The sequence below is a fragment of the Heptranchias perlo genome, unplaced genomic scaffold, assembly GCF_035084215.1.
Source record: "Heptranchias perlo isolate sHepPer1 unplaced genomic scaffold, sHepPer1.hap1 HAP1_SCAFFOLD_59, whole genome shotgun sequence".
Classification (NCBI taxonomy): domain Eukaryota; kingdom Metazoa; phylum Chordata; class Chondrichthyes; order Hexanchiformes; family Hexanchidae; genus Heptranchias; species Heptranchias perlo.
Genome location: NW_027139612.1, coordinates 6,525,534 through 6,591,043, shown reverse-complemented (window position 1 = coordinate 6,591,043; position 65,510 = coordinate 6,525,534). Strand labels below are relative to the sequence as shown.

The following is a 65,510-nucleotide window of genomic DNA, read 5'->3' as shown; positions in this document are numbered from 1 at the left end:
CTGTTTGGCTATGGCGACCCGCTCCTCCCATTTCTTGGTGGAGGCTTGGGGCCCCCCGAACCCGATCCCCAACATCATCAGGTAGCCGGACCTGACGGTTAAAGGGACAAAGGATCGGGTCTCCCACCTGCCATAGAATATGTCCTCACTCTTACTGCGGTTCACTGTGGCCCCCTCGAGGCCAGCTCGAAACGTTCGCAGATGCACATCAGTCTGTGGACCGACTGCTGATTGGAGCAAAATACGGTGACGTCATCCATGTACAGGGTGGCCCAATCCCGAGAATCTGCACTGCATGGGATCGTCAACCCCTGACACCTGTGTACTTCCTGATGGACGGGGTAAATGAACAAGACCACGGAGAGTCGACAGCCCGGCCTGACCCAAGAGCTGATTGGAAAACTCTCTGACTCCCGCCCATTGATTGAGAATGCTCTATGGATGTCCGCGAAGAAGCAGTCGGATCCAATCGCGGATTCCCTCCCCAAGCCCTGTTTTGAAGACCACGTCCATCATGTACGTGTGGAATATCCTGTCAAAGGCCTTCTCCGTGTACAGGCTGATGAGGCAGATGTTCACCGCCTTTCTTGCACGTAGGCGATCGTATACCTGGGCAGCTCAAGGCTATCTGAACTCTTCCTGCCGGGTACAGTGCAGGTCTGATCCGGGTGGATCACCCGCTCCAGAGCAGACTTGAGCCTGTTGGCGATGACCTTGGACAGAATCTTGCATTCGGCATTTAGCAAGGAAATGGGTCGCCAATTTCTTATTTCTTCCCTCTCCCCCTTCTGCTTGTAGATGAGGGTGATGATGCCTTTCGTCATGGACTCTGAAATGCTGCCTGCCAGAAGCAAACTCCCCTACACATCCAGGAGGCCTGGGCCTATCCAGTCCCACAGAGCCGAGTACAACTCAACCGGTAAAACATCATTCCCCGGATTTCTACTATTGTCGAAGGACCGGACGGCCTTTGTCAGCTTTACCAAGGTCAGTGGGCGATCCAGGCTCTGTCAATCGCTGTCCTCTTAGGCCTCCGTAATAGAGGACAGGAAGGGTTGGGACGCCGTGCTGTCTCTGAGCTTTGCGTCATACAGTCCAGCTAAAAGGATTTACTGATCCTCAGTATGTCGGTCTGTGAAGACGTCACCGAGCCCTCTTCCTCCTTCAGGCTGCTGATCACAGAGGTCTCTCTGTGCAGCTTCTGGAAGAAGAAGCGCAAACACTTCTCGCCCTGCCCCACGGAGCGGACTCTGGACCGAAAGCTGATCTTCGAGGCCTCGGAGGCGAAGAGTGAGACTTTCTGGCCCTGCAACTCCCTGAGTTCCTCCCCGACATCGATCCCCATCGACTGCAGCTGGAGCAGATCCTGCACGCTTTAATGGAGCTGGGACAATTTCCTCTGTCTCTCTCTTGCCCCTTGAACTGGACGGGTCAAACCGTGAGATCAGAGGCTGAGGCTCTTTAACTGGATGGGTCACAACGTGAGATCTCAGGGTGAGGCCGCTTTAACTGGACAGGTCACACCGTGAGAGCTCACGGTGAGATAACTTGAACTGGATGGGTCAAACCGTGAGATCTCAGGGTGAGACCATTTTAACTGGACGGGTCACACCATAAGATCTCAGGGTGAGACACCTTTAACTGGACGGGTCAAACCGTGAGATCTCAGGGTGAGACCCCTTTAACTGGACGGGTCACACCGTGAGATCACACGGTGAGACTGCTTTAACTGGACGGGTCAAACCGTGAGACCTCAGGGTGAGGCCGCGTTAACTGGACGGGTCTCACCGTGAGATCACAGGGTGAAGTGCCTTTAACTGGACGGATCACACCGTAAGATCACAGGGTGAGGCCCCTTTTACTGGACGGGTGACACCGTGAGATCTCAGGGAAAGGCTGTGTGATTCCAGGTGGTATTTCCTGGCTCGGCTAATTTAAATATGTGAGGCGATGAAAGTGTTGGAGAAATGAAGGCTTGAGATGGCAGAAGCACAGGGTCTCAGCAGCAATGGGATCAGGACTGTACTTTGTAACTGGTGCAGAGAAACAGCAGTGGGAACAGAAATCACAAAATCACAAGAGACTTCGAGTTCCATGTGTATAGATCATTAAAATGTCATGGGCAGGTACAGAAAATAAGCATAAAAGTCTCATGAATGCTGGCCTTTATATCTGGAAGACCAGAATAAAATGGGGTAGAAGTTATGCTACAACTATACAAAGCCCTGGTTAGAACACACTGAGAGTACAGTGTTCAGTTGTGGGTACCACACCTTCGGAAGGACATATTGGTCTTGGGAGTGCAGCGCAGATTTACGAGAATGTTACCTGGACACTGAGGAGGAAATTTAGATAGGGCCTATTTTTGGGCGGGAGGAGCACGATCCGCTATTACCCCGTGCCCAATGGTCCCTGCGCAGGCAGGACGAGATTTTCGTCAGGCCTGAGGACTCACCTGCAATCTGCGTTGGAAATCAGCGTTGAACGAGGATTGCATGAAATTCGCACTTTCCACCAGCAGGGGGAAGCTCCAATCTCTTAAAGGCAGGCTGTCTGTTAGAAATCTATTAAAGGTAGCTGGTACCTGTTATTTGCTGAATATAACAGCCTGCTGTCTGCAAGGAGTCTGAACGGAGATGAGACATCGCACACATATACCACGGATGCAGGTCCCATCCCTATTTTGACATACTGATGAGTTAATTTAAAATATCGAATAAAGGTTGCACACCACTCAATCCCACATCCTCCAATCTGCATGCCAGAACTCACCAATCTGCCGGTCTGAGAACACGTGCACCAAGTTTCTCTGCTGAATCTCTTGGTGCAAGAGGTGGACTGAAGGAGGGACATCCTATATCCACGGTAGGCAAGAGGTCCTCCAGACATACACCCAAAAGGTAGTGGGAGGCAGTAGGGGATGAGGACAATGCCAGGTGCACAGTATCATGAACACGGATGCAGTACAGGAAGAAGTTCAATGCTTTGACATGAGTGGTCAAGATGAGCGAGGTCAACTTTCAAGTTGGGCCTCCTACCAACTACACCACTAGCCGCACCCATTGCTCCACGCACGACACACCCCTTCACCCATATACCAACACACTCTTTCCATCAGTACTCAACCCTCTCGCCCTAACACATTACCAACATTGCAAGCCGCTCAGCCACAACTCACAGGCCACACACACTGGCAGCTATTCACCATCATAGGAACATCACCAGACACACATCCCGCTTTCTTGCAGGAGAAGCTGGCACATATCAGGAGGCAGCAAGTGGCGGTGGCATTTTGCCCCTCGAGCCTATTCCATCATTCGATCAGATCAGTGTGGGCCTGTGACCTAACTTCATATACCCGCCTTAACCCCATATCCCGTAATACCATTGGTTCACAGAAATCTATCAATCTCTGATTTAGAATTCTTGATTGAGCTCGCATCAACTGCCGTTTTACAGAAGACCGTTCCAAACTTTTCCCACACTTTGTGCGTCGAAGCATTTGCTAACTTCACTCCTGCACGTCCTGGCTCTGAATGTTAGGCCAAGTCCCCGCGTCCTAGCTGAGGTATTAAATGAGTACTTTGCATCTGTCGTTACCAAGGAAGAAGAAAACTCACAGAAAAAAAGGAGGTCGTTGAGATATGGGACAGACTAAAAATTGATAGAGGAACTACTAGAAAGGCTGGCTGTACTTAAATAAATAAGTCACACGGTCCGGCTGGGATGCATCCAAGATTGCTGAGGGAAGTAAGGGTGGAAATTGCAGAGGTTCTGGCCATAATCTTCCAATCATCCTTAAATATGGGGGTGGTGCCCGAGGACCGGAGAATTGCAAATGTTACACCCTTGTTCAAAAAAGGGTGTAAGGATAAACCCGGCAACTATTGGCCAGTCGTTTAACCTCGGTGGTGGGGAAGCTTTTAGAAACGATAATATGGGACAAAATTAATTGTCACTTGGACAAGTGTGGATTAATAAAGGAAAGCCAGCACGAATTTGTTTAAAGCAAATCGTGTTTAACTAACTTGACTGAGTTTTTTGATGAGGTAACAGAAGGTTGATGAGGGGATTGCATTTGATGTGTATATGGACTTTTAAAAGTTGTTTGATGAATTACCGCATAATAGGCTTGTCAGCAGAATTGAAGCCCATGGAATAAAAGGGGCAGTGGGAGCATGGATACGAAATTGGCTAAGTGACAGTAAACAGAGAGTCGTCGTGAACGATTGTGTTTCTGACTGGAGGAAGTGTTCCCCAGGGGCCGGTGCTGGGACCACTGCTTTTCTTGATATATGTTAACGACTTGGAATTGGGTGCACAGGGCACAATTTCAAAATTTGCAGATGGCTCAAAAATTGGAAGTGTAGTGAACAGTGAGGAGGATAGTGATAGATTTCAAGAGGAGATAGGTAGGCTGGTAGAATGAGCGGACACATGACAGATGAAATTAACGCAGAGATGTGCGAAGTGATACATTTTGGCAGGAAGAGGAGAAGCAATATAAACTAAATGGTACAATTCTAAAGGGGATGCAGGAACACAGAGACCTGGGGGTATATGTGCACAAATCTTTGAAGGTGGCAGGATAGTTTGAGAAATCGGTTAAAAAAACATGTGGCGTCTCGGGCTTTATAAATGCAGACATGGAGTACAAAAGCAAGGAAGTTATGTGGAACCTTTATAAAACGCTGGTTCGACCACAGCTTGAGTATTGTGTCCAATTCTGGGCATCACACTTTAGGAAGGAAGTGAAGAAGATAGAGAGGGTGCCGACAAGATTTACTGGAATGTTCCCAGGGATGAGGGACTTCAGTTACGTGGAGAGTCTGAAGAAGCTGAGATTGTTCTCCTTCGAGCAGAGAAGGTTAAGAGGTGATTTGATAGAAGCGTTCAAAATCATTTCAGGTGATTAGCAAAATAACAAAAGGCGACATGAGGAAAAATCATTTTAATGCAGCGAATTGTTATGATCTGGAATGCGCTGCCTGAAAGGGTGGTGGAAGCAGATTCAATCATGGCCTTCAAAAAGGAATTGGATAAATGCTTCAAGTGAAAAACGTTGCAGGGCTACAGGGTAGAGCGGGAGATTGGTTCTAACGGATTGCTCTTACAAAGAGCCGGCACGGGATCGATAGGCCGAATAGCCTCCTCCTGTGCTGTAACAAATGTATGATTCTCTGATTTTGAAGTGTAGTCATTGTGGTAATGTTGGAAATGCTGCAGCCAATTTGTACACAGCAAGATCCCAAATACTGCAATGAGATGAATGACCAGAAAATCGGTTTTAGTGATGTTGGTTGAGGGATAAATATTGACCAGGACACCGGGTAGAACTCGCCTGCACCTTTTAGAATCGTGCCGTGGGATCTTTTTCATCTACCTGGGAAGACAGATGGGGCTTCAGTTTAATGTCTCGTCTGCAAGGCGGCATCCACAACAGTGCAGCACTTCCTCAATACGACCCGTTCGACAGTACAGCGCTCCTTCACTACTGACCCACCGACAGTGCAGCACTTCCTCAATACGACCCGTTCGACAGTACAGCGCTCCTTCACTACTGACCCTCCGACAGTGCAGCACTTCCTCAATACTATCCCTTCGACAGTACAGCGCTCCTTCACTACTGACCCTCCGACAGTGCAGCACTTCCTCAATACTGCCCCTTCGACAGTACAGCGCTCCTTCACTACTGACCCTCCGACAGTGCAGCACTTCCTCAATACTGCCCCTTCGACAGTACAGCGCTCCTTCACTACTGACCCTCCGACAGTGCAGCACTTCCTCAATACTACCCCTTCGACAGTACAGCGCTCCTTCACTACTGACCTTGCCACAGTGCAGAACTACCTCGATACTGTCCATTCGACAGTACAGCGCTCCCTCCGTACTGATCCTCCGACCGTACAGTGCTCCCTCACTACTGACCCTCTGACAGTGTTGCATTCCTGCAGTACTGACCCTCTGACAGTGCAGCAGTGCGTCCATACTGCCCCTCCGACAATGCATCCCTCCCTTAGTATTGTCCCTGCGACAGTGCAACACTCCCTCAGTACTGACCCTCCGACAGTGCAGCACTACCTCAGTATTGCCCCCCTGACAGTGCAGCGCTGCCTCAGAATGGCACTGTTGTGTCTGCCCGTATTATGTGTTCATGTCTCAGGAGTTGGATTTGAATTCACAACCTTCTAACTCAGAGGCGAGACTGCTACCACTGATCCACGTCTGACACCTGAAAGGGGGAGAGAGAGATGGAGCGACTTAGGTTGGGCTTTCTGGAACGTTGAGATGGCTTAAGGCACTGCTGTCAAAAGTAGGGCAAATGGACTGCGGATGCACAAGCGGCCAGAGATGGAGGAGCAGAGTGTTTGGGAGGGGGTATCGGAATGGAGGAGGTGACAGAGACAGGGAGTGGTGAGGCTCTGATGGATTTGAATGGAAGAAAGAATAAAAATAAGCGACAGGCTTTGGAGACTAGAATCCAACGCAGGTCAGTAAGGGCTTTGGTGATTGGTGAGCAACTCACCAATCAAAAAGCCAGCGGTGGGGATGGAATCTGTGGCAAGGATGTGAAGATTTTGGGGCCAAAGATCATGACTTCCCAATTTTTAACTGGAGGAAATTGTGTCTCATCTCAATCAGGGTGTGGGTCTGACAACACAAAGACATTGGAAGGGTCAAGGGAGGCGGTGGTTTTGTCAGCGTCCATCTGAAAGCTGCTCCATGTCTGTGGACTGTGTCACCAAAGGGCAGCATGTAGATGACGAAGAGGAGGGAGCCAAGGATTGGGAAGAGAAGCTTCTCCTGACTATGATCAGATAGGTGAGTGGAACCAATTGAGGGTAGTCCCAGCAAAAGAGGCCAGTGTCTGGAGAATGAGGAGGTAACTGGATGGGTTGTCTGTCGGTAAGGCGGGGTGGGCCATGGAGAGATCTAATCCCAGGAATGAGAATTTTAAATTTAAGGGATATGGAACTGGGAGTCGGTCAGGGTCAGGGAGGCCGAGCAGGACCTGGTGCTGGTTGGACACGGATTACACAGTTTTGGATGAGTTCACGTTTATGGAAGGTGGAGGTTGGGTGGCCGGCCAGGAGTGCCGTAGGAATGGAGTCTGTTGGGGGGGGGGGAGGGTGCAGGGAACTGAGGCATTAATGAGGGTTTCAATGGCAATGGGCTGAAGAAGGAATTGAGGCGGGTGAGGAAATCATGGGGCCTATGTGAAGGAGGTCAAATCGGGTCATGAGCTGATCTCGGTGTTGCACGGGGACAATTTTACTGGAGCCGTTAACCAATGTGGAATAAACGAGTAAACATCTGCAGTAAAATAGCGGAGAGAGGAATGTCAATGGGACACGTTCAGTGTACGTCCCCTAATATCACCCACAGTCATTTCTGTCAAAGACTCACAATTCATATTCTAACTGGGGAAACTGCAGGAACAGAGTGAAACGGGTCTGCTTTTGTCCCTGGATTCAGTCTACACAGCGGAGAAATCGGTCTAAATTATAACTGAATCTCCAGGAGTGAACATGGTCAATACAATTATATAAAAACTGTAAATGGAGCTGCTCATTATTGTTGGATCAGTCCTGTATGAGATCAGATTTAAACTTTATTCCTGAGAGAGATCTGATTAAGTTGATAACCTGGGCTTTGAGATGTTTGTGTTACATTCACCACATTATTTACATCGGAGTCAAAGCTGCTGATATAATGTGTTTGTTAAACTGACTGCAACTAATAACAATGATCAGGAGTATAACCGTGTCAGTGGAGACTTATCCCCTGTATAAATCAGGGCTTGTTGGAATAGATCAGCTCAGTGTGCCTGCTGGAGCTGTGGTTTCCAGGCCAACAGAAGTCAGTGCTTCTCACAGAAATGGAATATCCAGTGATGATTCAGATACAACGTATTTATTATCCTGTTCTTGCAGCCGTTGGAGTTCCGGGTAAGCCGTTCTTTCAGCTGTTAATGGTGTAAATCGGTGTTAACTCTGCTGCTGTACTTGGCAAATTGTTTTTCCCCCTGTATATTTCACAGTCACCTGTTTTGTACTATTGGTTGAATGGTGGAATGTAGGAGGTGCATTATATCTGTCATGAACGTTGTATATCCAACACTGGCATTCTTACTGGATCATTCTCTGTACTGAATATATTGGAATCTGGATTCTGGGCGAAGAGTTGGTATCATACTATCAGGAGCTGTTAAGGTTTTCTTGTTGTGGAACTAACCTGCCCTGGAATATGTTTTCATCAATGTGTTTTCAGTGATTGATAATGAGACAGCTCACGGTCTCAGTGTTACAAGGAGGCAGTGCAATGTCCTCACTCCCCAATAACATGCTTCAGTTTAACTGGGATTTCAATGTATTTATTGGTGATCACTGTTATGAAATATTATTTCATTATGTGTGTATCTGACGCCGCTTCAGATGTCTGGTTACTGAACTGAGTTTGCTGCTGATTCTTTCACATCTCCTTCTCTGCTTCACTGTGGATGAATTCACTGACTGTCACTGGACATCACTGTAAAATGAAATGTTTTGATGTTTTGTTGTCTCAATTTGCACTGTCCCTGTTGGAATCAGGAGGCCTTCTATGTATCTGTAGATTATAAGTGTGATGTTGGCGTTTTGTTAATTGAACAATCCCGCCATCTATCACTTTACTTTATAATTACAGGAGAAGGAATCACAATTATTGTGAGATCAGCCTCGGAGAGGCATTCGATTCTGTTTATTCCATGATTTGTAGATGAAGTGAACAGTGTTGTTGAACAGGTGGAGAATTGAATGATCTGTAGAAACATTAAACTATTCCACAGAGGCTTCACTATTTAATAAACTGACACTGAGAATAGGATCGGTGGAACACGGGGCTGGTGAACAGAATGCAGGCACAGGATGATAGGATTTAATCGATATGAAAATGGACTTGAGATAGGGATTAGAGTGAGTGATAGAGAGGGCGACTGAGAGGGAAAGCGAGAGGCTGTGGTGTGAATAATTCATCCGAATGAACTGCTGAAACTTCCAGTACAATTAAACAGAGAAAATGTGATTTGAAGGTGTTTTTATGATGTGGTCAGATTGGGTGAGTTTTTACTGTGGGACTTGCTCCTCATGTTCATATCATTGTCAGGTCCTCAGACTGTTTTTGTGAATGTTCCTTACTTTCCAACTTAACAGTAAACATAATGAAAAATTTACTTCAAAAATAGAATCAGAAATTTCTTGATTGTAATCAATTATTCGGAAACTGTATTTTTCAAGCTCGGATCAGTTCAATAACAACGTGATGAATTTTATTAATACTTTTCATTTTAAGTTTCATTGAATTTGCAAATTAAATTTATTAAACACATTTTGTATCAAACACAGGTTCCCTGACACCAATAACTACAGAAATGAACTGTTGAATGTAATAGTTGGATTGTGTACAGTCCCTCCCTATGAATCCCAGCCTCTGCTCTCACTGCAATGAATCCTCTGTCTCGTCAGTTCCTTCAGTTTGTCCGTTCTCCCAAACCATCTGCTCCTGACACCTCTCGAGCTCCGACTCATCCATTCACACGACTCTTTTCCTTGACTCCCTCCCAATCTCACTCACTGTCAGCTCTCTTAACCCAGAGTAACACACAAGCTGCACCTCCCGCGTCCCCTCACCTTCCGACACTTCCCTCTCTTTTCCATCCGTCTGGAGCCCAAATCTGGCTTTAATCCGCTGGATTCCCGGTGTGTAAAACTCCTTCTCCCTTCCCCACCGGCACTGCGCCCTCACTCAGCCCTTCCAGTGGATCTGATACTCACTTTATTCACTTTCTGTATCCATCTCCCAATTCATTATTGATCATTGTGTTAAAAAACATCTCTCTGCCCGAAAGCGCTGCCCAGGTCAATCAATCACTTTCCACCCTTCGAAGCAGCAACAGAGCTGGAAATTTCACTCCAGATCCTCTCAAACTGCTGCTTTGGCGCGAGTTTTGAGCAGTAATTTCTCTGCTTCCTTTTCTCTCTCTTCCAGTTAACTTGGTGGCGATTGTGATCCTGTCCCGAGGAAAGTGCGGCCTCTCCAAATGTATCAGTGTCTACCTGGTGGGAATGGCAGTGGCCGATCTTCTGGTCGTTATCATTCGTGTGATACTGGTGTGGATTGGTGGGATGTATTTCAAAGGTTCATTCCTGTTCATTACTCCCGTGTGTAGTTCCATTATCTTCTTGAGTGGTGCAGCCACGGATGTTTTCCGTCTGGTTCACAATCGCTTTCACCTTTGATCGATTTGTGGCCATTTGTTGTGAGAAGCTGAAAACTAAATATTGCACCGAGAGAACGGCGGCTGTGGTTCTGGGAACAGTGAGTGTGCTGGGCTGTTTAGAAAGTGTCCCCTGGTACTTTACATTTGAACCTTTATATATAATTGATAATGTTCCCTGGTTTTGTAATACTAAATCGAGCTTCCGTACTTCCCCCGCATGGGCCGCATTTGACATGTTTCATCTCATTTTAACCCCTTGTGTCCCGTTCTGTCTGATTTTGCTGTTCAATGTTCTGACAGTCTGGCGTATTTTAATGTCCAGTCGAGTCCGCAGGGGACTCCGGGTCCGCAGCAATGGAGAGAATCAGAGTGATCCAGAGATGGAGAACCGAAAGAAATCCATCATTCTACTCTTCAGTATATCGGGCAGTTTTATACTGTTGTGGCTGACACAGGTTGTATTTTACATTTATGTGCGAATTGCAGACATTCGGTATTTTTACTCCTACACTGACCCTGTTTATCTCACAGATCGCACAGCAAAGATGCTGCAGCTTCTAAGTTCCTGCACAAACACTTGTATTTATGTCCTGACCCAGACTAAATTCAGAGAGGAGCTGAAGAACGCGGTGAAATACCCACTCAATCTAATTGTTAAATTAGTGAAATCATAGAAAGAGCTGAAGGGTTTCAATCACTCGAACTAAATCCCATTTCATACTCCATCCCTACACTTCCCAGGGATGGAAAGTACATTTTATATCAGCAGCATGGAGTCATTAAATGAGCTGAAATATGTTTCTGATGTTACATTTTATTGAAAATCTGACCAATTAAGGCAGGATTTATTCTGCAGACGACACATTCATTTTTGCTCGAAATGGCAGCACTAAAGAGCCCAGCTGGACTTCAACTAAATGGTCATCCAGCAAAATGTGCAAAGCTGGGAATCAAAGTAGCTGCTTTGGGCCAGATCAGAATGGGTGCACTCCAAATAAATGGAGAGGGAGAGAGAGAGAGAGACTGAGTCAGGCAGAGATACAGAGAGGGAAGGAGAGAGGGGAGAGTGACTGACATAGAGACAGAGCGGAACATACAGCTACAAAAGAGTGAGAGAGAGCGAGATGGTGACCTGAAGACCGAGGGAGAGACAGAGAGTGAGAGCGAGAGAGAGAGGCAGAGAGCGACACGGGGAGAGCGTGAGAGAGATCAGAGAGAAAGACAGGGAGATAGTGGGACAGAGAGAGTAAGAAAGACAGAAAGACTGGGAGAGAGACAGAGAAAGACAGAAGGAGGGAGAGATGGAGAGAGGAGGGGACTGAGACAGAGAACACAGGGCAAAAGAAATATAATGATTAAATAGCGCAGAAAATTAAAACAGGTTCACATAAAAGGGAGAGTGTCTGTGACAAAGAGAGAGAGATAGAAACAAAGAGGGGTAGAGGAGGCGGTACACAGAGCTGGAGATAAATAAAGTGAGTTTGTTAGACTGGCGAGAAAAAATAAAGAGAGAAAGAAAGAGTGAAAGAAAGCATATATATATGTATATAATGAGAGAGAGAGCAAGCAGACATGGATGGAACGAAAGAGAGAGACTGAGAAAGAATTACAAATTGATGGAAGTACAAGTGGAAATAACAAGATAGAAAAACACACAGAAAATAAAGAGCGACAAACGACATAAACAGAGAACAGACACATTGAAAGACGGACAAAAATAACTGTGTAATCAGCCTGGAGTGTGTGAGAGTGCTGACCAGCAGAACAGCAGCAGATGAAGCAGGCCAGACAGTTCATGTTTGTTCTGGGCCAACACTCTTGTGGATTTAATTTTGCCATTTCTAAAGGTGATGCCTTGAGCTGCACAATAAAGTCACTCAGTCTTGTGTACCTGACCCTGACCATTACTTACTGCAGGAGTTTCCCAGCTGCTCTGTGTAGTAAAAATTCATCTGATAATCGAAAGCCTGAGATTAAATCGGCTTCAGCATGTCTGAAGGAAAAGGACGCTTAAAAGGTGGAAGGACTGTTAGAAGGATTGTTAATGACACATTGTAAAAGATCACACAGCAGAGGAGAGATCACCATAGCAACAAGAACGATTCGAGGAGGGCTCGAGGTCGTTTGAACTCCTGCCGACTTAACTTGGTTACGTTGTGGACACTGAGAGAAAACAAGTGAAGTGTCAATCAATCGTGGGTTGTATTTGTAGGAACCTGTTGTTGAGAAGCCACCGTCCCAGAAGTGTGATTCTCTATGAAAACGGTCTTAAAAAGCTGGGCAGAATTTGAGTGGAGAGAGACACAGATCCACCATAACTGCTCCAACATCACCTTTCGCTTCCTGGCAGCACCACCTCACCTGGAATCTTCCTGACTGCTCGCTATCTCCCAGCTTGATGCCTCGATGCTGGTTTACAGATTGCCTGTGAAGCAGATGACCTGTCTAACAGAGAAAGTCACACTACACTACAACGGTATCCATCAAAATACCTGGAATCTTCTCGGCAAGTCTAAAACTTTCGTTATGGGCTTAGTCTACGATAAACATTTGATTTCCAAACGGTTATTCATTTTGAGAATTGAGAATGTGTTGTTTAATTTTAGCTAAAGCAATTCTAAATCGGGCATAAACCCAAGATGATGTTTAAATTCTAATCTCATTTTTTCTATTGAATTAATAATAAATGATTGCTTTCTTTATAAAGCCATGGTTTGTGCCTGAAATTTGTTTAGGATAAAGAGCCCATTAATTAAATGTAAAACTAAACCTTGTGGAGATAAAAAGTTATTGCTCCAAATTAAAGTGTAAAATCACTTTCCACCTTTTTGCTCCTCCATCTGTACCATGTGTTACTTTCCCAGTGAGCTGCTGAATTCTGCAATAAATAATATGTATTTTTACCCCTTCTGCAGTGTTAATAAACTGGACAGGGTCCCATAGCACTCTCCTGTTCTGTTACTGTTAAAATACTGTTATTGTTTCAGATTAAAGAAAAATATGAATAATGGAGAAATGAATTAAATCCCAGATCAGAACTACATTCAGATTGAGTCCAATTTTACTCTGATTTATTTAATAGAAGCTAGAATTACATTCTCTACAAAAAATGGTTGATTGGACCTTTCCTCCGAATGTCTGGTCTCTCCTTTTCTGTCACCATTCAGTCCAAATAACCAAATGTGAATTCATTTTTTTGGCAGAAGTTCACGTTTTGATGTTTAATTCCCTCACTGCACCGCTGTCTTTATGTTAAACACCAGCTCGTGCCATTCTCACTCAGTTTGTATTTTTAACTACAGTGCAACAGTGATTCAACAGAAAATGCAAATTATCCCTCTCTGTGTCTCTCATCACAACAAGCTCCACCTTGCCCCTCAGTAAGATGGCCGCCTTTCGGGTGCTATTTTGTTTCAGGTTCATGGCGTTGAAGTTGTTGTTCATCGATTCACATTTTGATAGCAGGCACGGTGCAAGAGGAGTCCATTCAGCCCACCCTGCCTGTGCCAGCTCCTTGAAAGCGCGATTCAATCATTCCCATTTCCTGCTCTGCTTTTCCCCCACAGCCCTCATGGATGCTTGTAATAGTAGTTTTGATAATACACACACACATATATATATATATATATATATATACATATGGATACAATTTGCTGTTGTAGGGGGTGGACATATGAGGAGAGGTTGAGTAGATTGGGACTCTACTCATTGGAGTTCAGAAGATTGAGAGGCGATCTTATTGAAACATATAAGATTGTGAAGGGGCTTGATCGGGTGGATGCGGTAAGGATGTTCCCAAAGATGGGTGAAACTAGAACTAGGGGGCATAATCTTAGAATAAGGGGCTGCTCTTTCAAAACTGAGATAAGGAGAAACTTCTTCACTCAGAGGGTGGTAGGTCTGTGGAATTTGCTGCCCCAGGAAGCTGTGGAAGCTACATCATTAAATAAATTTAAAACAGAAATAGACAGTTTTCTAGAAGTGAAGGGAATTAGAGGTTACGGGGAGCGGGCAGGAAATTGGACATGAATTTGAGGTTAGGATCAGATCAGCCATGATCTTATTGAATGGTGGAGCAGGCTCGAGAGGCCGATTGGCGTACTGCTGCTCCTATTTCTTATGTTCTTATATATATATGTATATATAAGTTGTTGTTGTCGATAAAGATTGTTTCTCAATCTTCTACTCTTTCGATTCTTCTCGTTTATAAATTGGGCTTTGTTTCTGTGTAAATGAATGTTGCTGAGAGATTGTCCCTGTAACTGAGTGAGGGATCTTGCTGTATATTAGGTTTTTAAAAAATTGCTTTGGCTCTTTTATATGTCATGAATTTATTTGAAATCTTTGGCTAATTGGAAAAAGCCACAAACTGTAAGCTGAACACAAACTACTGGGCTTTCGTCCACTGCTAATTAAAACAAGAGAAAAGAGCAAAGGGAAAGTTCGTTCACCTTTGCAAACTGCAACATAAAGGGTGAAGTAGAAAAAAATGCCCGGGCTTTTTGTTGCCTGCTCCAGGAACAGAAGAGAAAATGAGCACAGGGGCAATTTGGACGCTGCAGCGAACACTAACCAGGACAGGCAGACAGACCAACACCTTTAAGGGGAGGGGTGATGGGGGATGGGGTGGGTGAGGGAGTGATTGGCAAAGCAGGAGAGAAAACCCTGCAAACTTGTATTAGAGAGAGAGAAAAGCAATATGTGCTCTTCAGTCTGCCTGAGTGTCTTTCTGTCTCTCTCTGTCCCAACTTTTCTTCCTCTTCTTCAGATTCTCTGCTTTGTAACTGGGGAGTGTGTTTGTCAGTGGTGTTTGCTGAGAGATTGCCTGCCTATGGAATGGAATGAGTGAATGACTGAGTGTGAATGTGTGTGTGTGAGTGAGTGTGAGGGAGCTCTGGGCTCTTGCTGTGCCTTTTTAATCGTTTGCTTTGTTTTTAATCAATTAAAGGATTTTTTAGTGGAATTGCTGTAACATGAAGTTGTGGAAAGAGAATTTTTGGGAGGAGGAGGATTCCTTGGACAAGAAGTTTTCTCTCCACAGGGGACTGACCGAGGCCTTCACCACAGGCTGCACCCAATGGGGCTCACGTGAATTGTGTCTGGGTCACTGTGGGATCACTGGGAGCACTGTGGGATCATGGGTTGCTATGGGATCACTGCGATACTGCAGGTTCACTGGGACATTGTGGGATCACTGGGCCACTGTGGGATCAGTGGGACATTGTGGGATCAGTGGGATACTGCAGGTTCACTGGGACATTGTGGGATCAGTGGGCCACTGTGGGATCAGTGGGACATTGTGGGATCAGTGGGATACTGCAGGTTCACTGGGACATTGTGGGATCAGTGGGCCACTGTGGGATCAGTGGGACATTGTGGGATCAGTGGGATACTGCAGGTTCACTGGGACATTGTGGGATCAGTGGGCCACTGTGGGATCAGTGGGACATTGTGGGATCACTGGGATACTGCAGGTTCACTGGGACATTGTGGGATCAGTGGGCCACTGTGGGATCAGTGGGACATTGTGGGATCAGTGGGATACTGCAGGTTCACTGGGACATTGTGGGATCAGTGGGCCACTGTGGGATCAGTGGGACATTGTGGGATCAGTGGGACATTGTGGGATCAGTGGGATACTGCAGGTTCACTGGGACATTGTGGGATCAGTGGGACATTGTGGGATCAGTGGGACATTGTGGGATCAGTGGGACATTGTGGGATCAGTGGGATACTGCAGGTTCACTGGGACATTGTGGGACATTGTGGGATCAGTGGGACATTGTGGGATCAGTGGGATACTGCAGGTTCACTGGGACATTGTGGGATCAGTGGGACATTGTGGGATCAGTGGGACATTGTGGGATCATTGGCTTCCTGTGGCATCACTGGGAAACTGGCGGCCATATTGTTTAAGATGGCCGCCTTACTGGCCGCCATTTTGTTTCAGCTTCATGGGGTTCCAGGAGAAACTACTTTACCCATTCTATGTAATACAGAAATGTTATATATATATACATATATATATATATATATATATAAATACACACACGTTATTTTATACACGCAAGTTGTTGTATATAAAGACAGTCTCTCAAACTTTTACACAAATGCAGTAAACTGGGATACTGGGACCTCTGGGTGCACTGTGGAATTACTGACTGCAATGTGGGATCACTGGGATCAATTAGGGAGCATTGTGGTATTATCACTGGTTGTGCAGCTGGATCACCGGGTCACTGTGATCACTGAGGGATCACTGGGTGCACTGTGGATCACTGGGACACTGTGGATCAATGGGACACTATCACTGGCTGCACTGTGGATCACTGGGACACTGTGGATCACTGGGACACTATCACTGGGTGCACTGTGGATCACTGGGACACTGTGGATCAATGGGACACTATCACTGGGTGCACTGTGGATCACTGGGACACTGTGGATCAATGGGACACTATCACTGGGTGCACTGTGGATCACTGGGACACTGTGGATCAATGGGACACTATCACTGGGTGCACTGTGGATCACTGGGACACTGTGGATCAATGGGACACTATCACTGGGTGCACTGTGGATCACTGGGACACTGTGGATCAATGGGACACTATCACTGGGTGCATTGTGGATCACTGGGACACTGTGGATCAATGGGACACTATCACTGGGTGCACTGTGGATCACTGGGACACTGTGGATCAATGGGACACTATCACTGGGTGCACTGTGGATCACTGGGATACTGTGGATCAATGGGACACTATCACTGGGTGCATTGTGGAATCACTGAGTCACTGTGGGGACTCCATGGGATACTTATTTACCCAGTTGGGCCGAATGGCCCCTGTTTCTCTGCTGTACATTCTGTGTAATTCTATGTAGTATACAAAGATATATAATGTTGTTGTTGTTGGAGTAAAATTGGGAACCCCGGAGAGACTTCTTCACCCAGATGGGCCGAATGGCCTGTTTCTGTGCCGTGCTGTATTCCATGTAAAATATATATAAAGATATGCACGGGGTTAAATTCGATAACCCCGAATCCGGGCGCGGGGGGCGATTAACCCCCACATGATTAACCTGCACCCGGTCGTTGAGATGCAGACAGTCCGTGAGATTGGTGCTGCCTGATGATTTACCTGATTCCTGCGAGCAGTCAGACCTGGCTGCGCTGTTGAGCGGCTTCTCACCAGCAAGGGGGGCAATATTGCGTGAGTGATTAGCACCTCTTAAAGGCAAACTGCACCTCTTAAAGGAAGGCTGCACCTCTTAAAGGCAGGCTGCACCTTACAAAGTCAAAGATTTGATTGAGATACAAACCTCCGGGGTCATTTCTTCTCGTACAGTTTTGATTGGCAGCTTCTTTTGAATTAAACAGATCATTGCTGAAAGTGACTGGCTCCCAGTCACTGTTTTGGAGCCATTTATCAGCCTGTCTTTTTCAAACTGGTGAGTCTGTTTGGAATCTCTGAGAATGTTAATCAAGTCGACAGTTTCCACAGTCTGTGAGAAAAAGACAACAAAGAACCAGGATGTTAAAAGGTTCGGTCACAGTTCCGTATAGTATTTGTGAATTATTTATTACTTTATTTTCCAATCAGGATCTGGTTGAGCTTTACAGTAAAACTGTCGTCTTACTGCTACTATTTGTTTCTCTCTTACTGTTTCATCAATTTGTTTGTCAGTTAAAGTCTAAAACAAGCTCCAGTGTAGTGTGACTCTGTCACCCTCTGAAGAGCAGGCACTATTAGGCACTGGATAGAACGAGTGGGCTGAGATAATCTGAAGGGGTTTCACTGTTCATTACCTGGAGCCCTTCAAATGTTACATTGATATCAGGACAAGTGGAAACACTGAGACATTGGGAGTGAAGCCTCACCTAACAGAGGAGCTGCTTTTCAAGCTTAGAAATACAACTGATTTTAAATAAGAAAAATTTGACTTCATTAAATTAGGCAAAAAGGCAACTATCTCTGAACTGTCACCAGTATATGAAAACCACCGACATTTTACTGATCGGGGAATAATGAACTTGTTCAAACTGTACAAAATAAAAATCAATGTAATCTTTTTAAAATAACGATCTGATATGAAGCATTCTCCAACCAAACAAAAGCACCAAGCATTCCCAGGACATTAAGAGATTATGTGAGTGGGCAAAACTGTGGCAAATGGAGTTCAATGTGGGGAAATGCGAGGTCATCCACTTCGGATCTAAGAAAGATAGATCAGAGAGATTTCTAAATGGTGAGGAGCTCGGAACTGTGGAGGAGCAGAGAGATTTAGGGGTCCAAGTACAGAAATCATTAAAAGCTAGTGGACAGTTACAAAAATAATTAAAAAGGCTAATGGAATGTCGGTCTTTATTTCTCGAGGGCTGGAATATAAAGAGGTGGAAGTTATGTTCCAGCTGTACAGAACTCTGGTTAGAGCCCATCTGGAGGACTGCATTCAGTTCTGGGCACTGCACCTCAGGGAGGATACATTGGCCTTGGAAGGGCTGCAGCACAGATTTACCAGAATGATATCGGGGCGAATAGGTTTAAATTATGAGGACAGGTTGAATGGACAAGGCTTGTATTCCCCTGAATATAGATGATTAAGACGTGACTGCATTGAGGTGTTTCAGATGATGAAAGGATTTGATAGGGCAGATAGAGAGAAACTATTTCCTCTGTTGGGGGAGTCTAGAACAAAGGGGCATAACCTTAAAATTAGAGCTAGGCCGTCCAGGGGTGATGTCAGGAAGCACTTCTTCACAAAAGGGCCGTGGAAATCTGGAACTCTCTCCCACAAAAGTCTGTTGAGGCTGGGGCTCAATACGAAATTTCAAAACGGAGTTTGATAGACTTTTGTTCGGCAAGGGTATGAAGGATTCTGGAACCAAGGCGGGTAGATGGAGTTAAGATACAGATCAGCCATGATCTAATTGAATGGCGGAACAGTTGAGGAGCTGAATTGTCTCCTCCTGTTCCTATGTAACAGGCTCGTGTGGCTGAATGGACTCATCTTGTTCCTTTGTAACATGTGCGAGGGGCTGAATGGCGTCCCGATCCTGTATATCAGTCTCGAAGGGCTGAATGGCCCCCTCCTGTTCCAGTGCAACAAGCTCGAGGGGCTTATTTACCGAATCCTATTAGAGTGTTACAGGCTCGCGCTGCTGAATGGCCTTCAGTTCCCGTATAACACGCTCGAGGGGCTGAAGGGCCTGCTGCTATTCCTATGTAACAGGATTGAGGGGCTGATTGGCCTCCAGGTCTGGTGTAACGCGATCCGGGCTGAATGGCCTCCTCCTGTTGCTATCTGACAGGCTGGAAGGGTTGATTGACGTCAAGTTCCTGTATAAAAGGCTCGAAGGGCTGAATGGCCTCCTCCTGTTCCTATGTAACAGGCTTGAGGGTCTTACTGGCCTCCAGTTCCGGTGTAATGGGCTCGAGGGGCTGAATGGCCTTCAGTTCCCGTATAACACGCTCGAGGGGCGGAGTGGCCTCCTCCTGTTCCTATGTAACAAGCTTGAGGGGCTGATTTGTCACCAGATCTGGTGTAAGGGGCTCGAGGGGCTGAATGGCCTCCTCCTGTTGCTATCTGACAGGCTTGAAGGGTTGATTGGCGTCTAGTTCATGTATAACAGGCTCGAACGGCTGAATGGCCTTCCGTACCAAATAACAGGCTCGAGGGGCTGAATGGCCTCCTCAATTTGCGATTTGACAGGCTGGAGGGGCTGATTGGCCTCAAGTTGCTGTATAACAGGCTCGAAGTGCTGAATGACCTCTTCCTGATTCTATATAACAGGCTTGAGGGGATGATCAGCCTCCAGTAACGATGTAACGGGCTTGAGGGGCTGAATGGCCTCCTCCTTTTCCTGTGTAACATCCTTCAGAGGCTGAATGACCTTCAGTTCCCATATAAGAGGCTTGAAGAGCTTAATGGCCTCCTTCTGTTCCTGTCGAACAGCCGCGAAGGACTTGCCGCCATTTTGTCCAAGATGGCCACCGTGCTTACAGCCATTTTGTCCAAGATGTCCGGCGAACTTGCCACCATTTTGTCTAAAAATTAGAGCCGGACCTTCCAGGAGCAAGATTAGAAAACATTTCTACACACAAAGGGTGGTAGAAGTTTTGAATTCCCTTCTGCAAACGTCAATTAATGCTAGCTCAATTGCTAAATTTAGATCTGAGACAGATAGCTTTTGGCAACCAAATGTATTAAGGGATATGGGCCAAAGGCGGGTGCATGGAGTTAGATCACAGATCAGCCATGATCTTATCAAATGGCGGAGCAGGAACGAGGGGCTGAATGGCCTACTCCTGTTCCTATGTTCCTATGATATTATTTATATGGAATACCGACAGGCATTTGATCAGGTTCCACACAAGAGACTGTTGGCAAAAATGAAAGCGTATGGAACTTGAGGCAATGTATTGACATGGGTAGAGAATTGGTTAGGAGATAGGAGACAGAGAGTAGGGATAATGGGTACATACTCCAATTGGCAGGATGCGACTAGTGGTGTCCCCCAGGGATCTGTAACTGGGGTCTCAGCTTGTCACCATATTTATCAATGACTTAGATGAAGGAACAGGGAGTCGTATATCCAAGTTTGCTGATGACACTAAGTTAGGTGGTGCAGTAAGTAGTGTGGAATGCGATTGGAAATTTGCAAAGGGACATTGATAGATTAAGTGAGTCGGCAAAACTATGGCAGATGGAGTTCAATGTGGGGTTATCCACTTTGGACCGATGGTCAGGGTATTTTCCAAATGGTAAGAAGCTCGGAACTGTGGAGAAGCAGAGAGAATTAACGGTTCATTCACATAAATCAGTAAAAGCTAACGGGCGGGTCCAAAAATAATTTAAAAGGCTAACGGAATGTTAGCCTTTATCTGAGGGGGCTGGAATATAAAGAAGTGGAAGTTATGTTCCAGTTATATAAAGCTCTGGTTAGACTGCGTCTGGAGTAACTGCGTTCAGTTTTGGACACTGCACCTCAGGAAGGATAGATTGGCCTTGGAGGGGGTGCAGAGCAGATTCACCAGAATGTTACCGGGGCTAAAAAGGTTAAATTATGAGGACAGGCTGCATAGACTGAGCTCGTATTCCATCGAGTATGGAAGATTGAAGGGCGGTCTGAGCGAGGTGTTCAACATGTTCAAATGATTCGATAGAATAGAGAGAGAGAATCAATTTCCTCTGGGGAATCAAGAACGAGGTGGACATAACCTTAAAAAATTCGAACCATGCCATTCAGGTTCGAAAACAGGAAGCACTTTTTTACACAAAGGGCAGAAGAAGTCTGGAACGCTGTCCCCCAAAAGGCTGTGGATGCTGGGAGTCAATTGAAGCTTTGAAGACTAAGATCGATAGAGTTTCGTTGGGTAAGGGTATCGAGGGACACGGAGCAAAGGCAGGTTAATGGATTTCAGTTACAGATCATCTCTGATCTAATTGAAGGGCGGAACAGGTTCAAGGGGCTGAATGGCCTCCTCCTGTTCCCAATGGAAATGTTCACAATATGCTTTGTTGAGGCTGTGACGTCTGGGTCAACCCATGTCCAAACAAGGCAGGCCACATTTGGGAGTTTAATAACTTTGAAATGAACATTTTTCTTTTGTGACTTGTGCAACTTCGATCAACTGAATAGTTATGAAAGAGAATCAATGCAGTCATTCGAACTTCTGGCTGATAACCCAAACAGAGGTTTCTGCAGTGTAGCAGTTATCACGTTTGCTTTATACGTGGAAAGTCCCAGGTTCAATCCTGAGCAGAAACATTATGTTGGGGCAAATTTATTTTTTCTCTGTGAAATAGCCGGTCTGTTAAATTTAACACAAATTCGTGGTCTCACGAGCACTGAACATTTTAAACCGAGCCCTTAAAAATACAGTGTGTAAAATGAGAAGGGATAAAAAGTTCATCGCACAAAAGAAATTATTAAAGTTTTCCAACTTCCCTCAGTCGCCTTTCATTCTGCAAAATAACGTTATCGGTTAATTAATGGTGATGAAAACAATGATTGTTTTTTTTTCTTCCCACAGACTTTGAGTCAGTTCATGCGATGAATACAAGTGTTCAAAAGTTGCTTCCCTGACCGGGAATCGAACCCGGGCCGCGGCGGCGAAAGCGCCGAATCCTAACCACTAGACCACCGTTGGTTAATTTATCAGATGTAATATGGATTTCACTTTCTCTGTGATTCAGCTTTTAATTATTTTTAGCTCCTGATTGCGGATATTCCCGTGATTAAATAGGAATAAAGTACAATAGGCTCAGGAAAACCCGGGGAGGTGGCATCCCGCTCACCGAGCCTTTCCAGCAGCATTTATCTTACCAAGCACTGGAGTGAGTGAAACTTTCTCCGGGGGGGTCTCAATGTGGAAAGGGTGGCGAGTGAAGTAGCCATTTGTAAGTCAGGATGGCCGAGCGGTCGAAGGCGCTGTGTTTAGGTCGCAGTCTCTTTTGGAGGCGTGGGTTCGAATTCCACTTCTGACATCAGTTATTTTGACTCCTATTTTATTTGTTGCTGGAGCTGCGGTTGATTTTTCGGCCCAGTTGATTTGCTCTTCCCGCAAAAAGCAACAAGGTCTCGATCCACGGCACGTTTTGCCGCCCACCGGCTCATCCCCAAAACGAGCTTTAAACGAAAATATGCTTTAAACACAAGGCAACAACTATGGAGAGAACAGACACTCGGGGAAATGTACCATCGGAACAGGAGTAGGCCATTCAGCCCCTCGAGTCCGCTCCGCCATTTGATAAGATCGTAGTTGACCTGTGATCTCACTCCACATACCTGCCTTTGGCCCATATCCCTGAATACCTTCGGTTGGCAAAAAGCTATCGATCTCAGATTTAAAAATTGCAATTAAGCAAACATCAATTGCCGTTAGGGGAAAAAAGTTCCAAATTTCTTCCACCCTTTGTGTGTCGAAGTGTTTTCTAATCTCACTCCTGAAAGATCTGGCTCTAATTTTTAGACTGTGCCCCCAAGTCCTAGAATCCCCAACCAGCGGAAATAGTTTCTCTCTATCCAGAAAATGTCAATGACACAGTCAACGAAAGGTGCAGTTCACGAAGGCGGCTCACCAGCACCTTCTCAAGAGCAATTAGGTTATCGGCAATAAATGCTGATCTTGCCATTGACACCCACATCCCATGATTGAAGACAAAAAAAAGTCGCCAGCATGGCCGACTAATTTCCTGCTGCTAAACGACGGGAAGAATGAAACCATCGGCTTCAGTCCTTTGAACGAACTGTATACACTTGCCGTCGAGCTCAATCCCCACTTGGTCCTCTGCCCCGAATATCCACTGCATCAGAAAATCCTCCATAACATAGAATCACAGCATGGAAACATCACAGAAGGAGGCCATTCGGCCCATCGTGCCTGTGCCAACTCTTTGAAAGAGCTATCCAATTGGACCTACTCCCCTTCCCTTTCCCCATAGCCCTGCAAAATTTTCCCCTTCAAGTATTTATCCAGTTCCCCTTTGAATGTTATTATTGAATCTGTTTCCACCACCCTTTCAGGCAGCGCATTCCAGATCATGGCAACTCGCTGCGTAAAAAAAAAATCTCCTCATCTCACCTCTGTTGCCAATTACCTTAAATCTGTGTCCTCTGGTTACCATCCTTTCTGGCACTGGAAATAGTTTCTCCTGATTTATTCTATCAAAACCATTCATGATTTTAAACACCTCTGTCAAATCTCCCCTCAACCGTCTCTGCTCAAAGGAGAACAACCCCAGCTTCTCCAGTGTCTCCACCTCACTGAAGTCCCTCATCCCTGGCACCATTCTAGTAAATCACCTCTGCACCCTCTCCAAGGCCTTGACATCCTTCCTAAAGTGTGGTGGGCAGAATTGTGTGGTGGCCAGCTGGGGCCTAACCAGTGATTTATAAAGGTTTAGCATAAGTTCCTTGCCTTTGTACTCTATGCCTCTATTAATAAAGTCAACGGTTCCGAACACTTTTTTTTCCTCAAACTATTCAACTTGTCCTGCCACCTTCAAAGATTTGTGTACGTATAGCCCCAGGTCTCTCTGTTCCCGCATCCCCTTTAAAATTGCACCATTTCGTTTAAAGAGCTGGTAAAGAGTTGGCACAGGCACGATGGGCCGAACGGCCTCCTGTGATTCTATGATTCTTTCTTTTTGATTACACCTCTATGAAGCGCTTTGGGACATCCCCCAGAAGTGGGAGTCAGCAGTTCACTTTCTCCCTTAACACGTCCATCTGTCCTGGGCTGGAATAAATCAATGTTTTCGTGATGTAATGGTTATCATGTTGGCCTCACACGTGAAAAATTCCCGGTTTAATCCCGGGTCAGAAAAAATTTGCTGGAACTTGCTCCTCACAAACTTCCAGGCGCGAGCTTTCTCTCGTGTAAATTGGGCTGCAATCCTTTCACATTCAACAACGGTTGCACCAGATTCCTGGTCTCATAACCACTGAACACTTTGAAGTAGACTCCTGAAATAAAGTGCGTAAAATGGTCTAAAACTTTGAAAGGAGCAGAAGGTTATTCGGTGTTCAGATTCACAAATCTCTCTGATGAGCTTGAGATTTTGTCAGAGGTTGCTGCCTCCCCGCCATCTCTTGCCCTCTGACGAGGCACTTGCTCCGGTTTCAATTAACAAACTGGGTGAGTTGATGATCGGGTGCAGGAGAGCTGGTTTGTGATCTGAGTCGGAGACTCAGCGGCCCCGGGTGAGACAGAGAAAAAAAAATCAGTCCAGGCCCGGCCCCAATCTGCGGATGTGGAAGAAAACACGGGAGGAGGGTGCGGTGTGAGGTCCCTGTCAAAGCAACTGCCTGAACAAAGCTGGTCACAGTCACAGAATCAGAATGGCTACTTCCGGAGGAGGGGAGGCCGGTTCACGTGGAAAAGGATCCGGTCGAGAATGATCTGATTCATAAGGTTAGGGGAGGGAAATTAGGGAGCTCCTTCGGAACGTTAAATACTTGAAAATAAAGACTTTTTCCTGTGTAACTTGTGTGGTTTTGATGAATGAAATGTTTGTAAAAGTCATCCGTGGAGAAGGATTGAGAGCTTTTAGGACTAGAGGGGAAATGAGGAGATTTTTTTTTCACACAGAGCGTTGTTCCGATCTGGTAGCCACTCCCTGAAAGGCTGGTGGAAGCAGCTTTCATTGGAACTTTCAAAAGGCAATTGGACAGGTACTTGAAGAGGACTGACTTGCAAGGTTACGGGGAAAAGGCTGGGTTTTTTGGACTAAATTGGACAGCTCTTTCAAAGAGTCGGCAGGGCAACACGGCCGAATGGCCTCCTTCTGTGCTGTCATGTTCGATGATTCTATTCCATGATTTTAGTGTGGGACAGGAGAGATGTTGTTTAAAGAGAAGTAAAACTGTCCCAATCAGAACAGACAGAGATGGCTGGTCAGTTCCCCTCTGTTCAGAATAAGTCACCAGCGGTTTTTTGTGGTGTCGTGGTTACCAGTTCGCTTTACACGCGAACGGCCCTGCTTTCGATCCTGGGCGGACAATAAATGTTGCAATTGCTGTTTACATTCTATATTAATGACTTAGATGAGGGGACCGAGTGTCATGTATCCAAGTTTGCTGATGATACAAAGGTAGGTGGGAAATGAAGCCGTGAGGAGGACGCAAAGGGAGGTGGACAGGTTAAGTGATTCGGTAAGAAAGTGGCAGTTGGAGTATAATGTGGGAAAATGTGAAATTGTCCACTTTGGTAGCAAGAATAGAAAAGCAGAATATTTTTCAAAAGGTGAGAGTCCAATAAATGTTGTTATTCAGAGGGAGTTGGGTGTACTTGTAAACAAATCACAGAAAGTTAACATGCAGGTTCAGCAAGCAATTAGGGAGAAAAATGGTACGTTGGCCTTTTTGCAAGGAGGTTGGAGTATAAGAGTAAGGAAGTCTTGCTGCAATTAAATAGAGCTTTGGTGAGTACACACCTGGAGTACTTTGATGTAGTCTGGATGGATTTTAGCAAGGCTTTCGACAAGGTCCCAATTGGCAGACTGGTCAAAAAAGATGTAATTGCACGAGAGAGGTTGCATAGGAGATTTACGAGGAGGTTGCCAGGGCTGGAGAATTTTGGCTGTGAGGAAAGATTGGATAGGCTGGGGTTGTTTTCTATGGAATCGAGGAGGCTGAGGGGTGATTTAATTGAGGTGTACAAAATTATGAAGGGCCGAGATAGAGTGGATGGGAAGGACCTATTTACCTTAGCAGGAAGGTCAATAACCAGGGGGCATAGATTTAAAGTGATTGGTGGAAAGATTAGAGGGGAGCCGAGGAGAATTTGTTTTCACCCAGAGGATGATGGGGTTCTGGAACTCACTGCCTGAAGGGATGGGAGAGGCAGAATCCCTCATTACATTTCAAAAATACTTGGATATGCACCTGAAGTGGTGGAACCTGCAAGGCTGCAGACCGTGTGCTGGAAAGTGGGATTGGGCTGGGTGGCTCATTTTCGGCCGGCGCGGACGCGATGGGACGAATGGCCTCCTTCTGTGCCGTAAATTTGCTATGATTCGACAAAATTGTCAATTGTTTTTTGAAGAGCAAACGCCCTGACCGGGAATCGAACGCATGCCGCAGCGCTGAAAGCGCTGAATCCTAACCACGTGGGAAGGCACAGGAAGCGCTAAAACATATCTGGGAGCGTTTGTATTAGGTCCAAATAATATTTCTGGTTTAGTGACTCTGTTCGTTGCAAATATATTTACATGAATCTGTATTCTGCATTTATCTATTGGGGTGTATATATTGTAAAGCTACTTCTGGCGCTGATAAGAATCTGTATAATTCCGCAATTAATGCTTTACTTGCGTTTTCACAATAACAAGTCTGTCTCACTGGTTCCCCAGCGTCAGGGACGGAAGTGTCTGATGCCCTCTTTTATTTATTGTTACAAACAGAAGACAAACACTCGTATTCGTTCAAAATCAACCTGCAGTTGGACACACACACACAGATGAACACAGCCAATGATATGGACGTTGTGTTGGGATTGCTGTGCATGGACACCCAGGAGCGAGCTTACAGACAAGAGTGGCTGCGTTTTTCAAGCCAGACTAGCTCAGTCGGGAGAGCATGAGACTCTTCCTTTTAGCGTCGTGGGGTCGATCCCCACGTTGGACACATTCTCTTTCAAACTTTTTATGTTGCTTTCAGGGACTAATCCCAGCTCTGACTCCCCCCTCCCCCGCCCCCCTCGACCTCCCGTGCAGTGTCACCGCACACATTTTGGCCGCTCCCGGGCAGATTTCTCTCTGTCTCACCCGGGACTGCTGAGTCTGCTGTACCCTGATCACCATCTCACCCAGTTCGGAAATTTAAACCTGAACAGGTGCCTCACAAAGGGCAAGAGAAGTTGGGAAGGCTGCAACCTCTGACAAAATCTCATTCCCATTCGAGGTTTGTGTATGTGAACCCCGAACACTTTCTGCACCTTTTAAAAGTTATGACATTCACTGTACAGAACGCGACACCAAGAGACTCGTCTCTGACATTCAGTGATGCGTCGGGCCGTTTTCACACGTGAAATAGCGATTGTGATATTGTGATAGACTACCTCACCAGTGGAAAGGGTTTGTCTATCTACCATTCAAAATCCTAAAAAGCCTTCGATATTCCAGGGAATACAAGTGTGTAACCGCTGCTCATAATTTAACCCTTCGAGCCCTGCTAACATTCTGGTAAATCTGAGCTGCGGTCCTTCCAAGGCCAAAAAACCCTTTTAGAGTAAAAGGGAATAAAACTTGAAATGAGCGTCACTGAGGATCAGTTTTCTCTCACTCAAAGTTATCTGTTTAGTGAAGTAAAAGATGCAGCTTTTCTAGAATAAGGGAGCAGCCACTGTCGCCCTTTTTGGCAGGAGAAAAAACTCCTTTCTGGATGTTTATGGAGAGCAAGTTTCAACATGATGTTTACGCTCGGGAACCTTTAACGTGTAAAGCAAACGCGATAACCGCTACACTACGGAACCCGCTGCTATCTCATTAAAAACAATGGGGAACTGGCTTAGTCTCCTGTCTCTGTTCTGATTTGGAACGTGTTGCTTCTCCGTCCAGCAACACTTAATATGTTGCAACACAGAAGGAGATCATTCGGACCATCGTGCCTGTGCTAGCTCCTTGAAAGAGGTAGCCAAGATGTCTCACCACCCATAAGCTCTTTCCTCATAAGCCCTGCATTTTTTTTCCTTTTAAAGTATTTATCCAATCCCCATTTGACAGTTACTATTGAATCTGCTTCACCCGACCTTTCAGGCGGCGCATTCCAGATCATAACAACTCGCTGCATAAATTATGTTCCCTCATGTTGCCTCTGGCTCTTTTGCCAATTACCTTAAATCTGTGTCCTCTGGTTACCGACCCTTCTGCCACTGAAAACAGTTTCTCCTTATTTGCTCTGTCAAAACCTTTCATAATTTTGAACACCTCTATCAAATAATCTCCTCTTAACCTTCTCTGCTCCAAGGGGATAATCCCAGCTTCTCCATTCTCGCCACATAACTGAAGTCCCTCATTCCTGATACTATTCCAGCAAATCTCCTTTGCATCCTCTCCAAGGCCTTGACCTCTTTCCTAAAGTGCGGTGCCCAGAAGTGAACACAATAATCCAGCTGCAGCCGAACCAGTGTTTTATAAACGTTTAGGATAACTTTGTTACTTTTGTACTCTATGCCTTGATAAATAAAGTCCATTTTACCCGGCTGTCTATGTCTTCCTGAAATCTGATGCGATCCACCACATTGTTTACTACATTCCCGAGTTTCGTGTCATCTTCAAACTTTGAAATTATACCCTGTATACCCAAGTCCAGCTCATTAATGTATGTATCAAAAATGAAAACATTTTGCTGTGTGACCTGTGCGATTTTAAGCCTAGTTTATAGAACATCTTCTCATAATTTAACGCATTGCACCCTGGTAACAATCTGGTGAATCTGTGCTGCACTCCTTCCAAGGCCAATATATCCTTTCAGATTCAAAGGGTATAAACTTGAAATAAGCCTCAATGTGGATCAGTTTTCGCTCACTCAAAGTTATCTGTTGAATGAAATAAAATAAATCGTTTTTAAAGAATAAAGAAGCAGCCATTATCGCCCCTTTTGACAAGCCTATTTTGTGGCACTTTATTAAACGCCTTTTGAAAGACCATATACACAACATCAACCACATTGCCCTCATCAGCCCTCTCTGTTAACTCATCACAAAACTCAATCACGATTTGCCTTTAACAAATCCACAGTGGCTTTCTATTATCAATCCACACTTGTCCAAATGACTGTTAATTTTGTCCCAGATTATCATTTCTAAAAGCTTCCCATCACCTTGGTTAAACTGACTGGCCTCTAGCTGCTGGGTTTATCCTTACACACTTTTTTGAACGAGGGTGGAACATCTTCAATTCTCCAGTTCTCTGGCACCAAAACCTATATCAAAGGAGGATTGAAAGATTATGGCCAGGACCTCTGCAATTTAAACCCTTACTTCCCTCAGCAACCTAGCATGCATCCCATTCGGACCAGGTGACTTATCTACTTTAAGTACAGCCAGCCTTTCTAGTATCTCCTCTTTATCAATTTTCACCTCATCCAGTATCTCAACTACCTCTCCTTTTACTGTGATTTAGGCAGCACTTTCTTCCTCCGTAAAGACAGATGCAAAATACTCATTTAGTACCTCAGCCAAAATACTCATTTAGTACCTATGCCTTCATGCGTAGATCTCCTTTTTGGCCCCTGATCGGTCTCACCCGTCCGCTTACTACCCGTTTACTATGGATATACCTATGGAAGACTTTTAATGACTTGATGAAGGGATCGAGTGTGATATATCCAAGTTTGCTGATGATTCAAAGCTAGATGGGAAAGTAAGCTGTGAGGAGGACACAAAGAGTCTGCAAAGTGATATAGACTGATTAATGTGTGGGCGCGAAGGTGGCAGATGCAGTATAATGTCGGGAAATATGAGGTTATTCACTTTGGTAGGAAGAACAGAAAAACAGAATATTTTTGAAATGGTGAGAAACTATTAAATGTTGATGAACAGAGAACTTGGGTGTCCTGGACACCTGAACTCCAGGTTGTGCTAACCTAGTATAAGCATCTAAAACCTAATGACAGAGAAAGGCTAAATAAACGCTAAGACATGAAACAATCCTTGGTGGTTTCTGAGAGTCAGCAAAGTGGGATGGTTTACGACCATGAGTTAAGATCAGTGGTGCTTACGTACAGAACAATGCAGCCGAATCGTATAAAGATAGGGCATGGTCCCTTCTCAAATGTTCGAGCTCTCAATAGGGGACAGTCAGAAGTCGATTGCCACAGGCAGTCCGCAAAGGTCAGGTCTGATATACCTGGATTCGCAGACAGTTCAGGTTGTGTTGATTGCTTGTCATTAATGTAATCTGTAGACAGTTGTAGTATAATAATACTATTGAATGTAAAGTTGAAGACAGCTGTAGTGCAACTCTGTTGTAAGTCAATCTATTAAACTTGCTATTTTGTAACCACTCGGACTAAAATCAAGCGGAAGTTACTTATTGTTGATGGATTAACAACCCATAGTTGCGACAGTGACGGGAGAAATCCGCTAACATTCACTTTATATATAAACATCACACCCATAGTTTAAATTTTCACTCGTTCTTTTTTGCAGTTCTAACCAAAGTCCAAACATCGAAAGTCCACGTGTCTTACAGAAGTTTCCCGTCCTGTGATGTATTTTGAGCAGTTTCCTACAAGGATAAACATCACACCCATGGTTTATATTTTCACACGTTCTTTTTTGCAGTTCTAATCGAAGTAGAAACACCGAAAGTCCACGTGTTTTTCAGAAGTTTCCCCTCCTGTTATGTATCTTGAGCAGTTTCCCACATCTTTTTCCTGTGATCTGATAATTCTGGGTGCAGGATGAATGTAATTGAATTTGCTGCAGTCCGCTGACAGCAGGCGATGCAAGCGAGCGCCATGCTGCCGCTGACAGGTGAAGGCTCCTTCTGATGCTGCCTGACATCCGGTGGGAGTGGGCGGGGATTTGAAAGCCAACACATTCCACGAATATCGGAGAAATAAAGTGGTGCTGGATAAACATTGATATAAACAAACAACCATTATAGCACCCACACCTCGTAGCACAACGGTAGCGCGTCTCACTCCGGATCAAACAGTTGTGTGTTTAAATCACGTCGGGATCACAGTTTTTTCCCTTTGAGCTGGTTTGTATAATTCCGCAATTAATTTTTTCTTTACGTCTTCACAATTAACAGAACCCTGCTCGAAACTCTGCCTCTGGTTCCCCATTATCAGGGAGGGAAACACCTGATGCCCTCATTTATTTAATGTAACAAACAGAAGACAAACACACGTCTTCGTTCAAAAACCACCCTGCAGGTGGACACATAGTGAGATAAACACAGGGCAGAGATGCAGACAATATCCGGAAACATCGAGAAACAGACAAGAGAAATAGATTGAGCGCTTTGTTAACAGAAAATTGTCTGAACCTCCACGGTCAATAAAAAGGCTTTTGTTGGTCGGTTTCCATTGCACCTTAGAATTCAGGAGAACTTGGCACATGATTGGTTAGGTTCCCTTGTCCCCCACCAGCGGAAAAGGTACGTCGATCCCACCCGACTAACTCCTTTCAAAAGCCACTCTGTCCAAAGCTGACACGTCCTTCCAGATTAAACGGGAATAAAACTTGAAATGAGCGATACTGTGGATCAGTTTTCTCTCACTCAATGTGATCTGTTTAATGAAGTAAAAGATGCAACTCACAAAGAAGAAGGGAATAGCCACTGTCTCCCTTTTTGGCAGGAGAAGAAAATCGTTCTGGATGTTTATGGAGACCAAGTTCCGACATAATGTTACTACTCTGTATCGAATCGGGAACTTTCCACATTTAAAGCAAACGTGATAACAGCTACACTACAGAAACCAATTGCATTTTAGGAAACACAATGGGCAACTGAATGGTGTCCTCTCTCTGCTCGTACTTGGAATGTGTTGTTTCAAGTTTAGCAAGAGATACAGACAGTGGCTGGTTCCCCCTTTTCTTTAAAAACTCTCAGGGTAGTGGGTTTGAGCCCCACGTTGGGCGAGTACCGTTATAAACTTTTATGTTGCTTCCACCGGTGACCTCGAGCTCTGACACTTCCCCCAACCCCCCTCCGTGTCACCGCGCACGATGGGGCCGCGCCCGGGCTGAATCTCTCCAATTAGCTTTCCGCCCCTGTCGCAGCATGAAATGTTCCTTATCAAAGTCACAAATGATACCGTATGTGACTACCACCATGATAAACTATCCCTCCTCATCCTTCTCAAATACAATATCTCACCGTGCTGTTATGCTGTTAGACTAGTTTCCTCTCTCTGCTCTTATTTGGAATGTGTTGCTTTTCCGACTGACAACACTTAGTATCATCGTATTATGTTAGTCCACAAGAGGAGATCATTCGGCCCATCGTGCCTGTGCCGGGTCAAACACACATATTCGTTCAAAATTCGTTCAGAGATAGATGGAGTGCTTTGTTATCAGAAAATTGCCTGAACCCCCACAGTCGAGAGCTTTCCTCCTCGCTATCAACCACACGGCCTATTTTTGTGTCACCCGCAAATTTCTTAACCATGCCCCCTACGTTTAAGTCCAAATTGTTAATGTATACCACAAAAAGCAAAGGACCTAGTACCGAGCCCTGCGGCACCCGACTGGAAACAACCTTCAAGCCGCAAAAACACCCATTGACCATTACCCTTTGCTTCCTGCCACTGAACCAATTTTGAATCCAACAAGTCACATTCCCTTGGATCCCATGGGCCTTTACTTTTTCGACCAATCTGCCATGTGGGAATTTTTCAAAAGCCTTGCTAAAATCCATGTAGACTACATCAATTGCGCTACCCTCATCGATCCTCCTTGTCACCTCTTCGAAAAATTCAATCAGGTTAGTGAGACACGAACTCCCCTTAACAAATCCATGCTGACTGTCCTTGATTCGTCCGTGCCTTTCGAAGTGACAGTTTATCCTGTCCCTCAGAATTGGTTCCAATAATTGAAATGGAGTCTATCTCCTGCTTGCTGCAATAACAGATAAGGCGGCAACGTATATGCATGCCCGGCTAGCTCAGTCGGTAAAGCATGAGACTCTTAATCTCAGGGTCGTGGGTTCGAGCCCCACTTTGAACGAGTACCTTTTTAAACTTTCATGCTGCTGTCACTGGCGAACAGTGCAGAAATTATGCAGAATCAAGTGCAATGTCGGTAGTCAAGATGGCCGAGCGGTCTAAGGCGCTGCGTTCAGGTCGCAGTCTCTTCCAGAGGCGTGGGTTCGAATCCCACTTCTGACAGTTCTTACTTTTACTGAGACGTGGAAATATTTTATTTGTGGATTGGGCTGCAGCTGATTTTTCTGCCAAGTTGATTTGCTCCTCCCACAAAAGCAACTGGCTTTGTCATGCACATGTGACTTGAGAAGTTTCGAACGGTGAAATGTTTGACATATTAATGACCTGGACAAAGAAATAGAACAGCAGTGGGAAACATTTAAAACGATGATCAATAGAGTCCAGAAGAAATATATCCCACTAAAAAGCAAGAAGAAACTAGCCAGAAATGACACACCAGGGATGAATAAAGAAATAAGGGCAAAATTGAAAGTAAAGAAAAAGGCACACACTGGACAATAAAGGAGAGAGGGGAATGTGAAAAGACTGGGAAAGAAGTCTAAAGAACTATTAGAAAGGCAAAAAGGAATATAAAAAAAAGCAAAGTATTCCAGAGACATCAACAGCAAAAGAAAGTTTCGGATCGGAATAGGGCCACTAAGGGATACACACGACAAACTCACAGGCAATGACAGCGAAATGGCAGAAATAATAAATAATCACTTTGCTTCAGCATTTACCAGGGAGACTGGTATTGTGGGCATGACAGTAGAAGAAGAGATCATAAAATGTGTAAAGTCATTTAAGATCGAAAGGGGGGGAGATAATTGATAAACTAATTTAACTTAGAGAGGAAATTTCCTGTTAGGAGCCGAACCAGAGTTTCAAACCGCTCAGCCACGCTAATTTCCGTATAACTGTTCAGGAGCTCATTTCACAGGGACACGATTACTGCGCTCCATTTAGGGAGGTTCAGTGAAAGGCGGAAATTGATCTATTAATAGAATCATAGAATAAGACAGCGCCATTCGGCCCGTCGTGCCTGTGCCAGCTCTCTGAAAGAGCTGTCCAGTTAGTCCCACTCGCCTGCTGTTTCTCCATTGCCCTGAAAATGTTTCCATCCAAGCGTTTATCCAATTCCCTTTTGAAAACTGTGAGTTAAGAGAAACAATATTGAAAGGGGTGCTGGGGCCTCTGCAGCGTCGATGTAGAGTGTGTGATGATTGAAGTTATCAAGATGGTTGCTTTACACGTGGTATGTTGTGCAATCATCCTGAAATATCTTCAATATCCAATACAAATTGAATTGCAAACCTGATGGACAAACACTGGAAAACAAGTCACGAGTGAACGCAAATCATCTGGGACCCGTTTTCAGCCTCACGGTACTTTAAGTAAAGTGAAATGACTTTGCATTGAAAAGATTTGGAAATTGCATCTGTGCCTTTATCTGTTCCATTTCTTAAAGTTGCTGGCGTCTGATGATGTACACGCCTCTGCTCCCTCTATTGAACAAGAAAGAAGGTGTTTGACGTTGACGGGACCTGTTGGTTATGAGCTCATCCTTTACATTGAGTGGGTTCGCGTCTTTTAAACGGCGTCAGCTTTAGCCCAGCGGTGAACTTCGCAGCAAACAAGTTCATCACCGTCTCACCGCGGGCACTGACTGACATGTTGATTGTTATTTCTTTCAGACCTAAATAAATAGTAACCGTGATTTCAAATTTCCACTAAGTGATTTTTAGGTAGTCGCCTTTAAATGAATCAAATGCGACTACTAATTTATAATAGCCCGGCCATTTCACCAGCCGTATTGAAAACATAACATTTCTCTGCTTTTCGCGTCTTTTTTCGAAAGGCAAAAAATATATTTCCCGTGATCTCTGAAGGATGGACAAGTACATTTCAGAAAGCTGAAGCAAGTTCACCGAGCTTAAATCGTCTGACCACGTTAAAGGCGATATATATATATATATATATGTATATATGCAAGTAATTGCTGTCTGTTTCTGTTGTCTCTTTTCTGTGTGTGTCCATCTGCAGGTCGATTTTGAATCAATACTAGTTTTCTTGTCAGTTTGTTGCATGAAATAAATGAGGGTATCAGGCGCTCCCCTCCCTGTCACTGGGTAGGTACTGAGTCAGGGTTTAGACCAAACATCTGTTTTTTTTGTGAAAAGGCAATTATAACCTTTATTCGGGAATTATCCAGTCTCAAGTGAGCGGTGAAAGATACAGTGACCCCGATGTGATGTGAACACGCAGCCTTTTGATCTGGAGTCAGACCTTTGCGCCACGCACTCTGAAGACAGGATCCTGGATGTTATTATAGAAATGAATGTTTCTCAAACACCGTTTCATTTATTGGTTGAATGGATGGGGCTGATCAAATCTCCGCCAGATCCCACCGGGTGTGAGACAGTATTGGAAGCAGCCTTCACCCCCAATATCACGCTGGCTTTCATCGCCTGCTCCCAGCGGACTGCAATAACAGGGTTGTGAGATATGGACTTTGTTCACATTTAATCAGCAGTGTGAATCGTAAAATATTTACTCATTTTTAATGGGGACAAGGTTTCAAAATGTTTCTGCCTGGTTTCGAACCAGGGACTTTTCGCGTGTGAGGCGAACGTGATAACCACTACACTACAGAAACCTGTTGTTGCAGTCGCCGTGTTAGGGACATAACCCCTCAGCCAAACTAATTTCCGCATTGCTGTCGCGGAGCTGATTTCACAGAGATACATTTACTGCGCTGTATTTCGGAAGGCTGCAGAGAAGGATCGGTGGCGATGGTCAGGCAGGGAATCCCAGAGCATCGCGCCCACACAAACATTTCACTGGTTTTTGTTCATGTGCCTGATATCCGACCGCAGTGTAAATTATGGCGAATCAGGCATGCTCAGATGACATTGTTCACAGAGTGTTTTCTTGCAGCCAAATCACACATTTGAAAACTTGAAAAGAGATGAAGAGATCGGAGCCATTTAAAGTGCTCCCAGTCACTGCAGATCAGGAATTAATACCTGGCACCGGCTTCAGGGCTATCAGAATGAAGCAATGAATCCGAAAGTGTGGAAAAAAGGTGCAATTTTCGTCCACTGGGTGGGCTCGAATCACCAACTTTTCGATTAACAGACGAACGCGCTAACCGATTGCGCCACAGACCATCCGGTGTTTTGTTTTGCAAGATACACTAAGGCAGCGTGTCACCTAGCCAAAGTTCCATGTTGCAGCCACAGAAATGCAATTGTCCATTGTCAGTGTTCCTTCTCCAGAAATAAAGGATGGGACATTGTTTGTGGAAACATGGAAACGGTCTGGTCTCGCTCACAGCATCGATATCACCGACAACCAGCTCTCCTGCAACCGGCGCGCCCACCGGTGCTTTGTCTGTTATTGAGTAGCACTGTGGGAGAACCTTCACCACATGGACTGCAGCGGTTCAAGAAGGCGGCTCACCACCACCTTCTCAAGGGCAATTCTGGATGGGCAATAAATGCTGGCCTCGCCAGCGACACCCACATCCCATGAACGAATAAAGAAAAATCATTCGGAGCGTCTGGATGCTGATGTCAGGTTTTGATCCCTGATCTGCAGTAACTGGGAGCGCTTTAAATGGCTCCGACCTCTAAATTTCACCCACAACATCAGAGTAACTGTTCCAGGGGGACATGCCGACTCAGCTACGTCTTGGCCGCCTGTCTGGTCAGTCCTTTCTTCGCCTCCAATTCCGTTTCCCAAAGCATATCTGCAGATTCACAAAGCTGTTTGTCATTTCGGTTCCTTTCGATTTGTCCAGCTCCCGATGGCAATAATTTGCAAACCTGGTTGCAACCCTCCGCCTTGCATCGTGTCCAGGGATGGGTTATGTGGAGAGACTGGAGAAGCTGGGGTTGTTCTCCTTGGAGGAAAAAAAGGTTAAGGGGAGATTTAATAGAGGTGTTAAAATTTATGAGGGGATTTTGATAGAATGGATGTGGAGAAGCTGTTTCCATTGGCAGGAGGGTCGATAACCAGAGGAGACAACCTGCATTCATATAGCGCCTTTAACGTCGTAAAACGTCACAAGGTGCTTCACAGGAGCGTTTTTAAACAAAACTTGACACTAAGCCACAGATGGAGATATTGGGACAGGTGACCAAAAGCATAGTCGAAGAGGTAGGTTTTAAGGTATGTGTTGAAGGAGAGAGAGGCGGAGAGGTTTAAGGATGGAATTCCAGAGCTTAGGGCCGAGGCAGCCGAAGGCACAGCCGCTAATGGTGGAGCGATAAAAATCGGGGATGCGCAAGAGGCCAGAATTGGAGGAGCACAGAGATTTTTTTAATTCGTTCATGGGATGTGGGCGTCGCTGGTAAGGCCAGCATTTATTGCCCATCCCTAATTGCCCTTGAGAAGGTGGTGGTGAGCCGCCTTCTTGAACTGCTGCAGTCCGTGTGGTGACGGTTCTCCCACAGTGCTGTTAAGTAGGGAGTTCCAGGATTTTGACCCAGCGACGATGAAGGAACGGCCGATATATTTCGAAGTCTGGATGGTGTGTGACTTGGAGGGGAACGTGCAGGTGGTGTTGTTCCCATGTGTCTGCTGCCCTTGTCCTTCTAGGTGGTAGAGGTCGCGGGTTTGGGAGGTGCTGTCGAAGAAGCCTTGGCGAGTTGCTGCAGCTGCAGTGCATCCTGTGGATGGTACACACTGCAGCCACAGTGCGCCAGTGGTGAAGGGAATGAATGTTTAGGGTGGTGGATGGGGTGCCAATCAAGCGGGCTGCTTTGTCTTGGATGGTGTCGAGCTTCTTGAGTGTTGTTGGAGCTGCACTCATCCACTCCTGACTTGTGCCTTGTGAATGGTGGAAAGGCTTTGGGGAGTCAGGAGCTGAGTCACTCGCCGCTGAATACCCATGCTCTGACCTGCCCTTGTCGCCACATGATCTGGGAGGGTTGTAGGTTACAGAGGTTGGGTGGGGCGAGGGCCATGGTGGGATTTGAAAGCAAGGATGAGAATTTTAAAATCGATGCGTTCCCGGACAGGAGGTTTGACTGGAACGTCACACCGTCCCATCCCGTGTTTACTTCCACAAACTTACATTGGGACAGGGCTAGGGCGGATTTTTCTGTGTCTCACCTGGGGCCGCTGAGTCTCCTGCAGTCCCCCCGATCACCAACTCACCCAGTGTGTACATTTAAACCGGAAAAAGTGCCTTGCAAAGGGCAAGAGATGAAGGCAAGGCTGGAAACTCTGACAAAAAAAATGATTATCCACCAGCGAGGTTTGTGTACCTGAATCGCTAACTCTTCTTTCAAAGTTTTGACATTCATTGGACGACACGCGGTACCTACAGACTTGTCTCTTGCACTCACAGTGAAGAGGAGGGCCCTTTTCACTCGCACGCCAGCAACTGTGATATCAAGAAAAAGGTGGCGTAGAAATTCTCCATTTCAGCGAAAATGGAGCGCTGGGGTCCGCTCATGAGTGCAGCATAAAAGTTGAAACTCGCACCCACAATCCTGTGGTTAATGCCTCTACCGACTGAGCTCGCCAAGCCTGAGGAAACTGCTACTTCCTTGTCTGTCGGGCCCATCAATGTGTCAGAATCAAGCACCCGGGCGTTTAAGCAACAACCAACTGAACTAAGACGGTTCACTCACTTGTCCCAACACCTGCTGTGCCTTAACTTGCTCACCGCTACCAGTAGTTTATTTTGAAATGACGCTTCCCTCCCTGGCACCGCAGAACTAGTGACCAAAGTTCCGTTTATTGTTAAAAAGCATTAATTCCGAAATTATCCAGGCTCCTATGAATGGTAAGATAAATAGTAACTTCGACGTGATTTGGACACGCAGCTTTCTGATTTGGCGTTAGATGCGCTACAGTTGCGCCACGAGGTTAACTGAAGGCATAGATTATATATGTATATATACTTATTACTTACTTAAATATATATGATTGATGCAGTGTTCCCTTGTGGTTGGGAATAGTTCATTGCGCAAAAATAATTCCAGTCTGTGAGTCACTTATTGTTCTTTTCAATCACCATTAATACGTTCTGTTACACACTGAAGGGAATGCTAACTTGTTTGCGAACTGACAATTGAAACGTTAATGAATATTTGCGCTTTGCATTTCATGAACTTTTATCTCTTCCCATTTTACATACTGTATTTTAGGAGTCTGCTTAAAAATGTTTAGTGCTTATTATACAAGGAATCTGGTGCAGCCGCTGTTAAATTTAAAAAGGTTTGTATCCCCTTTCACACTTGAAGAAACTCGACCCTGGAGGTTTATGGGGAGCAAATCCCAACAAAATGCTTCCCTCCGAGATCAAATCGGGGACTTTCTGCATGTAACTGGTGAACATGATAACCGCTACACTACGGAAACGACAAACTTTTCGGTCTCAGGGCTGAAGGAAGTGTCTCAGGAAAACATGAACTGCTGACTCTCTTTACACTGACTCTTTTCACGAACATTTCATCGATCGAAACTACACAAGTAACAGGGAAAAAATGTCACAGTCATTAAACTCCCGAATTAGCCCCAAAATCTATCAATCTCAGTTTTGAAATTTTCAATTGATGCCCAGCCTCAACAGCTTTTTAGGGGAGAGAGTTCCAGATTTCCACTCCCCTTTGTGTGAAGAAGTGCTTCCTGACATCACCCCTGAACGGCCAAGCTCTAATTTTAAGGTTACGCCCCCTTGTTCTGGACTCTCCCCACCAGTGGAAATAGTCTCTATCTGTCCTGTCAAATCCTTTAATCATCTTAAACACCTCAATTAGATCACCCCTTAATATTCTATACTCAAGGGAATGCAAGTCTCGTCCATGCAACCTGTCCTCATAATTGCTGATCAAGGATAGCCACCAAAAAGGGTTTTCCGATGGCTGGCTCTTGAGTGCACTGGTCTTTATCAGTGGGCTCGTTGGTCAATGGGTATGATTTTCGCTTTGGCGATTGTTAGTCCAAATATGTGAGAGGTCCCGGATTTGATCGAATTTGCTTTGGATCTTCAAATTCCAAAGACAGAAAAGTACCCAAATCAGCCCACATGAGTGAAACAATACCTATGTTTCATACTATTACCTAACACAACTGCCCAACTTGGTTCTGATGAAAGGACATTGACCTGAAACCTTCACTCTGTTTCTCTCTCCACAGCTGTTGCCTGACCTGCTGAGGGTTTCCAGCATTTTCCATGTTATCAGAGTATCACTTCCCTCATCACCTAACTCCACTCCTCCACTAGATGTCGCCTTGTGGTGCAAACAGGCTCCTTCCGCACAGCCAGGTGTTCTGCTTTAGGCATTAATTATAACTATAACTTTTGAACTTGATAGTTAAAACATATGGTCTTGCCCATTGACCAGAAAGCAGAATGGTGTTTATCTCTCACCAGTACAGCCCTTTCCCGCTGCGTCAGCTTGGAACGATACGTAGCAATCATACAGATGTCACACCTCTCCTGCTTCCCTGTGAAGCTGGTAAGACGAATAGCACACAATGCTGTCTGACACACATACACACCAGCTCTGAATGATTTAAAGGCCTTGTTATGATTGTCAGAGAATTGTTTATATAAAAAGGATAATTAAACTTACGAGTATTATGATATCAGCTACAAACTAAGATTTTTTGGATTTCAGAATCTACCAGTCTCCATATTAAACATATGCATGCATATAAAATGAAGCAAATCTGTCTTATGATTGTAGTTTCATTCTCCCAACAGAGATTTATAGTTCCTTACTTAAGAGGCAAAAGCTAAACGTTAATATTACTTCAATGTAAAGACTAACTCTTTCCTTACAATACAGATACCCCAACCTAATATAACACCTCAAACTGATAGAGCTTCTCAAATTAAAACAGTATCTCAAACTAATACAGTACCACAAACGGATAGAGAATCTGAAACTAATATAATTCCTCAAGGTAATACATCATATCAAACTAATAAAGTACCTCAAACTAATACAGTACCTCAAACTAATACAACAGCTTAATCTAATACAGCACCTCAAACTGATACAGAACCTGAAACTAATATTTTTTTATTCGTTCATGGGCTGTGGGTGTCGCTGGCGAGGCCGGCATTTATTGCCCATCCCCAATTGCCCTTGAGAAGGTGGTGGTGAGATTCCTTCTTGAACCGCTGCAGTAAGTGTGGTGAAGGCTCTCCCACAGTGCAACTTGGTAACAAATAAAGCATCGGTGGGCGCGCCGGTTACAGCAAAAGCTGGTTGGCGGTGATATCGATGCTATGAACGAGACCAGACCGTTTCCCTGTTTCCACAAACAATGTCCCATCCTATATTTCTGGAAAAGTAACACTGATAGTGGTCAATTGCATTCTCTCTGACTGCAACATGAAACATTGGCCAGGTGATACGCTGCTTTAGTGTATCTTGCAAGGCAAGGAAGCGGACGGTCTTTGTGGTGCAATCGGTTCAAGCGTTTGGCTGATTGATCGTAAAAGTTGGAGGTTTGAGCCCACCCAAAGACGAATGTTGCGCCTTTTTTCCCACTTTACAATTCATTGCCTCATTCTGATCGCCCTGAAGCCGGTGCCATGTTTTAATTCCTGATCTGCAGTAACTGGGAGCACTTTAAATGGCTCCGATCTCTTAATCTCATTTCAAGTTTTCTAATGTGTGATTTGGCTGCAAGAAAACACTCTGTGAACAATGTCATCTGAGCATGCCTGATTCGCCATAATTTACACTGCCGTCGGATATCAGGCACATAAAAAAAAACAGTGAAATGTTTGTGTGGGCGCGATGCTCTGGGATTCCCTGCCTGACCATCGCCACCGATCCTTCTCTGCAGCCTTCCGAAATACAGCGCAGTAAATGTATCTCTGTGAAATCAGCTCCGCGACAGTAATACGGAAATTAGTTTGGCTGAGGGGTTATGTCCCTAACACGGAACTTCAATCATCACGTTTCTCTACTATAGTGGTAATTGCATTCGCCTAATACATAAAATGTCTCCGGTTCGAAACCGGGCGAAAGCATTTTGTAAACCTTGATCCAATTAAAAATGATTAAATATTTAACGATTCACATTGCTGAATAATGTGAACAAAGTCCATTTCTCCCAGCCCTGTTATTGCAGTCCGCTGAGAGCAGGCGATGAATGCCAGCGTGATATTGGGGGTGAAGGCTGCTTCCAATACTGTCTCACACCTGGTGAGACCTGGCGGAGATTTGACCAAGGTGGGATAAATGAAACGGTGTTTGAGAAGCATTCATATAGATAATAGCATCTCGGATCCTGTCTTCAGAGTGCGTGGCGCAAAGGTCTGACTCCAGATCAAAAGGCTGTGTGTTTGAGAATGTCTAACGAATGAGGACGTCTAAGTGGCAAAAGTATGAGAATGTATAAGTGGCAAAGTATAGAATGAGAATGTCTCAGTGGCAAAGTAGAAAAATAGTAATAGGACAAGCAAGGGTTAATTAGAAGCTGCCTAGGTTAGAACAATGGGCCCCTTCAAGGTTAATAGTGAGATGAGTAACTCGTTAGATGTTGGGGTCTGCTTATGCTCATCATTGACATGTTGCCATTCGGGAGTAGGGAGTTTGGTGTAGGTGTCTCTGTGCAGCTGGGTGATCAATAGAAATAATGAGCTTAGTGAAGCCAGAGACCATTCCAGGTTAGCTGATAAGGATGTGGGATGATTGGGGGAAAACATTCCAAGCTAGGAGATGAAGAGACATTCATCTATGTCTGTCACTGCGGCGTGATCAGCTGACTGTATTGTCCATGATTGGCCTGTAGTGAGGTAACCCCTCATGGCCAACCTTTGCCAGGCTTATGATTGGTAACAATGTTCCAACCCCGATTGAGCTGTATAAACGTATGTATTTTCTGTATGTTCTTTGTCTTGTTCTGCCAGCATAGGTGGGACTCTATCGGGAGTCCAGATCAATGCTGCAGACCAAGTTCCAAGTTCGACTCTAATAAAGTTATTGTTGAACCGCAACGGTGTGTTCGACTCCGAATTTGCTGAACCAGACTGAGGGAAAAGAATCGAGTTCATCATTTGGCGTAGTCGGCAGGATCTCAACGGTCGATCACCGAGAGTTCGCGGAGTAAGAGGCGGATTGTCTCGGACACGGATGAAGGAGCAGGCGCCCCCGGGGTGAGTAAAGCTTTCTTTTACCACTTCCCATTTCCTGAATCTGTTAAGTCTGACGACGAATCGTCCACTCGCTAGCACTCGTGTGGCGTCCTTACGAGATTCAGGTCAGTCTGGCGAATAGAGTCATAGAGTCATAGAGTTATACAGCACGGATAGAGGCCCTTCGGCCCATCGTGTCCGCGCCAGCCATCAGCCCTGTCTACTCTAATCCCATATTCCAGCATTTGGTCCGTAGCCTTGTATGCTATGGCATTTCAAGTGCTGATCCAAATGCTTCTTGAATGTTGTGAGGGTTCCTGCCTCCACAACCCTTTCAGACAGTGAGTTCCAGACTCCAACCACCCTCTGGGTGAAAAAGTTCTTTCTCAAATCCCCTCTAAACCTCCCGCCTTTTACCTTGAATCTATGCCCCCTTGTTATAGAACCCTCAACGAAGGGAAAGAGCTCGTTAGTATCCATCCTATCTGTGCCCCTCACCGAGATAGGTCAGTGATTCGACATCACTGAGTGTCAGCTTCGGCTGAGGGTCAGCTTCGGCTGAGGGTCAGCATAAGTGCTGAGGGTCAGCTTCGGCTGAGGGTCAGCAGAAGTGCTGAGGGTCAGCTTCGGCTGAGGGTCAGCATAAGTGCTGAGGGTCAGCTTCGGCTGAGGGTCAGCATACGTGCTGAGGGAGTAATTAAACTTAGGTCGGTGATCAAAATTATCACTGAAATTCAAGGTTCGAGTTCCTGGTAACTGGATATAAACAGGAATTTCGAATACGGTGCGTTAGTGATCAAAATATCACTAGGCTCGAGTTCCTGATAATTGGATATAAACAGGACCTTGGAACACGGTGGGTCAGTGATCAATATCACTAAGAGTTAGTGTTCGAGTCTCTGGTGATTGGGTATAAACCAGAACGTCGAATACTTGGGGAGTGGATATAAACAGGAGCTGATTGCTTGTGCTGACCGACTACAGAAGGAAGTGCCGATGTCACACGCTCAGCCTTAGACTGGTTGTTAAGATAGGAGATCCCCCACGCGAAGGTCAGGACCCTGAAGTGGGCGCAGACACCAAGGGCACTTCGGATTGTGACGCACAAGCGGTCAGGACCATAATTAAATCCAGGAAGCGACTGGGGGGCGATAATACGGTTGTGTTAACTAGTTGATTAAGCGTAAGGGAAACGAGAGATAAAATGGGTAATTGTCTGGATGTCACTGCAGAACCCGGCAGTGCCTTACAGATTTTGTGTGAAAAATATCCAGACAAGGCAAAACAATTTAGACAATTGTCAGGCGGGTTGAATAAAAGACTGGGAAATGTTCAATGGCCATTGGGAGGAACTAAAGACCTAGATACTGCCATAAAAGCAGAGGAAGTAATTTGGAAAAATAATGCAGCTAAACCAGCCAAAGGGTTAATTGCTTTATGGAGACAGTCCTGTCAAGAATTGAAAGAAGCTTCGGTATTAGCAAGTTGGCAAGATAACGCGTTGAAGTTCGGAATAACACTCACTGAGGGAGCAGTCTGTAGAGGTTCTAAAAGGAGAATGTAAAAATGAGAGACACTCTAAACAGAAGTCTGAAAAGACTTCGGGTGAGCCAAAAGGGCTTGATAAAAGTGGATTACGTAATGCAATGATTGGCCTTTGCTTGGCTGAGGAAGACGATGATGATTTGGATGAGTGGAATTGTTGGTCCCGTGTAGCTCCCCAGGGTCCTAGTGCTCCTCCTGTGTACGGGAATCTCTATCCTTCGGTGCCGACGGAACTGGCTGTTCAAACCCCTGCGATAAGACCTCAAATTGTCTCCCCGGTCTCCTCCCGTACCAGAAGTAAAACTACGGAATTATTGGCTCCAACATTTCAATTCTCAGCCAGCCCACTTAGTTTTAGAAAGCAGAGAGATCAGAGACTGGACAGTCAGGAACTTAGAGACACAGACAGTGGAGCAGCAGGAGACGACTTGACATTGCTAAACTCAGAACATCGTACTGAGACACTAGTTAGGTGTGAATCGACCCCTCATCAGTTACCGATGAAACAGGTGCTTAATCCCGCCTATGACCTGGCTAAATTCGGAGCACCCGGCAACCCCCAATTGATAAATGTGTACTGTCCCTGGAGACCTCACGAGATGATGGCCATTCTCGCCGGGATGCCGGATAGAAAGAAATCACCTACCCGGTTTGTAGACTTTCTTCGGACTACCATTTCCGTTTATAATGCAGAACCAAGAGACTTGTGGGCATTAGTGCAGCAAATTTTAACCCCTGCTGAACGCATTCGGTTTTTGGGTCACATACAGTATGCGAATTATACTGAATTGGCAAACGCTCAGGCACAGAATGGTGATCGCGAACAGTCTATACTCAACGCCTTGACCACCACCCTACAAAAACCAATTGACCTAAATAAGATCTTAGACACCAGGCCTAAAAAGGGCGAGGGAGCAGACGAATATTTGGAAAGATTCTCTGAAATATACCAGAATCAGTCAGGAGATGTAGCATACCGTGAGGGAAGAAACTCACCACTGTACTGCGCTACACTACTGAACTGCCTGCCGACTCAGGTTGCTCAAGCAATTAAGACTAATAATATGAACTGGTCAGAGAATACTCCCAATCAGATGGATAGGGCAGTGAAATACTACTGGACGGAAAATAAGCACCACGAAGGTCAAGCCCAGGTTAGAGTCAAAACTGAGTATGTGGTAAAAAAGGAAGAGCCGAAACACACCCCAGACAGAACAGGATATCAGATGGAGCCTCAGTATTGTGTCCCAGGATGGTTTGACGAAGAAGGGAATGGGTACATTACACACCCTAACGGACCAACCGCTCCTAATTACGGCCCACCCTATGTTCCCCCGAGACGTGATTTTGAAGTAAGAGGAGGAGGGGGGAGAAAAACAGGGTCAGATGCCTGTTTTAATTGTGGTCAGCCAGGCCACTGGAGCAAGCAATGTCCCTCCCGTGGACAAGGAAATGGTGGCCATATGCAAGGGCAGCGAAGAGGAGGTTGGCAAGGGAATCGAGGACGAGGAAGATATACGGACTTTTCCCAAAACAATTCGTTCCCCCAGTATTCACTAGCTAACCTTGTGGTAAACGGGATCCAGTCAGAGCAGGAGCCCGTTCTGTCACTGATGATTAAAGGAAACCCACATACATTCTTAGTAGACACCGGAGCAACTATGTCATCTGTCCGATCGGAGCTCAATCTCCCTGAGTCCGGGGAAAAACAGAGTCTGTCTGGTTTTCAGGGACAAGTGAGCCAATACTCGATATCTGAACCAGTGGAAGTACAATTTGGAAATGAGTCAGTAAAACACCAATTTGTAATTACAAGTGGATTAGACTGCAACCTCATGGCTAGAGACTTGCTATGTGCATTCCACCTGAGCATTGAGTGCGGGGACGTGGGACTGACTGTGAAACCATGGGCCCCTAAAATGCAGTGTTATGTTTCCATCACCCCACAATGGTGGTCTCTAGACTTCAAAGATGAGAGTTCCCTTCATGTAACCTTGGCTTACGATATGAGTGGGAAAAATAAGGAATTGGAGGACTTTTACCGAAGCTGTGTAGGAACGGAATGGGAAGTTATCCGTCGGGCTATGGTTACAGGTCCAGAAGGGAGAGCAGAGTATGTTGAGATCCCCTCAGAGTTATGGAAGGAAGCACCTACTACAGGTTACATCACTCGGGGTGCTGCGAAGACAATGGGATGGGATCCAGGATACTTTGAAATAAAGGGAGCTCCACATATCACCCGGGAGGTGAATTACCCGTATCATGCGAAAGATTTAGGACCCATGGTAAAACAGACAGTCTAACAAGCTGATCCAAATAACCGACAGAAACAGACCCTGTCATGCGGCCGGACTATTCTGTTTTACCAGACACCAAGGGTTAACAGGGCACAATTGCGCCACCATGTGGGCAATGAAAAACCAGAATATGTTAATCCGCAAGTGTGGGCAGAGGATCCCACACAGGTAGGATGCGTTAAAATGACTCCTATTCATATTGCCCTGCAGGAAGATGTTGCACTACCCTCTATTCGACAATATCCACCAAAGCAACAGGCGATACCAAGCATTGACAAACTGATCGCTGGGTTGTTAACGCAAGGGATTTTGATCAAATTTCAGTCCCCGTGTAACACGCCCATACTGGCAGTTCCGAAGCCAGGCAAGCCAAACCAGTACAGATTAGTACAGGATTTGCGATCAATCAATGCCATTGTACAGCCGCTGCATGCTCTAGTGCCCAATCCAGCTCACATTCTGGCTCAAGTTCCTGCAACAGCCAAAGTCTTTGCAGTAGTCGATCTCCAACACGCCTTTTTCGCTTTGCCGCTGGACCCATCAAGTCAGTACCTTTTTGCCTTCACTTACAAGGGACAGCAATATATGTGGACCCGACTGCCACAAGGCTTCGTTAATTCACCAACGTTATTTTCTAGATGCTTACAGGAGCAATTACAGACATTGACTTTAAAACAAGGGTCTGCTCTCGTCCAGTATGTGGATGATTTGTTGATAGCCAGCCCTGATGAGCAGAGTAACCGAAAAGACACTGCCCAACTGCTAAATCACTTATCCTCACTAGGATACATAGTATCCCAATCGAAAGTACTGTTGGGCCAACAGAGGGTTAAGTTTCTTGGAGTCATGCTCTCAGCAACTGAGCGGAGCTTAGAAAGAAGCAGGATTGAACCAATCTGTCAATTCCCTGTACCTCACACTGCAAAGGAGGTTCGGCAGTGGATGGGAATGGTAAACTATTGCAGACAGTCGATCCCCAACATTGCTTTGGACACTAAATTATTAACTCCGTATACCAGCTTAGAGGGCAAATTTCAACTAGATTCTGACGCCTTAGGGGCATTTAAGAGATTAAATGAAGCTTTGTCACAAGCACCCGCATTGGGGAGACCGCTGTATGACAGACCATTTCAGTTGTACTGTACTATCCTCACTGATTGCTCGATTGCTGTTTTAACTCAAAAACATGGAGACAAGCATAGACCGGTAGCGTACTACTCTTCGAAGTTAGACCCGGTAGCACTGGGACATCCAGTTTGTACTCAGATTTTAACGGCCATTTACAATAGCCTGCTGTCGGCTGCTAATCTGACTTTACAACAGGACATCACTGTATACAGTTCACACTCGGTAACTGCATTATTAGGCCAGCTGCAGACTCAACATCTTACCATGGCTCGACAGAATAAGTATGAGATATATCTGCTGAATAATCCTAAGCTGCGATTTAAACATTGTACCACCATCAACCCAGCATGTTTTCTCACAGAGCCACCCCTTGAACAGACTGATCCAGGACACGATTGTTTATCTTTGATTAAGGAAGACACTTCTGTCAGAGACGATCTGTCTGATATCCCAATAAAAGATCCGGACATAACTATGTATGTAGATGGGAGTGCCTCTATTGGTTCCTTTGGGGAGAAACTTTCAGGTTATGCAATAGTGGACCAGGACGGTAAAACTGTCGAATCTGCTGCTTTTGAATTTCCATATTCTGCCCGACAAGCGGAACTGTTTGCACTGATAAGAGCTTGTGTCCTCGGAAAAGACCAAAGGGTCAATGTGTATACAGATTCCAGATACGCTTTCGGGGTAATTCACGATTTTGGACAGTTATGGAAAAACAGAGGGTTTCTGACTTCTGCAGGTACGCAGATTTCCCATCAGAAGTTAGTCTCAGATTTGTTACAAGCCCTTATGCTACCAAGACAGATCTCAGTTATAAAATGCTCCGCCCGCACGACAGGACAGACCCCAGTAGATATAGGGAATAGATATGCTGATCAGGAAGCTAAGGAAGCGTCCCAGACACAGAGGGTGGTTGTCCCTAGAATGATGAGTCAGACTAAAAGCTCAAACAAAAGCAAGTCTCCCTCTGAAAAGCCAATGCCAACCATCCAAGACGTCATTAAATTACAGGAGGACGCTCCTGACTGTGATAAGCCATTGTGGGAACAACTTGGTTGTACTTATGACTGTGTATCTAAATTATGGGTACCCCTGTGGGGCAGACCTGTATGTCAGATGAATTAGCAGTATGGGTTATTGAATGTGTACACTTTGCAACTCATTGTGGTGCCAAAGCTGTTAGTGGTACGCTGCTGGCCACTTGGTGGCATCCTATGTTGCAAGCCCTAGCCCAGAGTATTAGCAGTCGCTGTCTCATTTGTCAACAATACAACCCTGGGAAGGGAGTGCCTTGCGAATGGGGAACGACCCCTTTGCCGGAAGGTCCCTTTGAGACCCTCCAGATGGACTTCATTGAGTTGCAAAGATGTCAGGGTTATAAATATGTCCTAGTTATTGTTGATGTATTTAGTAAATGGATAGAGGCCTATCCGACAACAGATAACAAAGCCTCCACTGTTGTAAAAGTTCTGATGAAAGAGATCATCCCGAGATACGGAATCCCAAATCAATTGAGTTCAGATAACGGCCCTCATTTTGTGGGTCAGGTGAACAAGGAATTCTGCACCCAAATGGGCATTAAACAACAGTTACACTGTGCCTACAGGCCACAGGCCGCTGGGTTGGTCGAACGAGCTAATCAGACTTTGAAATATAAACTGGCTAAACTGCAGGCAGAGACTGGTACTACTTGGCTTAAACTTCTTCCTATCGCCTTATTTCAGATACGTACTACTCCGGCTGGGGTAGCACGGTTAAGTCCTGCTGAAATTATATGCGGGAGACCCCTCAAGACCCCGTGGAATCAAAATGTTCCGAAAACTGTCCACTTTCACCACATGACGACAGAAATGACTAATTATATTTTGTCATTAACTAAGGCATTGAGAAGCCTCCACTCTCGGGTACGAGCTGCCTACGTCGAACTTCCTCCTATAGCCAGTCCATCTAAAATTGAACCGGGAACGTACGTGTTAATCAGGAATTGGACAAGGAAAGGACTGGAACCTCGTTGGGAGGGACCCTATCAGGTTCTACTCACCACCCCTACCGCTGTGAAGGTAGAGGGGAAGAGTGCTTGGGTTCACCTCCACCACTGTAAAACTATCAGTCCCACGTCTCAAACTTAAAATGCTAACTTTTCTTTTCTTCTAAGAAATCTTCCCTATTTCGGTATCGTGACCAGTTATGAAAGTGTTCCCTTGGATCTTCTGCCTTGAACTCTTCCTGACCCTGGGAGTAACCAAAGAGAGAACATGTCGACGGGACCAGCCTCAGCACATACACCACCTATGCAAAGGAGACGTACTTCGATGTAATGATAATGACCCAGACGGATTCGGAAGGTGGAACATCACCCGGACAGACGGATGTGCCGGGCTCCTGAGGCAGCCCCACCGCTCGATAGAGTTCGGAATATCGCATGGAGGAATACCTTGTTATTGGACTGAGTGCAAATATGATTATGTTTGTAAACGTGAAGGGGAAAAGACCTCTGAGTTGTGTGAACAAGAGAGAGATACACAGAGGTATGTTCGGTACCTGAGATTTAACCAAGGGAGAAAGCGTAATGGGTTAGCCCCCATAGAGATTTTTAACTATCTAAGATTAGAGGGTTCTCTGCTACAGAGATGTAAGAGAGATCTCCAACTCCAAAAGCGCGAACTGCACGTTAACACCTTCCTGTACATGAGTTATGTGTATGCCAAACGGCATGGTATCTCTAGCTGTTGGGTGTGTTCCCACATTCCTATCCATTCCAAGGGAGGTATCCCTTTCAAGCCGATTCCCTTTACGTCCCATGAATCTGCGGAATGGGTCATAAGACGAAACAATTCGGGAAATGCGATAGGAACCCCGGAAACAATAGAATGGGCATAAGCGGGGTATAGTCTCAATGAGTTTAGAGGATGGTACCAGCCTAATTAAAATCAAGCCCATAAGCCCCCGTTCCTGCTCTTGACCAACACGTCTAGACCAAACGGGACGATATGTTGGAATAAGAATGCCCCAAATAATGGCCCTTTTATGGGACATAGTGATTGCAGCACCACCCACTATTGGCTACCGCCCATAGTCAACCTGACTACTCAGGGCATGTTCCAGGGCCAGTGGGCCCCAACGCTTAATAAAACCAGTGGGTTGCCGTGTAATCACCTTGACTCTCAGCCTTTTATATATATGGCTAAAGAGGGAAATTTAACTGCATATAATGAGACATATGTCATATGCGGCCATAAGGCATACCCATGGTTGCCTCAGAACTGGATCGGGTCCTGCTATTTCGGAAATGTAGTACCATATGTTTATCACTTGCCTTCCCTAGCGGATCACCACCATTATAGGCCAAAAAGGGCAATTACAGAAACGGAGCGATATTTCGCTATTTTGTTTCCCGGGTATGGGGTAGCCAGGACAATCAAGGAAATTCGGCAGGTGGCTTCGGTATTAGAGGATGTAGCCAATGAAACTGCAGTAGCATGAAGGATATTAATGCAGAAATGATAGCCATTCGGACAGTGGCCTTGCAGAATCGCATGGCTCTAGACTACCTGTTAGCCGCAAAAGGGGGAACATGTGCACTGATTGGATCAGAATGCTGCACCTGCATACCAGATAACTCGGAAAATATAACTAATCTGGCTGAGCATATACAGAAAGCTGTAACAAAATTACACCAAACCTCAGGAGAAGGTTGGTTAGAATGGCTTCTCAGTGGCTCATTGGGATCGTATTTGATGCACGGACTAATTAATCTAATTGTAGCAATATTTACTTTTGGCCTGATCGTTGCTTACGTCAAAATTTGCTGTCAGGTAGCAATGGAACAAATTCGAGTATGAGACTCTGCTCAGGCAGAACTGCTGAGTGAGCGAAAATTAGTTATCATGGAATGATAAAAGGGGGGGATGAGAATTTATACGTAGTGCCCCTTTAATGAAATGCCTTTGTAGTCAGTTTTCAGTAAAGTATTAAAACGCCTACGTGGCAAAGGAGCAGAATGCAAAATGGTTAGGAAATGGTTAATTAGTTAGTAACTGAGATTGGTACAGGTGGCCCCCCTGCTAGGCCATATGTTGTGTGGTCAGCAGGCCTGCATTGTCTTATCAATGTAGAAGTCTTTGATGTGTTTCAGGGTCTGGTCTGAGTGTCTCCATGTTGCGAGCTAATCAAGATTGGTCACAGCTTAGCAAGACCAAAAGGACATTCCTAGTGAGAAGAACAGGATACATCCATCAGTGTCTGTCACTGCGGCATGATCAGGCCATGGGATACCTGGGATTGGCTTGAAATCATGTCACCTCTCATGGCCAACCTATGCCCAGCTTATTATTGGTGCTGACCCTTGTGTTAACAATGTTCCAACCCCTATTGATCTGTATAAAGGTATGGATTGTTGTATATATCTTTGTTTTCATATTCTGTTAGGTTCGTCCGGACTCCCTCAGGAGTCTGAATCGAAGCGACAGACTGAGTCCTGCTATTAAACTTGTGTTGAACTTTAAAGGTGTATTCGACTCAATGTTTCCTGCAACAGACTGAGGGGTAAAGAATCCGGTTCGTCAAAGTGAATGGGCAAGAAGGTGGCAGATGGAGTATAATGTGAGGAAATGTGAGGTTATTCACTTTGGTAGAAAGAATAGAAAAACGGAATATGTTTTAATTGGTGAGAAACTATTAAATGTTGGTGTTCTGAGAGATTTGGTGGACCTCCGCCACAAAACAGAAAGTTAACATACAGGTACAGCAAGCAATTAGGAAGGCAAATGGTATGTCGGCATTTATTGCAAGGGGGTTGGAGTACAAGAGTAAGGAAGTTTTGCGATAATTGTACAGGGATTTGGTGAGACCACACCTGGAGTACTGTGTACAGTTTTGGTCTCCTATCTAAGGAAGGATACACTTGCCTTCGGGGCAGCGCAACGAATTTTAACTGGATTGATTCCTGGGAAGAGAGGGCTGTCATATGAGGAGAGATTGAGAAGAACAGGCACGTATTCTCTAGATTAGAAGAATGAGAGGTGACCTAATTGAAACTCATATCATTCTTAGAGGGCTTGACAGGGTAGATGCAGAGAGTCTGTTTCTCCTGGCTGGAGAGTCCAGAACCTTGGGTCATAGTCTCAGGATAAATGTTGGGCGATTTCGGACTGAGATGAGGAGGAATTTCTTCACTCAGAGGTTTGTGAATGTTTGGAATTCTCTACCCCAGACGACTGTGGATGCTGAATCGTTTAGCATATTCAAGGCTGAGATCGATGAACATTTGGACTCTAAAGGAATCACGGGATATGTGGATCGGCCGGGAAAGTGGAATTGAGTTCGAAGATCAGCTGTGATCTGATTGAATGGCAGAGCAGGCCCGAGGGGCCGTATGGCCGACACCTGCTCCTTATTCCTCACGTTCTTATGACCATTCGACAGCACAGTGCTCCCTCAGTAATGACCATCCGATAGCACAGTGTCCCCTCAGTACTGACCCTCCGACAGCACTGCGCTCCCTCAGTGTCAGCCTGGATTATGTGTTCAGGTTTCTGGAGTGGGACTTGAACTCATAACCTTCTGAGTCACAGGTGAGAGTTGTACCACTGAGCAACGGCTGATGCCTGAAACGGGGAGAGGGAGATAGAGGGGCTTACGGAGACCACACTGGAGCGTGGATATGGCTGAAGGCACAGCTGTCAAAAGTAGGAAAAAATGGACTGTGGATGCACAAGTTGCCAGAAGTGGAGGACCGGAGTGGTGAGCGACTCACCAATGAAAACGCCGGGGGTGGGATGGAATCTGTGGCTCGGACTTCCCAATTTTTAATTGAAGGAGATTGTGTCTAATCTAAAACAGAATGTGTGTCTGACAAATACAAAAACATTGGAGTCATAGAATCATAGAAAGGTTACTGCACATAAGGAGGCCATTCGGTGCATCGAGTATGTGCCTGCTCTATGCAAGAGCAATCCAGCTGGTTCGACTCCTCCGCTCTTTCTCCGTTGTCCTGCAATTGTTTCCTTTCAAGTACTTATCCAGTTCCCTTTTGAAGGCCATGATTGAATCTGCTTCCGCCACCCTCTCGGGCAGTGTATTCCAGATCCTAACCACTCGCTGTGTAAAAACGTTTTTACTCGTGTCATCTTTGGTTCTTTTGCCAATCTCCTTAAATTGATGTCCTCTGATTCATGAACCTTCCGCCAATGGGAACAGTTTCTGTCTATCTAAGCTCTATCTACAACCTTCATGATTTTGAACAACTCTCTCAAATCTCCTCTCAACATTCTCTGCTCCAAGGAGAATAACCCCAGCTTCTCCAATCTATTCACGTAACTAAAGTACCTCATCCCGGGAATCATTCTGGTAAATTTCTTTTGCACCTTCTCGAAGGCATTCACATTTTTCCTGAAGTGCCGTGCCCAGAACTGGACACAATACTCTAATTGTGGCCGAACCAGTGTTTTATAAAGGTTCATCATGACATCCTTGCTTTTGTGCTGTTTGCCTCTATTTATAAAGCCCACGATCCCGTATGATTTTTTAACTCCTTTCTCAACCTGCCTTGCCAGCTTCAACGATTTGTGCACATATAATCCCAGATCTCTCTGTTCCTGCACGAAGGGTCAAGAGAGGCGGTGGTTTTGTCAGCGTCCATCTGAAAGCTGGTCCGTGTCTACGGACTGTGTCGCCAAAGGGCAGCATGTAGATGAGGAAGAGGAGGGAGCCAAGGATTGAACCTTTAGAAACATCAGAGATAACGGTGATAGGGTGGGAAGAGAAGCTTCTCCTGGCTCTGATCAGATAGGTGAGTGGGAACCAAGTGAGGGCAGTCCCAGAAAAAGAGGCCAAAACTAATGAATGAGGAGGCCATTGGTGGGTTTGCTGCAGGTATGGCGATGGGAAGGGGTGGGCCATGGAGGGATTTAAACCCAAGGATGAGAACTTTAAATTTAAGTGATATGGAACTGGGAGCCAGTGAGGGTCAGTGAGGCCTAGCAGGACCTAGTGCTGGTTGGACACGGACAACAGAGTTTTGGACGAGCTCACGTTTATGGAAGGTGGAGGTTGGGTGTCCAGCCAGGAGTGCATTGGAGGAATGGCGCCTGGAGGGGACAGAGGCATTGATGAGGGTTTCAATGGAAATGGGCTGAGGAAGGAATGGATGCGGGTGAGGGAATCACGGGGCCTTTGTGAAGGAGGTCAAATCGGGTCATGAGCTGAGCTCGGTGTTACACGTGGCCAGTTTTACTGGAGCCGTAAACCGATGTAGAATAAACGGGTAAATATCTGCAGTAAAATAGTGGAGAGAGGAATGTCAATGGGAAACGTTCAGTGTCCGTCCCCTAATATCACCCACAGTCATTTCTAGGCTGCAATCCTCAACCTGCCCTTTAACTGTCCTCGTGTCAGAGACTCACAATTCATATTTTAACTGGGAAACTGCAGGAACAGAGTGAAACGGTTCTGCTTTTTTTTATTCGTTCATGGGATGTGGGCGTCGCTGGCGAGGCCACCATTTATTGCCCATCCCTAATTGCCCTTGAGAAGGTGGTGGTGAGCCGCTTTCTTGAACCGCTGCAGTCCATTTGGTGATGGTTCTCCCACAGTGCTGTTCGGAAGGGATTTCCAGGACTTTGACCCAGCGACGATGAAGGAACGGCGATATATTTCCAAGTCGGGATGGTGTGTGACTTGGAGGGGAACGTGCAGGTGGTGTTGTTCCCATGTGCCTGCTGCTCTTGTCCGTCTAGGTGGCAGAGGTCGTGGGTTTGGGAGGTGCTGTCGAAGAAGCCTTGGCGAGTTGCTGCAGTGCATCCTGTGCATGGTACACACTGCAGCCACAGCTTGTGTCCCTGGATTCAGTCTACAGTGTGGAGAATCGGTAATATTTACAAATGAATCACCAGGAGTGAACATGGTCAATACAATTGTATAAAAATTGTAAATGAAGCCGCTCATTATTATTGGATCGATCCGGTATGAGAACAGATTTCAACTTTATTCCTGAGAGAGGTCTGATTAAGATAATGTCCTGTTTTTTGAGATGTTCGTATTATATCCACCACATTATTTACATCATAGTCAAAGCTGCTGATATAATGTGTTTGTTCAAGGCACTGTAACTAATAACAATGATCAGGAGTATAACCGTGTCAGTGGAGACTGATCCCCTGTATAAATCAGGGCTTGTTGGAATGGATCAGCTCAGAGTGCCTGCCGGAGCTGTGGTTTCCAGGCCAACAGAAGTCAGTGCTTCTCACAGAAATGGGATATCCAGTAATATTTCAGATAGAAGACATTTATTATCCTGTTCTTTCAGCGGTTGGAGTTCCAGGTAAGCCGTTATCTCATCTGTTAATGGTGTAAATCAGCGTTCACTCTGCTGCTGTACTTGGCATATGATTTTTTTCTACCACCGCGTTTAACACAGTCACCTGTTCTGTTCTATCGGTTGGATGATGGAATGTGTTCAGTCTCTGCTCTTTCGGTCTTGTAGGAGTTGAATTATATCCGTAATGACCCTTTTATATCCAACCCTGGCATTGTTACTGGATTATTCTCTGTACTGAATGTATTGGAATCAGGTGTTTGCGCGAAGAGCTGGTATCAGACCATCAGGAGCTGTTAACAGTTTCATGTTGTGGAACTGACCTGTCCTGGAATATGTTTTCATCAATGTATTTTCAGTGATTGATAATGAGACATCTCACGGTCTCAGTGTTACAAGGAGGCAGTGGAATGTCCTCCCTCCCCAATAACATGCTTCAGTTTAACTGGGATTTCAATGTATTTATTCGTGTTCACTGTTATGAAATATTATTTCATTATCTGTGTATCCGACGCCGCTTCAGATGTCTGATTACTGAACAGAGTTTGCTGCTGACTCTTTCACATCTCCTTCTCTGCTTCACTGTGGATGAATTCACTGACTGTCACTGGACTTCATTGTAAAATGAACTGTTTTCATGTTATGCTGTCTCAATTTACACCGTGTCTGTTGGAATCAAGAACCCTTCTATTTATCTGCAGATTAGAAGTGTGACTTTAGCGTTTTGTTAATTGAACAATCCCGCCATCTATCCCTTTACTTTATAATTACAGGAGAAGGAATCTCAATTATTGTGAGATCTCCCTGGGAGAGGCATTCGATTCGGTTTACTCCATGATTTGCAGATGACGTGAACAATGTCGGTGAAGAGGTGGAGAATTGAATGATCTGTAGAAACATTCTACAGAGGCTTCACTATTTAACAAACGAACACTGAGAATAGGATCGGTGAAACACGGGGCTGGTTAACAGAATGCAGGCACAGGATGATAGGATTTAATCGGATATGAAAATGGACTTGTGAAAGAGAGTAGAGTGAGTGATTGAGAGGGCGACTGAAAGGGAAAGCGGGAGGCTGTGGTGTGAATAATTCATCAGAATGAACTGCTGAAACTTCCAGTACAATTAAACATTGAAAATATTATTTGAAAGTTTTATTACGTTTTGGTCAGATTGGGTGAGTTTTTATTGTGGGACTCGCTCCTCATGTTTATATCCCTGTCAGGTCCTCAGTCTGTTTTTCGTGAATGTTCCTTGTTTTCCAAATTAACACGAAATATAATTAAAATTTACATCAAGAATAAAATCAGTGACTTATTGATCGTGATGAATTATTCATATACTGTATTTTTAAAGCTGGTCTGAATTCAATAAGCAACGAGGTTGATATAATTAATACCCAACACAGCTTCACTGACACCAACAACCAGATAAATGAACTGTTGAATGTATTAGTTGGATTGTGTTAGTGGGGCCTATAGATTAGATTTCATCTAACACTCTGCTGCAGTCTCTCCCTCTGAAACCCAGCCTCACCTCGCATTGCATTGAATCCTCTGTTTCCTCATCCCTTCCTTCAGTTTATCCAAATTTCCAAATTATCTGCTCCTGAATCCCCTCCAGCTCCGAGATGTCCTTTTCCTTGTCTCCCTCCCAATCGCACTCACTGGGACGGTCTTCAGCCGCCTTACTGCCAGCCCCTGTGGGATCCCTTAAGCCAGAGCAAAAAAACGGCTTCACCCCCCCCCCCCCAGCCCCGTCCCCTCACATTGCCGACCTTTCCCTCTCTTTCCTCTCCGTCTGGAGCCATAATCTACTTTAAACCGCTGGATTACCGGTGTGTAAAATCCCTTCTCCCTTCCCCACCGGCACTGTGCCCTCACTCAGCCCTTCCAGTGGATCCGGTGCTCACTTTATTCACTTTCTGTATCCAACTCCCAATCCATTATTGATCATTGTGTTTAAAAACATCTCTCTGCCCGAAAGCGCTGCCCTGGTCAATGAATCATTTTCCACCCTTCGATGCAGCAACAAAGCTGGAAATTTCACTCCGGATCCTCTCAAACTGCTTCTTTGGCTCCAGGTCTGATCAGTAATTTCTCTGCTTCCTTTTCTCTCTCTTACAGTTAACTTGGTGGCGATTGTGATCCTGTCCCGAGGAAAGTGCGGTCTCTCCAAATGTATCAGTCGCTACCTGGTGGGAATGGCAGTGGCCGATCTCCTGGTCGTTATCATTGGTGTGATATTGAATTGGATTGGTATGATTTATTTCAGAGATTCATTCCTGCTCATTACTCCCGTGTGTAGTTTTATTATCTTTTTGAGTGAAGCAACCACGGAGGTTTCTGTCTGGTTCACAGTCGCTTTCACCTTTGATCGATTTGTGGCCATTTGTTGTGAGAAGCTGAAAACTAAATATTGCACCGAGAGAACGGCGGCTGTGGTTCTGGGAACAGTGAGTGTGCTGGGCTGTTTACAGAGTGTCCCCTGGTATTTTGCATATGAACCTGGTGATATAATTGATCATGTTCCCTGGTTTTGTGTGATTAAATCGAGCTTTCGTACTTCTCCCGCATGGTCCGCATTTGAGATGTTTCACCTTATTTTAACACCTTGTGTACCGTTCTGTCTGATTTTGCTGTTCAATGTTCTGACTGTCAGGCGTATTTTAATATCCAGTCGAGTCCGCAGGGGACTCCGGGGCCGCAGCAATGGAGAGAATCAGAGTGATCCAGAGATGGAGAACCGAAAGAAATCCATCATTTTACTCTTCAGTATATCGGGCAGTTTTATACTGTTGTGGCTGACAAAGGTTGTGTTTTTAATTTATCTGCGAATTGCAGACATTCGGTATTTTCACTCCTACACTGATCCTGTTTTTCTCACAGAACACACAGCAAAGATGCTGCAGCTTCTCAGTTCCTGCACAAACACGTGTATTTATGTCCTGACCCAGACTAAATTTAGAGAGGAGCTGAATAACGCGGTGAAATACCCACTCAATCTAATTGTTAAATTAGTGAAATCATCGAAAGAGCTGAAGGGTTTCAAGCACTGGAACTAAGTCCCATTTCATACTCCATCCCTACACTTCCCGGGGGACGGAAAGTACATTTTATTTTGCAGCACAGAACCATTAAATGATCTGAAATATGCTTCTGATATTATATTTTGTTGATAATCTGAACTTTTGGGGCAGTGTTTATTCTGCACGCGACACATGCATTTTTGCTCGATATGACGGCACGAGAGATCTCAGCTGTACTTCAAATAAATGTCCGTCCAGCAAAATTTGCAAAGCTGGGAATCAAATTAACTGCTGCGGGCCAGATCAGAATGGGTGCACTCCACATAAATGAAGAGGGAGAGAGATGGGGAGAGAGTGAGGGAGAGAGTAAAAGACAGAGAGATGGGGAAAGAGGGATAGGGAGAGAGACTGAGACACGGAGAGATACAGAGAGGGAAAGAGAGGGGGGAGAGTGAGTGACATAGAGACAGAGAGAAACACACAGGGATAAGGAGTGAGAGAGAGACTGGGATAGTGATTTCGAGACAGAGAGAAACAGAGAGAAAGAGAGGGAGATAGTGGTACAGCGACAAAGAGAAAGTGAGAAAGACAGAGAGAGAGAGACAGAGAGACAGAGGGAGGGAGAGAGAGAGAAATAGAGAGACAGAGGGAAAGAGGGAGGCGGAGAGAGGAGGGGACAGTGAGAAAAAAAAACACAGGGAAAAAGAAGTATAATGATTAATATATAATGAGAGACCAAGCAGACATTGATGGGACGAGATAGAGAGAGACTGACAAAGAATTACAAAGTGATGGAAGTAGAAGTGGAAATAACAAGACAGAAAAACAGACAGAAAATAAACAGAGACAAACGATATAAACAGAGAACAGACACAATGAAAGACGGACAAACATATAAAGAGATAGGAGGGTAGAGACAGGAGTGAGAATAGAACACAGAAATAACCAAACAAACTTTGTAATCAGCCTGGAGTGTGTGAGAGCGCTGACCAGCAGAAGAACAGCAGATGAAGCAGGCCAGACAGTTCATGTTTGTTCTGGGGTAACACTCTTGTGGATTTAACGTGTGATATTTCTCAAGGTGAAGCCTGGAGGCTGCACAATAAAGTCACTCAGTCTTGTGTCCCTGACCCTGACAATTGCAGCTGCACTGTGTAGTAAACATCCATCTGATAAACGAAAGCCTGAGACTAAATCGGCTTCAGCATGTCTGAAGGAAAAGGACGGTTCAAAGGTGGAAAGCCTGTTAAAAGGACTGTTAATGACACTTCGTGAATGACCACACGGCAGGGGATACAAGCAATATCCATAGCAATCAGTACGATTCAAGGAGGGCTAGAGGTGGTTTGAAAATCTGCCGCCTTAACTTAGTTACGTTGTGGACACTGAGAGAAAACAAGTGAAGTGTCAATCAATCGTGGGTTGTATTTGTCAGAACCTGTTGTTGACAAGACACCGTCCCAGAGGTGTGATTCTGTGTTAATAAGGTCTTTAGATCGGGGCAGAAGTTGAGTGGGGAGAGACACAGATCCAACATGACTACTCCAACCTCAGCTTTCGCTTCCTCGCAGCACCTGGAATCTTCCTGACTGCTCGCTACCTCCCGGCTTGATGCCTCGATGTACGTTTACAGATTGCCTGTGAAGCACATGAACTGGCTACAAGAGAAATTCACGCTACACTACAAAAGTATTTATCACAATCTCGACAGGGTCCCGCAGCACTCTTCTGATCTGTTACTGTTACAAATACTGTTATTGTTTCAGATTAAAGAAAAATATGAATAATGGAGAAATTAACCAAATCCCAGATCAGAACTACATTCAGATTGAGTCCAATTTTATTCTGATTTATTTAATAGAAGTTAAATTGGCATTCTCTACACAACTGTAGGAATAACCAAATGTTAATCCATTTTTTCCGCAGAAGTTCACATTTTGGTGTTTAGTTCCCTCACTGCAACGCTGTCTTTGTGCTAAACACCAGCTAGTGCCAGTCTCACTCAGTCTGTATCTTTAACTATAGATCAACAGTGGTTTAACAGGAAAGGAAATGAACCCTCTCCGTGTCTCTCACCACAACAAGCTCCGCCTTGCCCCTCAATAAGATGGCTGCCTTCCTGGTGGCCATTTTGTTTCAGGCTAAGAGCAGCCATTTTGATTAAGCTGCATGGCTGTCTTGCCCCTCTGTAAGATGGCTAACTTATTGCCTGCCATTTTGTTCAAGATCAGGGCTCTGCACTTTGCAGAACAATTAATGCATTGTCAAATATAAATAAAAAGTGCAAACTAATTTGTTGCGTTTAATTAAAATGTTTAATCATCTGTAAATTGCTATGAACCATCATAAATACCTTTATTATTTTCTTAATCTGTAACGTGTACATTTGTGTTTTGTTCGTGGAGAAGATGAGACAATTTTGCATGTTGATGAACATCACAATTTAATAGCATAATAACAGCTGGAACGTAGACAGTTTTTCTACAAACTAGCTATAATTTTACACAAACCCTTTGATGCTTCATTAAATTGCATTAACCTGACTCCTTCTCCCTACTTTGCCTTCCTCTGCGGAATCCAAAAGACCTAAACTAAATCACGTGTAGCCTCTTTCACACAAAATCCATTCTCATAATACATTAATACTGACTTTTTTATTCTTAACCTATTTTTCTTATTATATTATGCACAATGCTACACATGGGTACAGAGGTTTAAATATAAAATAAATCTCCCCAGGAAGGAGGGAGAGGAAACATGGAGAGACGCTCTGAAACCAGGGAATAAACAAAAAAAAAGATATCAAACACCAAAGGCAGGGAAAAAGAAATAACATTTGGAGAGAGACTGAAACTGACCATGGACACTTCAGGAGAGAGATTGGGAATAAGGCACAGAGAGGGAATGAAATTACGAATGAACAGAGATTAATATGTACATCACCTCAGGAAGAAGAGAGTGAATAAAAGATCAGAGACTGGGAATCAGCAAAGATTTAAATCTAAAAATGACTTCTAGGGGGGCACAAGGAAAACACGGAGATCGGGTCTGAAAGTGGGGATACAGATTTAAACAGGAAAATCATGATAGCAGGTGGTGAGGGAAAACATGCAGAATGGGACAAATACTGGGAATAAACAAGGACTTCAAAATTAAACTCTCCTCAGGGAGCAAATGTGGAATATCAGGGTGCAGGGGACAGCAAGTGGAGATTAAAAGAGAATTATATATAAATATCACCCTGAAAGGGAGAACATAAGAACATAAGAATTGGTGGACATAAAATGAGCAAGATCCATCCAGTGTGATACAATGATAATGGAGTTGGTGATTAATCACAGCAATCGATCTCCATCAATGGGAACATTGTGACATATTGTGATATTGTAAAATGGGTGAGAGTGAATCGACAGTCCCTTTTACATCTTTCCAATTTTCATTTCATTGAATTCAATAGAAATAAAAATGGGGAGAGAGGTAAAACCGGCTGCTTATTCGCTATCAGCCGTTTTACACTATCGCACGAAGTCCTAATCTACCCCAATGAGTCTAAATTAATAACAAGAGCCTCAAAGGTAATAATCTCTGGATTACTACCTGAGCCACGGACAATTTGGGACACAGTCAAGTAGATCACAGAGTTAAGTGCGTGGCTCAAAGAGTGGTGTGGGAGACAGGGGTTTCGATTCATAGGGCACTGACATCAGTACTGAGAAAAGAGGGAGCTGTTCCGTTGGGACGGGCTCCATTTAAACAGGACTGGGACCAGCGTGCTCGCGAATTGAATAAACAGTGCGGTAGATCGGGCTTTAAACTAAAAAGAGAGGGGGAAGGTTCGAGTTAGGTCACATTTATAAACCTAAAGGCCAGAGAGCAGTGTAGCGATTTGGGTAAAGCTAAGCAGAGTGTGTGAGGAAGGGACAGAGATTGTAACGGGAATAGTACCTCAGTGAATAAGGTCAAATCAGGGGAAAATAGCAAGAAGTTAAAATTAAAGGCTCTTTATCTGAATATATGAAGCATTCGGAATAAGATAGACGAATTAATGGCATTAAAAGAGATAAATAGGTTTGATCTAGTAACATGGAAACATAGAAAATAGGAGAAGGAGGAGGCCATTCGGCCCTTCGAGCCTGCTCCGCCATTCAATATGATCACGGCTGATCCTCTATCTCAATACCATATTCCCGCTCTCTCTCCTACTCCTTGAGACTTTTTGTGTCTGGAAATCTATCCAGCTCATTCTTAAATATATTCAGTAACTTGGCCTCCACAGCCTTCTGTGGTCGAGAGTTCCATAGGTTCACCACCCTCTGAGTGAAGAAATTTCTCCCCATCTCAGTCCTGAATGGCCTTCCCCGTATCCTGAGACGGTGACCCCTCGTTCTGGACCCCCCAGCCAGGGGAAACTTCCTCCCTGCATCCAGTCTGTCTAGCCCAGTCAGAATTCCATACCTTTCAATGAGATCCCCTCTCATTCTGCAAAACTCTAGTGAACACAGGCCTTGTCGACCCAATCTCTCCTCATACGATAGTGCTGCCAGCTCCAGTGATCAGTCTGTTGAATCTTCGCTGCATTCCCTCTAAGGCAAGTATATCCTTTCTTAGGTAAAGAGACCAAAACTGCACGCAATACTCCAGGTGTGGTCTCACCAAGCCCTGTATAACTGCAGTAAAACATCCTTGCTTCTGTACTCAAATCCTCTTGCAATGAAGGCCAACATACCATTTGCCTTCCTAACTACTTGCTGCAATTGCATGTTTGCTTTCAGTGACTGGTGTACAAGGACACCCAAGTCCCTTTGCACAGCAACATTTCCCAATCTATCACCATTTAAATAATATTCTGCCTTTCTGTTTTTCCTTCCGAAGTTATGCACAGTATACTGCATCTGCCATGTATTTGCCCACTCACTCAACTTGTCTAAATCGACATGAAGCCTCTTTGCATCCTCCTCACAACTCACGATCCCACCTAGTTTTGTGTCGTCAGCAACTTGGAAATATTACATTTGGTTCCCTCATCCAAATCATCAATATATGTTGTGAATAGCTGGACCCCAAGCACTGATCCCTGCGGTACCCCACTAGTCACTGCCTGCCACCCCGAAAAAGACCCATTTATTCCTACTCTCTGTTTACTGTCTGTTAACCAATTTTCAATACATGCCAGTATATTACCACCAATCCCATGTGCTTTAATTTTGCACACTAACCTCTTATGTGGACTTTATCAACGGCTTTCTGAAAATCCAAATAAACCACATCCACTAGTTCTCCCTTATCTATTCTACCAAAAATCCTCAAAAATCTCCAGTAGGTTTGTCAAACATGATTTCCCTTTCATAAATCCATGTTGACTTTGTCTAATCCCCTTGGTATTTTCTAAATGTCCTGTTATCACATCCTTTATAATCGACTCTAGCATTTTCTCTACCACTGATGTTAGTCTAACCGGTCTGTAGTTCGGGGCTAAAAGGGGTCAATTATGAGGACAGGTTGCATGGACTAGGCTTGTATAGAAGATCAAGGGATGATCTTATTGAGGTGTTTAAGATGACTAAAGGAATTGATAGGGTAGATAGAGAGAAATTACTTCCTCTGGTGGGGGACTCCAGAACAAGTGAACATAACCTTAAAATTAGAGCTCGGCCGT

General features: G+C 45.0%; 2 protein-coding genes and 4 non-coding genes across 6 annotated transcripts; 5 read left to right on the top strand and 1 right to left on the bottom strand.

Annotated features, from left to right (window-relative positions):
• The first annotated feature begins 22,667 nt into the window (after positions 1-22,667).
• Positions 22,668-22,750, top strand: trnal-uag (transfer RNA leucine (anticodon UAG)). Its single transcript has one exon. It is a non-coding gene; the product is annotated as a tRNA-Leu (tRNA).
• Positions 22,751-33,374: 10,624 nt separating this feature from the next.
• Positions 33,375-33,447, top strand: trnak-cuu (transfer RNA lysine (anticodon CUU)). Its single transcript has one exon. It is a non-coding gene; the product is annotated as a tRNA-Lys (tRNA).
• A 78-nt stretch (positions 33,448-33,525) lies between these two features.
• Positions 33,526-33,608, top strand: trnal-cag (transfer RNA leucine (anticodon CAG)). The gene has a single exon. It is a non-coding gene; the product is annotated as a tRNA-Leu (tRNA).
• A 2,400-nt stretch (positions 33,609-36,008) lies between these two features.
• On the bottom strand, positions 36,009-36,081 carry trnav-cac (transfer RNA valine (anticodon CAC)). The gene has a single exon. It is a non-coding gene; the product is annotated as a tRNA-Val (tRNA).
• A 10,838-nt stretch (positions 36,082-46,919) lies between these two features.
• Positions 46,920-50,281, top strand: LOC137316374 (uncharacterized; the record flags this gene model as incomplete). Its single annotated transcript, XM_067980448.1, has 3 exons — positions 46,920-47,369; positions 47,592-48,522; positions 49,689-50,281. Coding segments are annotated over exons 1-3 (1,974 nt in total), but the record flags the coding sequence as incomplete, so codon positions are not given.
• A 6,481-nt stretch (positions 50,282-56,762) lies between these two features.
• LOC137316362 (probable G-protein coupled receptor 139) lies at positions 56,763-59,839 on the top strand (the record flags this gene model as incomplete). Its single annotated transcript, XM_067980430.1, has 2 exons — positions 56,763-56,832; positions 58,953-59,839. Coding segments are annotated over exons 1-2 (957 nt in total), but the record flags the coding sequence as incomplete, so codon positions are not given.
• Between the last annotated feature and the right edge of the window lie 5,671 nt (positions 59,840-65,510).